This window comes from Arvicola amphibius, chromosome 5 (genome assembly GCF_903992535.2).
Source record: "Arvicola amphibius chromosome 5, mArvAmp1.2, whole genome shotgun sequence".
Lineage (NCBI taxonomy): Eukaryota > Metazoa > Chordata > Mammalia > Rodentia > Cricetidae > Arvicola > Arvicola amphibius.
Window position 1 is genome coordinate 19,134,133 of NC_052051.1, and position 72,089 is coordinate 19,206,221.

Below are 72,089 nucleotides of genomic sequence, written 5' to 3' on the forward strand. Positions count from 1 at the left end.
CCTGTGCAGCAGTGTTGGGAGTCATTTGAATCACAGGGTGCCACACTTGGAAGGGATTAATGCCTAACCCTCAGGAGCAGGTGAGCAGCATCAGAGAATTGTGTTACCCACCAAATGAGCGGGTTGTTGTAAAGTGAGGTTGCCTGTACGTTGCTTGGTCCTCCTTGCACACTCTCTCTTCCGCTTCTGTTTCTTCACCAAGATGCTAGGCTGCCTGGAGAAGACCCTTACCAAATGCTATCTTTGGACTTTTCTAGCTCCCAGAACCATAAGCCAAGTAAACCTATTTTCTTTATATATTATCCCGCATTGAGCATTTTGTCCTAGTACACAAAGCAATCTCAGACACCGAGTATGACGACACATTTGCTAGTTGGTGGTACTCTGTGGCAAATGATAATTGTGGGGGAGATGTTAGTCGCTCACTAACCTCAAGTGATTAGACTAAATAAAAAGACAAGTGTGCTGAAGTGAGAGGAGTCTGGTGATAGTGATCTTCAGACATCGGAGGACGAACATCTTCTTGCCCGTCCCTAGTTCATAGCCCTTAAGTCCACTGCGTGGAAAGAAATGAAGTGACAGCCAAATCAAGTTGTTTTCTCCTTTCCTTGCTCCTAGCTAGCGACTCTTGTCCTCGTTTCTTCCATACATCTGCCTGCTCTCTACCTCTCCTCTCTGGCTCTTCACATAGTTCTTCAGGGAATATAACTCGGGACAAGCACCAAAATTTAGTAGAGCCAGGCGATGTTGCCGTTATAAAGCTGACCACACAAAACAAGCGTGGTCTTGGATTCGGGAGTGCTTTTATAACTTAAGGATGTCTGCATATCTCAAAAATTCTATATTCAAGACCAGGCTAAGCCTTGGTACCTGCCCTGGGACTGACATGCAGATATGTTGAGCATATACACGCCCCCGTTCAAATAATATTCCCATTGGATGAGGACTTCAGTACAGTGAGATAAGAAGGAGGTACTCTCAGAGGGGAGCAGAGAAGGGAAGGGACAGAAAGAGGCTCAAAGCCACATAGCACTGGGCTTCCAAGCTAAGTACCAAAGCCCAGTCCCATGTGGAGCCTTGGAGTATAATATAAGCCCCACACCTGTGTGGCATCCTATCCAGACAGGAGTGCCTTCACACACTCCAATGTTTACTGTTATTCACTAGGAGGTAAGCTGGATGGTATAACTTCCAAGATCTCCATATTCACTGCAGGGTGTGTGGAGCTCCGCCCACTCAGACCATCCTCTCTAAAACTGTGGGAGGTGCTGGGTGTTTGGAAGGGAAGAACCAGAGACAGAAAATGCAGACAGTGACAGGTGATCTGCCCAGAGAACAGCCTAAAATTCCACAGGGATCACTGGCAAAGCAAAAGGAAGGCTAGGAGACCGAGGTGCCCATTCTGTCTGAGGCGTGCATACACAGGAAACGGTGCATTCAGAATTGAACATGAGACATTCACACAGAATGCCGCCCACTGAGCAGGGTCTCTATGCTCCCAAGAGCCCTTTCTGCTTAGAAGATCTGCTTGTCTGTCCCAGTCCACCCTGTTTTCATCTTCCCTTCCCTGTCCTCATCTAGAGAACAGGCAATGAGAAACCAGCTGCCATCCCCAGCACCGCAGACATAGTCAAGCAAGGTCCCCAAGACTGCAGGCATCTGGAGGAACTGTGTTGTACACACATGGATACCCCTAGCCACCCCTGGACAGATTTCTTATTTAAAGATCATGCTTTCCTTGGTTCCCTTGGCAGATGGATGCTTATGTCAATCAGGACAGCTGCGCTGCAACTTTGGGTGAGGCAACAGAATCTTCTATCACAGGTCCACAGCCCTGAAAAGGCCTGCCAGCGGGAAGGAGACACCTCCTCATTGGACTACCCTACAGAACTCGGTCAAACCTCTAACTGAAGCAGAACATCCACAGGTGGCAGTGCCTGCAGGAAATAATGAGAAGCGTTTCTATGGAAGGCATCAAACCATAGCCCATACCACCAGGGGCTGGAGGGAAAGTCTACTGGAATGCACTGCACATGGCTCTGTTCATGTGTTGTGGAAAGATGCACACAGTGATCGTGAAGACAACTGGGAACCTATTGACCTGAGAAGAGGGAACTGTTTGACAACTGGTCTTTTACTGTCAAAAGTGTGCTGGCCGCTGCTGCAGTTGGTTTGACAGCACTCACAGACAAACACAAGGAAAGCTCATAACCTCTAAAGATGGCTTCTCAATGTGTGCTTTCCTAAGTTTTCACAAGGGGGAAGCAGAATCCTGGAGAAAGGCAGCCATAAAACAAGTCAGAGTTCGTGTCACGTGTTTAATAGCACGCAGGGTTTTCTGCCAGCTGAGCAGGAGAGGCTTAGGGAGACTATTCACATTCCTGCAGACAGACACACAATCCAAAAGATCCCCTGACTGATGCGGAGGCTGTGAACTGTAAAATGTCAGAAGCTATCCAAGATCAGAAGCTATGGGCAAGTTGCAGCAGAGATTGGTAATTTCCACATATGAGTCTGGAGAATAACAAGAAAAAGAAGGATACAGGAAATGGAGAAAGAAGAAAGTAGGAAAGGGGAGCTGGGGGCAAAGAGAAGAAACAGCAGAATTGGAGAATGAAATGGATTGTAGGGTGCAAACTTCACTGTCTTTTCCTGGTTGTGTGATCCTGAGCTCTTTCACTTAATCTCTCAGTGTTTCCATTCTTCACCCCTAAAACAAACATGCTAACACTTCTAACATTGAAAGAATTGCTGCAAGATTAAGGGAGTTTATTCTTACAATGCATTTGGATCCACACCAAGCACAAAGCGACCTCTCTATAAATGTTTATTAAATAAAGTCTAATCTTTGCAGGCTAGTAGGTCTTACATCCGAGGTCAGACCTGTCAGAGCAGATAGTTTTTCTAAAGAGTCTAAAATAACAAAAGAGAGTAATAAAATATTCCACATCTTTTTATATCTTCAAAAAACAATAACAATGCAAAGGAAAAAGTACAATGCTAAAGTAGTAAAACTTAATGAGGTGGAGTAATGATATCACTTCAGAACTTATGAAAAAACAGCATGGTTTTAAGCTTAGTATTGGTTTTAAAATTAAAGATGTCTGTAACGCTGAGTCCTGTATTTCTGGCTAGGAACTGAGTACTAGTACTGAGTAAGTACAAACCATTTGAGCACATCTGCTTATACAAACAAGGTTCCCTGAGTCAATGTCCAAAGCTGAGCAATAACTGGGGATGGGAAGGCATGGCCTGGGGCACGGCTCACATTGACTATGAATGAAGAGTATAAGCTGCTATTGGCCATTGCTATCTACAGGTGCTGCTGAGCTGTGTGTAATTTCATGCTGATCTTGCCATTGAGCACACCTCATCTTGTTCATAAGTCCTTCCCAGAGGAGTCAAGGGTTCCATCATCACAGGTAACGCTACCTTTCTCAACTTCAGATACTCTATTTCATTCTAACTGCAGGTACTCAGCATGCAGTACCCTCAGCCAAGAGCTTTCCCTTGTTCTAAAGGGCAAGAAATGCATTTCCTGTCCCTGCTGTCACAGGATAACAGGATAACTTCTTCTTCTTCTTCTTCTTCTTCTTCTTCTTCTTCTTCTTCTTCTTCTTCTTCTTCTTCTTCTTCTTCTTCTTCTTCTTCTTCTTCCTCTTCCTCTTCCTCTTCCTCTTCCTCTTCCTCTTCCTCTTCTTCTTCTCCTTCTCCTCCTCCTCCTCCTCCTCCACCTCCTCCTCCTCCTCTTCCTCCTTCTTCTCCTTCTCCTCCTTCTTCTTCTTCTCCTTCTCCTTCTCCTTCTTCTTCTTCTTCTTCTTCTTCTTCTTCTTCTTCTTTTCTTCTCTTCCTCCTTTTCCTTCTTCATAAATTGTGTCTCTAATTCTGTGTCTATTAGGAGGTATGTCTGTCTGATGTATGTACATGTTAATATGCTGTGTGTTCATTCCTGTGTCGGTGTATGCACAGAGGCCAAAACATGACCTTGCATGTCCTCTATCACACTCTATCTTATTCCTTTGAGACAGAGTCTGACCCTGAAACTGAACTCCAACCATCCTCCTATCTCTGCCCTCCACAGTTGTGGGCTTAAAGGTCCTGCAAGACCACATTCAGCTTGTTACATAGATGCTGAGATCCAAAATCAGGTCCTCATGATTGTACAGCAAGCTCTCTTGATCTCTGAGACCTATGTCCTGCTATTCTTTGAAGGCCTTTGTTTCTTTATGTAAGTTACTGAAATTTGCAGCTGGAAATTTTCTTAATTAGTTTTTAAATGTTGCTTTTATTTCTCTTGGTGCTTTTGGTGAGAGACGGCATCGTGTCTGCTTTATTTTCAGCTCCATCCTGAGTACCTTGTCTGTGGTCTGATGTATGAAAGGAACTCGATAATTACTCAGTGAGTGGGTGAAGGAATGGAGGGGTGGAGGGACAGTAGAGGGAGGAAAGGAGAGAGGGAGGGAAGGAGGGATAGGTGGATGATGTTAGTTCATATAGAATCATAACATAGTTCTGATTTAGTCCTAGTTTTTGTACTCCATCTATGACCTGGAAAACCTGCTTTTCTATGCATAGGTTACACATGGAGCAAACCATTAGAACAGAGTTTAACGCCTATATACACACAGTACCAGTCAGTTGTTATAATTTCTCATAGTAGTTTGCAATTCTAGTATTGCATCTCGATTTCTTCTTGTAGTAAATAGAGAAAAACCTCAAATCTCGCCCCTCTGTGAACTCTTCCTAAATAAACGATGCCAATAATTCATATTGACAAGGGCATAAATGTAGCTGTTGTTTTGTCTGTAAGAAGAGATCCAAGACCACAGCCTCAAGGTCTTGGACTGCTGGAGAGGGAGTGTGTCAATGCCAGAAGGGCAGGTGGGAGATCCATCTCCCTGTGCCTTACAGCAGACACGCTGCCTTGACTCCAGCAAGGGCAGGGGACCAGCCCACACAACATATGGACCTGCAGTGGAGCATATGGGGCTGGTCCTAGAGAAGGGGCCCCCCCATCTGCTCCCTGAACTGGGCCTTCCTTGCCTACTCCCAGCCTCCCTACACTTTGGGTCAGTTCATAAATCAGAGGCTTCCCACCATCCCCGTGCACTGGCTGAGCCATGCGTGATTAATGCACCATTTGCCTGTAGCCTGGAGTGAACCCCAGGTACAGGTGGGGAAGAAAGAAAATGCCTTAATTGGAGTGGAATGGGAGAGGTGGAGGCAAGAGAAGGTCATTGCTCATTGCCACTGAGCCAGCACTATCTTTAGAAACCTGGACTTCCTAAGAATAAGCTTTCTAGGAAATCTTTTTATACAGATTGCCCAGAAACCCCACTGAGGGTGAGGTCCTCACCTACAAAGGGTCAGAAAGCTAACTGGACTGGCCCATCCCACACAATCCTCCAGTACCTGTTTGTCTGAGCTTTCACGGGCACATAGATCTCAGAAGGAACCAACAGGCGAGGTTTTCTGAAGAGAAAGACGGCACGTACCAGCCAGGAGAACCAGGCAGTTGTGTTTTCGGGCCAATATTTTCCAACTGTGCTCAACAGAGGGCAAAAGGCTTTAGTAGTTGTCACAGGAAGGGGGGGATCTCCAAGGTGCCAAAGCTAGTTCAGACAGAGGAATCCTGCTTTCACTTTGGGTAATACTGCAGGATTTTCTAATCTGATTTAGTTTTGATTTTGTTAAGTATTTTGTGATTGAAAATAAAAATACTCATTCAAAGGGAAAATACTGTGATACAGCAAAGAGTGTTTTCTTCAAAAAATAATAATAAAACTGGGATAGTCGACACTTGTGCTGGAGACAAGGCAATGGGGTAATCCTGGAATTAATGACGTGGGCTCAGGTCCACTTCTACATTGGTGGTCATGTGACCTCTCTCAACAAGCCCCAGGTTCTTCTGTGAAGGATTAGGGCTTCTGACTTAAAGGGTCCCTGATGAGACTGATGGGAACTAATTCATTCACGATGCCTGGAAATATAAATAACAGTAGGTATATGAAAGGAATTTTCTGGCTATTTATTGTTATTCACTATGATGAACACAGGATCTGTGGTGTCTAAAGTCCTCTATTGTGCAAAGGTTGGACCTCAGTTTTAGAGATGAGCAAGATAAAAGTCAGATTTTGACCTTGAATGAAGTTCCCAGAACATATACTAACATCACAGAGGCTATCATTGTTCTGGGGAGGCAAACTTGAGTCTTCCAGTTATTTACCCTGTTCTACTCACACATCCTTGAAAACATCACGTAATTTAACGTATTTAGGCACTCTGCTTCATTTTCCCATAAGTATTCCCATCTATGCATTCATCCATTCATCTACTAAACTACCCCTCTAATACAGCAGTCGTCTACTGAAGGTCTACCTAGTGTCAAGACCTTTAGAAATGTCATCCCATCTCTCTCTCTCTCTAATAATAAGGGGGGGGGTCCTTATATGTGAATTGGGAGTGTTAAGACTGAGTTCAGTGAGGGTTTGTCGTGAAACCAAATAAAAGGAGGTAGAGGTAAATAATGACAAATCAGAGCATGTTGTAAAGGACCAAAGGCTACATTCTGCTGCTTTCAAGTAAGCCGTACAAAGATGAGGGAGGCGACTTCTTAGTTGAGTATATGACGGTGAAGAGCACAGAAAGGAAAGTGAGGGAGAGTTAGAAAGGCTGTTGTTGGAATCTGGCATCTCCTATTCATTTATCAACTCTGAAATTATACAAAAGAAAGAAACTATTCAGTTGTCCAGAAAATGGGTGGGATAATTTATTTTAAGTACCTTCATGGGTAAGAAGAGTTTTGCCAACTATCCTGGGTTCTAATCGTGATTCTGCCACCAACTGATTCTCACATCATGGGAAAGTCACTTAGCCTCCTGAGATCTTAATTCTCTCATTTGCATAATGAATTCACAAGACTCGCCCTCCTTGATTTTGCAATTATGAGAAAGGCATTGGATAACATTCACTATTAATGAGTCATTCCAAACTTTATTGCCTTTTCATGGTCATTTTACAAAATCTCCAGCTTGGCTGGGTCATCTTACAGATCTAGGCTCAGCTGGGAAAAGGCAAGGAACTCATTGATCTGTTCCAATGGCCAAATTGTTGACTAAGTAGTCCCCTTCCCTTGACCTTTTGATCTTCAGAAAGCTAATCATGATGAGCTTAGGTTTCCAAGCACAAGAGAATAAGCTTTCATTCCCTTTAGTCTACATGCCTCTAGTACATGCAGGTAAATTTTAGATGGAGATGCTCACTGCTACAACTTAACTTTAAAGAAAAATCCAAGTGACAGCAAATAAAACATTGGTGTTCTGGTAAACTCAGTGTTTGTGACTGAGGCTTAGGTTTGCCTCATTCTACCCAATCAAAGTACCCAGATAAAAGACATGAAAAACTGACTTCTCAATGGAAACACGGCAACTTCCATTCACAAGGGCTTGGAAGAAAAGGAAGAAATAATTTTCGTCAACAATTACGTAATTTGCCGTAAGAGACAAGGTGAGGAATTTAAGAATGTTTCACATGAACCCATGTAACCTGACAGAAACCTCAAGTGTCCTACTAACAACCAGCCCCCCCCCCCAAAGGATTCTTAGAAGGCCATGAGAAAGTGTCTCCTGTGTGCTAATGTAAGGATGACATCAGCTACGCACACCTGCAAATGTCCTCACCTCCTTCAGCCCACATAACAGCTTCACTGCCCTTGAGGACTTCTTTTTCAGTTTTAGTGCCTCCATCAAAGCAGCATGCCCATTGGGCATGGCATGCTGTTTCCCAGGCTTTTCTACTCACCCCTACATGGGGACTGTGCTATCCCAGATCCTAGAAGCCCCAGAGCTGGCAAAGTGGGAAGAATGTTTCCTCCCTCTCCTTTGATTGGCAGTTCCTTTTAGAGGGACCCCAGAGCACCACTGCCAGAATTCCCGTGTCTCCCAGAACTCCCTACTGGAACAATTTTCCTTCTCCATCCCACTCGGAGCTCCACAGGTTCCCAGCACAAGATTATGAAAGCCAGGAGGCAATTCTAAGACCTGAACATGAGGACACACCATCAAATAATTCTCCCCTTGCGCAAGTTCTAAGACATTGACAGGACACAGCTGATGGCCCTGACACCCTGTTTCCATGGTATAAATTCATTCTTTAGGACCACATTCAAACAGAGTTGAGCCAGCTTCTCCACTCTATAGCACAGCACCCAAGACATTCTGGGAGAAGATATACACAGACTTAGTTGCAGGTTGGTCTCCTCAATAGCTGTGAGCCTGAGCAAATTATGAACCCTTCTAAAATCCTCTGCTTTTTAAGCATAGAAATACTAAATCACTGATGTTTTGAGTTATCATGACTGTTGTTTACATGCTAGTGCACTACGATTAGAATGATATGCTGGGACAATAAGTGTTTATTTCTATTGTCAGTGTCTTCATTACTGGCACCCTCTGAGAGTCTCCTACTGGGAGATGGGACCACTCATCTGTGAAACGTAGAACAAACGTGTGTTATTTCAGTCTTTGGCTGCAACCTTCATGCTCTACCCTGAAGCCAGCTTAGCTCTCCTCCTTCCATGGCTCTGAATCTCCAGCATCAGGGCCAAAGAATTGCTTTCTTCTGCCTTATAGATGAGAATTCATTTGGTAAGGGAGTCACAGCAGCCCAGTGCATTTAAATATTTCAGTTTCTGCCTGAATGTTTGCCAGCTTGTTAGAAAAGTGTTCGTAGCAATGAAGATTAAGAATGTATTTAGATAAAGAGAGAAAGAGAGAGGGGAGAAGGGAGAGAGGGGAGGAGGGAGAAAAGGAGGGAGGAAGGGAGAGAGAGAGAGAGAGAGAGAGAGAGAGAGAAGCTTTAAACATCTGTGTAAGTGAACTTCTGATTCAGGAGAGATGTCTGTGCAGGGGGCAAAGGCTGTCTTGTACAAGTCTCATTAGGAGGTGACTGGTAGAAAGCCAGACCGGGATTATCACAAATGGATGCAGAGGGAGTCTGGAAATCAGGCCTTCTGCCCACTCAGCAGTTCTTGGCACTGGGCCCCATCTCAACTATCTAATGCTATTCCTGCATTAGATGCTGCAAACACAATTGACTTCTATTACTTATAAAGCCAACCACTTTACCTCATTTAAACATTTAGGAAAGGACTTCAGAGATTTCTGAGATGGTGGACAGCAGAACCAGCCCCCAAGCTCCGCCACCACCACCACCCAGACTGCATAACCAGAGAGCATCCCTTCATTCCGCAGTCAGCAACCAGGCCCCATTAGCAGATCACTGTAAAGGCTGTTATTTCTGCATCTGAAAGGCACACATCCCTAAATACTCTGGCAATACAGCCATTTGCAATGTGATCAATGCTGCCTTCTGTTTCCCGATCTGGAAATGGAAAGATGCAGTGCGGAAGGTGCTTTAGAGCGCTCATGGGCTACTGTAGGGAATAAAAGGTAAATACATAAGATCGGTGCAGGCTACTCATGCTGTGGTGACCGGGCAAGGAAAATGCTGCAGGAACTAAAAAGATGTAGAACAGAGTGGCTTCATAGTTATGGAAATGATTGAAGTGAGCCTCTTAAGGAACTTAGTTGACTTAGAGGCAAATGGGATGAGGGATAAAATGTCCTAGGACAAAAAAAAAAATGATGTTACAAAAAAAGTTGGAACCAGACCAAACCTTGGTTAAACACAGGATACCTTACTTAGTCTTAGGCAAGTTATCCTGTTTTGTGTAGATGCAGTCAGCTTCACACTCCATAAAACTGAGCAAATTACCTTCCCCGGATTATGGTGGGGATTAAATTGCTTGCATAAGTAAATAGCCCATAGAACTGTGGCCTAGAAAGCCTTGCAAGGTGCTTGCTAGTATTCATTTGTATAGCTAGAACTGCACAAGAAGCGAATGACCCCAAAGGCCTTGACTGGGGATTCATCACATAGACAAAGGTCCTATTAATCAGCTGACGGCGTTAAACAAAGGTGTGGCACAGCCGTGACTATATTTCAGCAGGGTGCCAGGAATGGTGAGGGTCAAGGCGACCTGGGGCGATCACTACAGAAAGCAGAGGGCAAAACCAACGAAAACGCTGTCCTCACTGTAGTCTACTAAAAGGTAAGTTTTCTAACTATAACCTGTCTGCCAAGAGACCTGTTCCTATGGTGGACCATTTCCCACAGTGCTTTTAAAGTACTCCATCCTCCACTCCTTATAGACACTCATGTTGGTTAATGAAGAATGGGAGTGAAAATTCTATTTCTGGAGGAAATATCCAGGTATTCAGGAGTTAGCTAGGAGCCTGAGAGATGCTCTCTATATATATCCTTCTTAGGCACTATTCCCCAGGTCAAGAACTCTGACAAAGAATTTATTTGATCTAAGTGAGCCAGTGTTGCCCCTCACAGACATGTTTGAATTTCCTTGAATCTAGTACGCTCTATCTGGATGGACGGTTCTTCCACTTTTTTTTTTCTAGGAACGATTTGGAAGACTGTGGTCCATAGACCACATCCAGTCCGTGGTGCGTTTCAGTGAGTGAGATATTATTGGAACAGCAGCATTATTTGCTTATTTACATATTACCCATGGCTATTATTGTACACAAATATTAGTGATTAATAATAGTGATAGAGACTGCATAGCCTACGAAATACAAAGCAGGTATTTCTGGCTCTTCAGAAAATTGCCTACTATTGCCCTAGTACATGAATTTGTTGCACTAGTTTTAGAGAATCGATGCATGCATGGTACTTAGTTTGTCTCTGTTCTTTCATTGGACCCCCACACTATATCCCTAGACAGCTGTAAGTGAGTTCTTCTCATTGTAAAGAAGGCAGCCACAAATCCTTGCCATAATTTAGCTTCCAATGTTGTCCCATGAGTCAATGTTTCTGGTCTGGGTGTGACCCAGGGCTATTATCATCTACTAGTGTTTGAAAACTCCTTCAAGTAAACCCTACTCTGTAGTCATAGTTCATCTGTATTTTAATAAATAAAGTTTATCTGAAGTTCAGAGAACTAAACAGTCACACTGGTCAGCCTTACAGACCAGGCAGTGGGGACACACACCTTTAATCCCAGCAGCCACATTAGTTTGAAATAGAAACCGGGCTGTAGTGGTGCACACCTTTAATCCCAGCAATAGAGAAGGATGTAAAATGGGAGGAGACAGCTCTCACACACAATTTCATTCTGAGATTCCTGGAGGCAGATCACCATTTCAAACTGAGGTAGGGGTAAGAGCCAGTGGATGACTGTTTTGCTTTTCTAACCCTGAGGTTGAACCCCCAATTTCTGTCTCTGGGTTTGTATTAATCATGCTACACAATCCCATATAAAACTTTCTGAAACTTTGTGATCCATGAAGTCTCCAAACCACAATCCAACACACCCATAGAAAACCTCCTATGGGTGGCTTTAAGCCATTGGAAGAGTATCATCCTCTCTGATTGTACCACAGTTTAACAATCAGTGGATGTTTGCCACCTCTTGCTGATGACCTTCTGAAACCTGGGAACCAACTGAGGGTCAAGGCTGAGTCTACTCAGGTAGTAGCTGGCTTCAAGGCCCTCCCTCCTCCTGGGGATGGCTTTCAATTGACCCCCTGTAGACAGAGTGTTATAAAAGATCTGTTTTCTTTCAACGAGGGTCAGCTGGACTGCCTCTGCCAAGGCAGCCATTGGCTTTAGCTATGATGTCCCCATCCAGTGCCTCCAGACAGCCTGCCTTCCTTTCCTCTTTATTTCCAATGGCCCATAATTTAAAAATTAAATTAATAATAAAAACAATAATAATAAATTTTTAAAATGTGCACATGCTAGATTGCTGGATGGAAGGAAGACACAGAGGGACAGGCAAGCAACAGGAGAGCCTGACTGCCCAGCCTCAGCCTCGGCCATTCTCTAAGCAGATCCTAATTAGCAGGCTGGCAAAGCAGCCCTCCGCAGGATGCCAGGATCATTAGTGCAGGCACCACACACCCTGACTGCAATATGTGGACATGGCTGTCCCGCTGGCACCATGCAGACCCTGCTCTTGGCTGCCACATCACAACAGATGTCCAAAGATGGGTTTTGTTTGGGTTTTTTCCTGTGCTTGTATTTGGAGGATTATTTTTAAGGTATTATGTGACCTTGTGCCAAAGATTTCTCTTGCCAAAGTCAAGATTTTTGATGGGTCAAAGAAGCAAGATAAGTCAAGAGAGATTTAAACAATAGACTTGCTCTGAGCTCTTGGGGTGAAAAAATGGAAAGGAAATCTCTATAAAAATTTAGATTGCTCAATTGGGATGTAAAAAGATGATTCAAAGATGTCCTTCCAGCATTGCCTGTAAGAGTGGTGGAAATACTCCTTCAGCATCTCAGCATCCGCAGACCCCCTAACCCACACATCAGTGGGTGCTGTCAGTTTTGCCTCCTGGATGTGTCTTAAATCTATTCATTTCTGTTTATGTCCATTGCTAGAGCCCTAATCCAAGACATCTTCATCATGCCTAGACAGGTGGTTAACAAGACTGTAGGAAGAGTCACAGTAAAGTACATTATTAACATGTGTGCCTCACCTGTATATAGAACACATGTGCTCACATGTGTGTCAAGCTTTATCAATAGATAAAATGTCTTGTCTTATTGTAAGAAATTCATAGACTGATCCCTTGGGTTTATCAAATATAAGCGCACAGGAAAAAGCTATCACATGGGTATTAAAGATTAACAGGAACCAGTAGGTTTCTGTATTCTACTTAAAAGTCCATGAACATAGTACCTAATAAAAACACAGGAGTTTTCAACAGACCAGTGGAATAATGAAAATTGTGTTTTTCAGATGTATTTGTTTATTTTATGTGTATGAATGTTTTGCCTATGTGTATGTAGTTGTACCACGTACATTCCTGGCACCTTTGGAAACAAGAAGGCATCAGATCCCTAGAACTGGAATTGTAGGTGGTTGTGAGCTATCTTGTGGGTGCTAGGAACCAAACCCAGGTCCTCTACAAGAGCATCAAGTGCTCTTAACTGCTGAAACCATCTTTCCAGCCTCCAAAGTTATTGCTGTTTTTTTGAAATTCTGGACTAATATTGCTAATCTTGGGAGGAAAACCCTTGTACCTCTCTAACATTAGGATACAGATTTTTTAATAGTCAACTGATACATAAGTCTTTGCACTCCCATTTTGCACAGAAAGTAAAGATCCATGTCTTCTATTTGGCAACTGAATTTGAAGCTGAGTCGTCATGATATTAAAACATTTAATTAAAATTTCATTTGTCCAGATGTTTGACCATATAATGCCAACAACTGACTTGACTAATGTTTTAAATTTAATTGACCAGATGTTTTTTAGTGGTAGGTGTCTTAATGAGCAGGGAAGTGTTTGTGGAATGAAATCAATTTCCCAGAGAAGAAACAACCTTACACAAATATTGTACTGCAATTGCATACAGCTTTTCAGGGATCCAAAAACTATTTCACCTTAAGGCCTGGGCCACGAGGATGGAGTCCCTTCCATTGACTCAATTCCCTGGAAGGACACTGTCATCTAATCAGGTACTCCCCGAAACAACTTCAAAGATACGAGCTCTAGGAAAAATTAAATGATATAATCAACAAACCAAACAGAGTTGAAAACAAATTTAAAGAAAGAAGTCTCAGACTTAATGCCATGTGTGTGACTTGCTTCTTTCTCATATGTCAGCAATAGCAGCAACCCATGGAGGGTTTCCTTGGTGCTTTTGCATGGATGTTCTGAAGCTGCGCGATCCTCCCTTTCCTTCTTCACAGGTCAGAAAGTCTAGAAGCCGAGGCACTGAAGACCATGCTTGAAACTACAAGGCTACAAAAGAATTGGGGGGATATTAACTCCCAGACTTTCTGATACGAGCCTAACTAGCTAGTATCTATATATGGCATGTGATTTGCTTCAACTTCAATGTCCTCATCCTGTCTTAGAGGGCAGTCACTTGATGTGGGATGTCCTTCTGTACTCTGTGACTATGTGTTGCTTCTATTGTTTGATGAATAAAGCTGGCTTGGCCTATGGCAGGGCAGAATATATCTAGGTGGGAAAGACAAACTGAATATAGGGAGAAAGAAGGCACAGTCAAGAGAGACACTAGCAGCCACCAGACAAGGAAGATGAGAGGCAACAAGCCACAGACTTGTGATACAATATAGAATAATAGAAATGGGTTAATTTCATTGTAAGAGCTAGTTAATAATAAGCCTGAGCTAATAGGCCAAACAGTTTATAATTAATATTAAGCCTCAGAGCAGATATTTGGGAACTGGCAGACAGGAGAGAAACCTCCAGTTACAGTTAGAGGTGAGCTGCAAGCATGTGATGTGATTTTTACATGGCCCTCTTCTCAGTGCTTTCTGAGTGAACTCTCCCCTGTCCCCATTCAAGTATTAGTTACCATGCCAGTCTGAGATGGGTTAAGAATACTTCTATGTTTCTGTCTGATTTTCCAAGCTAAGGAATGACCTGAATTCTGGTGTCTAGTCACATTCTCATAGTACAAAAGCACCCAGACTTCCCTGTTTACTACTACAACACAAGAGGCCAGATGTTGTCCTCCTAGGTCTATATCCATGACATCTCCTTATACTTGCCCCACAACCCTGGGCTTCCCCAGCCATATGCATGGCTCACATTAGAGACTTGGTACTCAGTAGCATGGAATGTATGCATAGGGGCCAGCATGAAAAACCATCTCAAGAGAAGAGTGACCACTATAACAAAGGCAAGAGCCCTTAGGAGATGTGTGACTATGGAGAGTGCTAGGATCCAGATGGGGGCCCAAAAATGTGGCCCTAGGTATGAATAATTGTCCCTCAGAACCCAGCATAACCACATTTTGATATTACAGCCAGCTTCATGTCATAGGTCATCCCACTGAACCCACTAGTGTTTATTCCTTTATTCCCTAAATCTGCTGGGAGCTCCTGTCTTGAGCAATACTAGAGGGAAGGTTCAGGGTTGAATAACATAAACTGTCTGTCTCTGAAATTCTAGGGATAGTGCAAACAATGAGTGATGTTTTGTGGCTAATAACTCTACTAAAATAATCCAGAAACACAGCAAGGAGTTTATCTTTCTTCTGAAAGAAATAATCTTTCTCCTGGGAGGAGGGGAGGTGATGAAGGAAGTTAGACAGAAACTAAGACAGGAATTGCAATGGTTTCACACAGGATCAGTGCCGTGTGGGACCTCAATGAAGCTAAGGAATAGAACAGCAGGGAATTCAGACATGCCAACACAGGCCAGGTGCTCAGAGAGAAAAAGGATGCAGGCACTCTCATAGTACATAGGAAAGATTTAGGTTAAGCAAACAATCAGTGCCAAGACCCTGAGGCCAAGAGTGACCTTGACATGTTTTGGGAGCAGAAGGAAGTTCAACAATTAGATCACAGGAGTGTGGTTGAAGACAAAGACCAGAGTACCCACCTCTTCAAGGATGATGGGAGTTCACACTTAAATATCAACAAGACTTGGATCATGGAGAGTGCTGAGCAGCAGGGTCTCATGAGCCTCCTGATGACCTTTCTGAATGTGAGACAAGCAAGGATTTGGGGTAGGAAGCTATGGCAGAGCTTTTATAGACCTCGGTTTCTAGCATAGTGAGGTTTGGCAGGAAGTTGGCTCCTAGCACGTCTGGGACTCAGTATCCAGAGAAAGTGTCTAGCAAAGACCATAAGGTCTGTTTCACACAGATATGAAGAGAGCCTTAAATACCCACAGGAGTTAGGTCATGTTTGCTCAATGTGCCATTGGACAAGAGAGAAGATGGAAATGGATGAATGAAGAGATAAGGAGAAAGAAATGGAGGCTCCTAGACTTCCTGTGGTCTGGCCATGCTTCCCACACCAGGTTCTGAACTGAGGGGAAGCTGGATGTCTAAGCCTTGCTTAGGTTTCCCAGCAGCTCTGGGAGAATGCAGAGCTAACAGAAAGGAGATGTCTGAAAGAGGGGAGAGTCCCAGGGGCAAGCATGATATGGTGTGCCTCAAAGAGAACCTTGTGTCTCCTAGGCCTGACATCTTTCCTGAAAGGAAGGAGGGAGGGGTAAGGAAAGAAGGGAGGGACAAAGAGCGGGAAGGAAGGAAGGAAGGAAGGAAGGAAGGAAGGAAGGAAGGAAGAAAGGAAGAAAGGAAGGAAAGAAGGAAGAAGGGTTCTAACCTGGCCACAGTCATCAGCTATAGTGGAAACAGGGACAATCCCTGACTTCTGGTTCCAAGGTTTTTCCCAGTCCAAAGACTGACAAGTATATAATGTACATTTATAAAACACTACCCCACAAGTTATAATATTATCAAGTCTCCACTTGAGGTATTAAATAATTACACAAACATTAGCAAGCAACATAAACAAAAGAGAAAAAATCAAATTCATTATAGATGAAAACAAAATCCTTATTATATTTCTGAAATATTTTAGTGGGAGTATAAACAATAAATTAACTAATAATACTACCTCAGACAGAATTTTAAAAAGGAAATTTAAGAGTCTTATTTAAATAACACACAGCCACAGGATATCATTTTAGAATTAGAGCCTTAATTAGCTTTGATTTGAGCCAATAAATCAGTAATAAAGAGTCATAGAACTAAATGAAAAGCCAATATTATTTGAGTTTGAAGAAAAACACGCGTTGCTATTGTTCTGCATCTTTGGAATTCAGATCATGGGAGTGTGGGATCAATGCCTATGAATCTAGTGAAGGGTGTGTGTGAAGACACTCTCCTGGGGAATGTTGTTGACCAATTTTTGTTGAGTTCTCTGTAATGGTAAGAGCACAGGCATTCTTGGACTATGCCTCAGAATCCTTCTGCAGTACCTAACACTTGACAAGGGAGCAAGATGGATTCTTGGAGTAGGAGGTGACAGCATTCTACTTTAAACGGAGATGCATCAAGAGGTTGTGAGTCATTGCAGATCTAAGGACACCAGGACCACTTCTCCATGTTCTTCATAGAGACTTCAGCATTGGAATTGGGTTTTCCTGATAGAAGCTTTCTCCTGTGGCCTGGTCTTGGGAAGGGAGGTTGCTCCCATAGTTATCACAGTCTGGCATAACTCCATCACCAAAAGTCTGGCAACCAGAGAATTCCCTGGTAGTCTCATAAGCTCCTTCCAACTATGCTATTGGCATAGAACATGTCTCCAAACCTATATTCTCAATTTTCTTTCCTCTCTCTCTCTCTCTCTCTCTCTCTCTCTCTCTCTCTCTCTCTCCTCATTTTGTTTTGTTCAGCAATGCATCCTCTTTCCTTCCTTGTGAAGATGCCATTCAGCCAACAGAGGTTTCAACTCATCTCTCTTTTTTTAGCATGGGAAATGCACAAACTTCAATAACAGCCAATAGATTGCTTCAAATTTTTTCTTTAGGAGTTTTAGGTTGCATTTGATAAGTGTCCAGCTCATCACACGCATGGCTGATCTGCTCATCTGCCTTTGAAGGATTTCTTTTTTTCTAATTTTCTAACTTTACAGAGTAAATTGTCTTAAATCAGATACTGGGTGTGAATTCACCAATAACCCATTTCCAGTGATTCAGTTCAGAGAGAACCTGAAATTTCTGGTGGAGTTATTGTCTCTGCCTTTTAAACTGAGGTCGTGTGTGTGTGTGTGTGTGTGTGTGTGTGTGTGTGTCTGTCTGTCTGTCTGTCTGTCTGTCTGTATATCTGTCTGTCTGTCTTGCTCTGTGTGTCTCTGTATGTGGTATGTATGTATGTATGTAGTGTATGTTTCTTACCATGGTAATCATTACCAGTTTGGAGATTTTTCTGTAAATGTACCAATAAACTAATCTCCTTTAGTTAATATAGTAAATATTTCTTTTTAATTGAAAATAAATTCTTATACAATATATTCTGATCTCAGTTTCCCCTTTCATCTCCTCCTAGAGCCTTCCCACCTCTACTTTGTGATGAGTTCCAACCCCTCCATCCATGCCATCTCTTCCAAGAACAAAAGTCAATCCCTCATTTTCCTCTGGTGTCCACTAAGGGACTTGTCCTGCTTTTGTTGAGTATTTTTCTCATAGAATTTTCTCCTATTTAATCTAGTTTTGCCTTTCCTTCTTTCCTCCAGCATGTGTGAGCCATCCTCAGCTACTCTAAAATGAAAATGATCTTCCATCTTTCAGAGATGCCTGAGGCTCTTCTTGCTTTGTGAAGATGTCACAGAGGCATCCACCTGATTTTGGATATAGTGTTTGTTTTGGATGAACTGTGATTTATCATGTGAAAACTGAGCATTTCTGAAAATATCAACTTGCCTTTGGGGATCCATTTTACGACACTAAAACATAAATAATATAAACGTTATCATCTAAATCATTTTATTTACTTGGTTCATTCACATTGTTTTAGAATCATAATCCTCATCCAAGCACAAAATATATTTTCAGATTCCAAATGGAGATTCTATTGCCTTTAAAGAGTAAGGCCCTTCCCCCAACCTTCAACAACCAATGTATACTTTCTTCTATCTCTATGATTTTGACAACTCTAAGATTTAAAATTAATAGAATCTGTTAGTAATTAACTTTGTGGCTTGTTTTACTTAAAAGAATGCTTTCACAATTTATGTCTACTATAAAACTACTTCAGAATTGCCTTTCTTTTGAAAGATGGCTACTGTCCCGTTGCATGGACACACCACCTTATATTTATCCATTCATCTGCCAATGGACACTTGGGTTGTTTCCATCTTTTGGCTATATGAATAATGCTCCTATGAGCACATATATAAAAAGAGCTGTTTATTTTCCTGCTTTTAGCTCTTAGTTCCTCTAAGTATATTCTCAGAGTTAGAATTGGTGGGTTGCATGGTATTTCACACACACACACACACACACACACACAAATGTATACTTTTAACATCTTTACCACTCAGTGGGTGTCATTTTACTGTTGATAATGAACTTAAATGCAAAACATTGGACTTTGTTTTATACTGTGATGTTAGCCTGAGATATTATGAACAAGGAAAGGAAAGATAGTGGTTTAACAGTGGCACATTTGTGTGTCACACTGATAAAGTATAGATGGATTTTGATGGTAAAGTTTTATTGTCACCTTGACACAAGCTGGAATCATCTGGAGAAAGGGAACATCAACTGAAAGGTTACCTAGATCACATTATTCTATGGCCATGTCTGTGATGAATTGCCTTTATTGCTGCATGGTGTGTGAGGTTCTGGTTCACTATAGGCAGTACCTTGCCTCAGCAGATGGTACTGGGCTGTATAAGAAAGCAGGCTGAGCATAATGTAGAGACTAAGCTAGCAGGCAGCATCATTCCTTCATGGATTTTTTTTTGCTTCAGTTGCTGCCCTGACTTCCCTCAATGATGAACCATGGGCTGGATGTATTTAATAGACAGTGGTCCTTTAACCTCTCTGAGATCTGCTGCATATGACATCTATGTTTAACTTCACTGCAGTGATCTGCGACCATTCCTATCAGCAACCTTTTAAGTCTAGAAAAAGATGATGGGGCCCCACAGCAACAATTCTACCTAGACTGTGGTAACACCATAAAACTGGCAAATACCACTCAAATATTAGCTTTGAACTACAAACTTCTTGGGACAATTTCAAGATGGTTAGCTGATATGGTTCAGCCTCACAGACTATTCCAGCCAGGACTTTGCATAAGTCCTGCAATTTCCCATCACACTGAAGAATAGCTAGCTTTCCCAGGACTTGACCGTTATCTCAAATTTCTCAGGGTACCCTAAAGATGCCATCACCCCGAGATAACAGAAAGTAACTTTAAGAGCATAATACCCACATTCCCAAGAACGTCATTCAGTGGATTATGGATATTTATCATCATTTAGGAGAGTAGGTTGCAAATTGTTATTGGTCATAGTTAGTGAGGAAACTAAGCAAAGGAGATTAGATTCAGGGATCTCATTTTAAAATGAAAAAGGAGGATATGAAAATCATAGGATAAAAGGGTGATTATAGAATCTGCTTTTAAACTATAAAAGCAACTATTATTATTAAATATTTTACATTAGTATAAATTTTTGTGTGTTGATACAAATTTAAGGCTATTTTTGTTATGCTGTATTCATGTTTCCACTCTTGTTTAAGGTATTTTTATGTATTGATACAAATTAAAGATTATTTTGTTTATATATATATTTCTACTCTTGTTTACAGTATTGCACCTATGTAGCTAATTTTAAAATGTAATATAAAGTTCCAGTTCTTAAAGACTATTACTACAAACTGTTTAAAATAATTAAGAAGTATATATTAGTAGTTTGTCATCTATAACAATCAAATTTGTGGCCATGTTAGGTATGTTTTCAAGATCAAGCAGAGATATATTTTAGATAAATGATCTTCAAACACTTCAAAGACCTACAGAATATGGCATTTAAGTTGTTTTAATAACATAAGGCTTTTCATGACATTGAGACATGTCTGCTACTGGCAGTATCAATTTACTTTAAAAAAGGATGATGGGCATTAAAGAACCCCCATATAGAGTTTGCTTTCATTGTGGCAAAGCTAGCCATTTGGGCAAGATACTTCCTTGTATCAATTGTTGACACTATGCTGTCCAAATTGGACAAGAAGGACACAAAAGAAAGCAACTGCCAAACACTGCAAACACAAGATAGGACAGTCCTTCAAAATTCCTGATTTACAGAAAAGTCTGTCAGATATTACAGACCTGTGGCTGAAAATGGATGCTTCAATGTTGCAGAGAAACCTTGGGTAACTGTGTAGGCAGGCAAATTTCTCTGTCATTTCTATAGTTTTGAAAGTTGTTTGCTCTGTACTTCCTGTTTACACAGGCACATCATTCTCAGGTCTCTGATGGGATTTAAATTACAGTTTTCTTTTTTATCAGATTCAGAAAAGAAACTCACAAAAAAGGTATAATGTGTATAAGGTTGGGAGACATAAAAGCTTAAATTGTTTGTCTAAGAAAATGTTTGGAGGTCTGAAAAGATGGTTTGGGCTTTGTAATATAAGTTAGGAGAGAAAGTGAATTAAGTACAAAACTTTGAATTCACCAATATATGGTAGATAATAGAGTATTTTCTCTGAATTTGCCAAATGCAAATGGACTGGACATTGTGTATGTAATTCTTACCTGATAATTGTTCTTGTTGTATATAGATTTACTGTGTTAGAGCTAAAACCTTCCCTTTTTATTTAGACTAAAGGGGGAAATGTTGTGGGATATGTTGATTGCACTTGACATTCACAAGACTGCCAATAAAGTTTACTTTGAAACAGATGGCAGAACTGGATACTGGCTTTTTGTAAGACCCCACTTGCTTATTCTCAGGCCACCCAGACTCCTAAAATAACCATACAGAAACAGTATTAATTAAATCATTGTTTGGCCTATTACCTCTAGCTTCTTATTGGCTAGCTCTTACATCTTAATTTAACCCATTTCTATTAATCTGTATCACCTCATGACTGTGACTTACCGGCAAAGTTCCACCCAGCATCTGTGTCTGGCGAACCTACATAGCTTCTCCTAACTCTGCCTTCTTTCTCCCAGCATTGTTTAGTTTTCCCTGCCTAGCTCTGTTCTGCCCTGCTATAGGCTCAAAGCAGTTTCTTTATTAACCAATGGTATTCAGAGAATATAAAGGGGAACCCCACATCACTGGCTAACCAAAATTATCTATCATAGTTTTGGAGGACCAATGATATATAGAAAGACATAAAGGAGTAGGTTGGGTCTTAGAAAGATTCTTGGCCCTTTTTGGATTAAGGAATGAGAGAGATAGGAGTCACTGGTCACTTTTATGCTACTTCTCTGATCATTCACATTCTTTTTTATTGTTTTTATTGAGCTATATATTTTTCTTCACTCCCATATTTTATTTCCCTTCTCCTTCTACCTTTCTTATGATCCTCAAACTCCCAAATTATTCAGGAGATCTCACTTTCCATGTAGATTAGATCCATGTATGGCTCCTTAGGGTTCTTTTGGTTGTTTAGGTTTTCTGGAATTGTGAATTGTAGGCTGTTTTTTCTTTGCTTTATGTCTAAAAGCCACTTATGAGTGAGTATATATGATGACACCGATAAGTACATGGGTGACATATGTACATCCATGGGCTCCTCAGAGTAAATGACATATGTGTATCCGTGTACATAAGAATACAGTGATGACAGTTTCTCCTGGAAAGGATGTGGGGTAAAGGGGACACTGTTCCATTGCTTGTGGGAGTGCAAACCGGTACAACTGCTTTAAAAATAAGTATGGTGATTTCTCAGAAAATTAGAAAACAACTTACCTCAGAACCCAGAAATACCACTTTTGGGTATATATTCAAAGGATGCTCAATCATATCACAAGGACATGTGCTTAACTATGTTCATAGTAGCATTATTTGTCATAGCCAGAACCTGAAAACAACCTAAATGCCTCTCAACCGAAGAATGGATAAAGAAGATGCGGCACATTTACATGATGGAGTACTACACAGAGGAAAAACATAATGACATCTTGAAATTTGTGAGCAAATGAATGTATCTAGAAAACGTCATATTGAGTGAGGTAACCCAGACCCAGAAAGACAAATATAATATGTACTCACTCATTCAGGTTCTTAACCTGATATCTGACTCCAAAGCTTTTATTGGTAAAGAATAATTAGATAAATACTTCAATCACAACATAAGGAACTGTAGTAAAGTGTTGCAGCATTAGAAAGGTTGAGAACCAGTGCTCTAGAAAAACTCTTGGAGAATTTTTTTAATAGACCCTTTGGAATTTTCTGTTAATCACCGAGCTATCTACAAATAGACACATGTTTCTGTCTTTTCACTTTTTATTTCTCTTCCTTGACTTTCTGAAGTAGTTTCAACTTTGACTAAAATAACGTGTTGAGAGTTGATTTCCTTGCTTCATTCCACCCTCAAGGGAAAAAAAATCAGTTTTTTTGCCGCTAATATAATGTTAGCTATAAAATATTTTGTAAATTTTTTCAAGCAATTAAGAAATATTTACTTGTTTCTATTATTTTTCAGAGTTTTGATCATGAATGGTCACTAAATTTTACCATTTTTTCTATACTTGTTTCTACATTGCAAGATTTTGCATTTTTAGTTTGGGGAAGATTATACTGATTGGCATTATAATATTGAACTTGCTTTTGATCATTTTTAAAATTAGTTTTATTGAGTATTTGGGAATCTCACATCATGGGCCTAGATCACACTTACTTCCCAATCTTCTCATGTCTGTACCCTCTCAGGATCTCCCCCCACTAAAAATCAAGTCTATTTTGCCCATATATTCCCTAGAGTATGATCAAATTCCAGGTGTCCAGCCCCCCAAGGGAGGATGAGTCTTTCTCTACCTGCATTCACATCAGAAGCCATCAGCCAAGGAGGGACAAATGGTGGTCGGAACAGGGTGGGGCTCCCTCTTTTGCTCCCATGCTACTGCCTGCACCACTATGCTATGTGCCAGTGATGCCATCTCTCCCACATCCACAGACATTGATATGGCTTCAGGCAGCAGCCCGGACAATGGGCATCTGCATGGGCTTCAGTGGTATCCCTGACCACAGACCTCAACACAGCTTTTGGCCATGGTAAGACCGTTGACCTACTCATAGCCCTCAGAAGCTACATAAACCATAAGCCTCAACATGGTCTCAGGTTGTTACACATGGCACTCACATCATCATGGCTCCCCAAGGCGGCAAAGTCTGAGGACAACACCTAAGCATCGGGCAGTGGCACAGACTACATATGCCCACATGGATCTCACTCAGGCTTTGAGCTAATCTACAAAAGTAGCATGGACCACTAACATAAGCATGGTCTCATGGGCCACAGTGGTCCTTTGTTAAGGTCCAATTCAGAAAGCAATCCTTTCTTACATTAGACCTCGGTCATTGCCCAGAGACAGGGGATCCAACAGGAGGACAGCAGGTTTGGGGGCTGAGTCTATATCTGCATAAGCTCCAGATTGTTGTACACCACTCTGCCAACCCTACTGAGCAGCAACCCTCTCTCCATCATGTCTCCAATTCCCCCACACACATTAGCACATGTAAATGGATACTGCTGTTTGTTTCCCAGCTACCCAGATCCAAATAATCACACAGAAATTATATTAATTACAACACTGTTTGGCCAATAGTTTAGGTGTATTTTTAACTAGCTCTTACATCTTAAATTAACCCATTTCTATTAATCTGTATATCACCACAAGGTTGTGGCCTTCTGGTAAGGTTCCAGTGTCCTTCTCCTTTGGCAGCTACATGGCATCTCCCTGACTCTGCCTACTCTCTATACATCTCTCTTCAGATTTACCACTTGGCTGTACATTGCTAAGCCATTTGCCAGAAGAGTTTTATTCATCAACCAATAAAAACAACTCATATACAGAAGGACATCCCACATCAAGCACATGCATCATTTTTTTTACTTGCCTACCTCTCTATCACACATGTTTGTTGTGGTGGTACACATTTGTGTGTTCTGCCTACCTGGGGCCATGGTGCCAATGTGGCTCTTGTGTGGCTTCCTTTTGCTCATGTTTTAAGGTTCTCTGTATGTTGACACACTACTGAAATTATTTTAATACTTTTCTATATTCAAATTGAGTTAACAAGCTTTTCCCTTTCTTCAAACAATAATTTTATGTTCTGGGAATTTCAAACTCTTCTTTGATACAGATCAATAGTGTTTTTTTTTTTTTGAATGACAATTACCTGATTTTGGCATCAGGAAAATATTGGTTTCATAAACATTTTGAGAATTCTCCTTTTTTCTGGAAAATACTTTATAGCTGACATTAACTCTTGTTTACATGTTTTGTGGCATCCCTAATGAACTCATTTGGCCTGGTCCCAGATTCTCTTTTGTAAGTGTAGTGGATCAAATAGATCCAGGGCTTCACACATGACAGACAAGTGCTCTGTCATTAAGCTACATTCCCAGTTGAATTCAATTGTAAGACTTATTTTTATTTTAATTGGTGTGTGTGTGTGTGTGTGTGTGTGTGTGTGTGCACGCGCATGCATGTGTGCATGCACAGGCATGCACATGTGAGTGCAGTGATCATGGAAGCCAGAAGAGGGTGTTGAATCCCCTGGGGCTAGAGTTGCAAGCAGTTCTAAGCTGCCCAATGTAAATGCAAGGTCTAGTATTGGGTCCTCTACAAGAACAGTAATCACTCTTAATCACTGAGTCATCTCTCCAGCCCAAATTTAAAATGTTAGTGATGGCATGAGGCTATTTGGATTATCCTTTTTACATTATTTTAATTGTGGTAATTTGTCCTTTCTCCAAAATAACCCAGCTCATCTATTTTCTCAAATTCCAGAGTAAAGTTCCCCATTATAGCCAATTATTATCCTTTTGATATCTGTAGGGCCTCTATAGAAAGTCCATATTTCATTCCTGATATTGATAATTTCTGTCTTGACCATTTTTTCCTCCAGGAAAACATTTTAATTTACTATTGTTGATCCATTTTATTCATTTAATAATGTTTTTATTCTTTTGAAATTTTCCATATGAGAATAAGTGACTATGAATGATGATCAGTCACAGCCAGGTCATCTATATCAACCTTTTGATCCCAATCTGAGAAATATCAGAAGAGGAGGCATAAAGCATGTACAAGCTGAAGGACCTGGAGGAAGGCTGAGAAGTGCTGTCTCCTGGACATGACATGGATGATGTACACATCAATTCAGAGTAGTTATGGTTGCTGGCACAAGATCAAGCCAGGCAAACTTCATTTATTTTACTTATAAAACCTTATAGAGTCTATTTCTTTTGTCTGTAGATTATTCATAAGTATGTTGTTTAGTTTCTAAATAGGAAATTTTCAAGTTACTCTTTTTTTCTTTTCATTTTTAGTTGGTTACATTGTGGTTCGGAAACACATTCCCTGCCATTTCAAATTGTTTAAATTTTGTTGAGTTTTGTCTGTGGTAGGGTGTCCTAGTTAGTTTTATTGTCAACTTGACAAAACCTAGAGTCACCTGGGAAGAGGGAACTTCAATTGAAGAATCTGATTCGCATGTGGTCATGTCTATGGGGAACTGGCTAGGTTGATAAAAGGCGTAGGAGAACCCAGACCCCTCTGAGTGGCACCCCCACTAGGTAGATGGCCCCGGGCAGTGTATGAAAGTTAAATGATCATAAGCCAGTGATAGAGCCATAGAGTAAACTAGAGAACAAGCCAGTAAGCAGCATCCCTCCATGGTTTTGGCTCCAGGTTCTTACATTTAGGGTCTAGCCTTCAGTCCCTGCCATGAGTTTTCTCAAATATTGACCATGACCTGGACATATACGATGAAATAACCTCTCTTCTCCCCATGTTTCTTTTGGTCATGGTGGTTATTACCATGCCAAAAGAAAGCAAACTAGAACCCTGAGGTGTGTCTGTCTTGACATAAAGCCCATGTATACACACAAACGTGTATCTTCCGCAATTTAGTAGAGTGTTTTGTTAAGTAGTTTTGCTTGCTGGGTCCACAATACCTTAGAAAAATTACTGGAGAGTAGAAAGATTTCTTTTGAATCACAGTTTCACAGGGTTTCAGCCCATCCTGGTGGGGAAGCCATTGCTGGATCAGCTCAGTTCATAGCAGTGAGAGAATGTCGTAGAGGCCATTCACATCATGGCAGACTAGGAAGCAATGACCGTGGCAAGAATCAAAGTCTGGATATATGTGTCAAGAGCCTACTGCCAGTGACTTAGTTCCCAGGCACACTCTACCCTCTATAGGCTCCACTGTCTTCAAAGTAGCACCACCAATTGGGTCACAAAGAGCTCTAAACACAGTTCTGTGGAGGGCACTTTGTATTTGAACTACAACAAATGTTATTTTGAACCGTCAATCAGATCCTATTGGCATTAGTGCCATTGAGTTCCATTCCTTTCTATTTCATTTAGTGGTTGTATCGGGAGTTCAAGAGGGATATTGAAGTCAGCAACTCCGAGTGTTAAGTTGCTTATTTTCTCTTTCGATTTGATCAGTTGCGATTTGATTTAGTTGACATCTCTGATGTTTGCTGTATATACACTTGGGTTTCCTCTGTCTTCTGAGTAGGTGGGCTGCTCCTCTTAACATCATGCAGCACAATGTCCCTTTCTGCCCTGGATAGTTTTCTCCCAAGTTTTTATCACTGGCTTTCCTCTCACCCCTTCTTATATACATATTCTTCTGACAGTGCTGCCTGGCTCCCTTCTCAAGGCAAATTCCAGTCCCGTCTTTCTTCTAGGGAAACCCAAACCTAAGTCAGTCACCCAAATGGAGTATAAAAGACTGGTCAAGGTACCCTGGTCAGTGGAGAACATTAATGAATGACACAGGCAGGGGAGAGAGAGGCTCACAGTTATTTGCAGTGATGGGATCTTAATGTACAGTAATCAGTCTCTTCTCATTTTGCCCCAAAGAATTCTAGAACGAGGACTCCTTATATCGCTGTGTCCTTATGTGACATCTCCAACGCCGACAACTCCCAAGTCAGCACCACTGTCTGCAGACCTCATTAGGGAGCCACAGATCCCCCTCCCATCTCCATGTGCGCATGCCTTGCGGAGTTTCCACCTCCCTCCCAGTAACCTGGAGTTGGCCCTGGGGGGTAGGGTCCCTGGTGCTAGAGGCATCTGTAAGTGCTGTGGTTGGTTTTTAATAAACATTAATGTGGAGGAGGAGATGGGTTAGAGCAAAATTTGCTTCAAATTAGAGCTGGCAAAGCAGAAACTGGTTATCCACGGGAAAGAGGAACTTGTGAGCAGGCCAAGATTATCACGCCATCATAAATCAGGGGGAAAGAAAAACACGCCTTCCATCTCCTCCACCACCTCCTCCTCACCCTAATGATTTCCAGCCCCAACCATGGAATGTTGTGTTTAAGGAAAAAGTTGTTGGACATAATTAGTAATTCTATTATAGTAATATAGCTTTATCTAAATAAACACAACTTGCTTTCCCTCCATGAGGAATTATGTGGTGGGGATGGGGGAGGAGAGAGGAGGGCTGAGGTTTGTGTGCCCTGAGTGAGTCTGCCCGGTTTCCTAGGAGTCCTGGAGTCAGAACTCCGGGGTTGGCTGTGGGGTGACAGTGGGCTGACAGGGGAGGTGTTATCAGAATCCCAGTTACTCCAGCTGCTTTGCTGACCTCTAACATAGTCCTCAGTGAAAACTGTCCCCTGCTGTCCTTCATTACAGACACTTTCTCCTTCACTATGGGAGTCTCTGAAAGGGAACCAGAGCTGTGTCTAATTCCAGAGATTAGCTCACCTTCGGGAGAATGGGAAAGAGGGTTCGGGGAGAGACCCAACTTTCTCATATACCTGTGTTTGTGATGCAAAACATTTTCACATCTAGGATTCTATTCTCTCCTGTGAGGCCTCTGCCATTGCCCCTCTGAAGCCCCTCTGCTGGGGATAGATGACCAGAGCATCAGGATTTGGATGAAAGGACATTCTTAACAACTCAAGCACTGAGAGCACAAAATAACCAACCACCTTGTCCTTTCCCTTGGTGTCTACTCCAGGCAGCCCTCCCTTGCTCCACCAAGCAATGGAAGAACACTTTCTTTTAATTAGAAAAATGCTTGTTTTATTATGAAGAGTCTTCAAAAGGAAACATAGCAATAGAGCTACCATATGATCTAACAATCCTCCTACTGGACACATGACTGAAGGGCAGGAAATTTGTGCATCAAAGAGACGTTTGAACTCCCATTATCACTGCCAAGATTGTTCATGGTGTCCAAGTCAGCCTAGGATTCTAATGATGAATGAGTAGACAAAGACATGTGGCCGTCCTCATAACAAAGAATGGTATCATCATTTACAGCAGCATGAATGAGGCAGGAAACATGCTAAGCAAAATAAGTCAGGCACAGAAAGACAAATGCCACACATTCTTATTTTTATATAGAACCTAAAATATTTATTTTGCAGAACTAGAGAATGAAGAGTGGTTACCAGAGGCTGGTGTGGAGCAGGGAATGCATGGAGGGAAAAAAGTCGCCGCAGTTACTTTTCTGTAGCTATGAGAAACAGTGTCCTGGAGCAACTTCTAGAAGGATGTGTCTATTTGGGCTTATTCCTGAGGGTGAGTCCATCGAGGCACGTCAGAAGGCAGCCAGAGCAGGAAGCTGAGAGATCACAACCCCACACACAGGCAGGGAATGGATGGGAAGTTGAGTAGGGATATAGACTCCCAAAGCCCACACCAGCAGTGTGCTTACCCAGCAAGGCCACACCTCACAAAGGTTCCATAACCTCCCCCAAACAGTGCCATCAACTGTTCAAATACCTGAGTCCATGTGGGACATTTCTCTTACAAACTGCCAACATAGTCATTAGGTACACGAGTGCAATCAAATACAAGGAATAATTTCTAAGTTTGACAGCAACAGCATATTTCAAAGTAGCTAGTAGACAAAAATTTACGTGTCAACAACACAAGGAGATTATAAATATTTGAAGTGACAGATGTAGCAGTTACTATATCTATCTATCTATCTATCTATCTATAGATAGATATTTATGTATATAAACATTACACATATTGTACTGAAATAATATATTATAAACTTTGAGTTTATATAATTATCATGCATCAATTTAAATTCAAATAAATAAGTATTTTATACATGAAGATATTTTTCCACATCATAAATATATCTGTCTCACTTAGAAAATTTCAAAATGACAAAGAGGTAAAAAGCAATTCTTAGCCCCAGCAACATACTAGATAACAGCTGTGTGTCCTCTCAGTATTGATTTTTTATGTAGGAACAAGATACTTTGAGTTGCTTATTTTGTCTAGTCATGACTAAATGTTATAGTTTTTTGAGTACTTGCTGTGGTTTGAATGAGAAATGTCCCCCATAGGCTCCTGTATTTGAACACTTTGTTCTCAGTCTGTGGCACTGTTTGGGGCGCTTATGGAACCTGTAGGAGGTGGAGCCTTGATGAGGAAGCACATCACTGGAAGCAGATTTTAAAACTTGGTAGCTTGACCCCACTTCCTGTTCTCACTCTGTTTCCTCTGCGCAGATGCAATGTGAGCTCTCTGCTTCCTGCCAGGCCAAATGCATGATCCTGCTGTTAAAGTGGATTATAACCTCTCTGGAACTATAAGCTAAAATAAACCCCTTTCTCATCTAAGTTATTTATAGTCACTATATTTTATCACAGCCACAGAAATGTCACTAAGACACTTGCTAGGTTGGATCTTATTCTTATCCAAGCAGACCCAAGATTCTGGAACCTCTGAAAACAGGCAATGCTCAGGGTGTAAGTCCCTCTTGCCTCTCTGCCTGAGTCTGACAGAAGTAAACTATGTCACTCTGGTTCCAGGACTCTTGTGGATTTGTGGTTCCTGCAGTGTCTTCATTTTCAGGAGGAACTATGGAAGATGATTACGTCCTCCCTGCTGGAAGCCTTCGTGATCAATCTGTTAGCTAGACTGCTTGCCCTGATGTGAAGTGGGGAGAGCTAGCCTAGTGTTTCTGAGGTCTGTGTAGGAACAGTCTGTCCATTAGAACTCTTAGAACCGTCACTCAAAGAAGCTTAACAGGGAAAGAGCTAAGCTGAAGGACTGAGACAGAGAACCAGAAATGGATTCCAGAAATTCAGGCCCAGCAGCATCAGGATGCTTGAACAATGTGGTCATTCCATAGCCACCCTCTTCTTTCTCTAGGTTTGCTTTTCTCCATGTGTTTTACTTATGTTCTTCCAATGAAGATGATTTTTCCATATCTAAAAAAAATAAATGTATCATCCTTCCAGAATCATAGAAAGACTTGGACTTATCTAGATAGTATTCAGGGCCTCTGCAAGGATTCACTTACATTTCTTGGAAAAATGGTTACCTCTAGTTATGACTCTCACCAGAAACATGGGTCTAGAATGGGAAGAGTCATTCATGGTAGACAGTTAAGAAGAGTTCGCCATACTCTATGCTGAGACCATAGCTCACATGAGCCTTTGAAGGGATCTTCCAGAATGCTGCAATGGGACCTGATCCCCAAGCTTACAGCATGCTCTCAAAGTCTCGGGATAGATCTTCATCCTGATGCTGGGCCATCATGATGATTCCCAACCCACCTACATCCACTTGCATTTGCCTTCCCATTTAAATGTGTCATGCCTCCTTTGTCTTCTGGCCCACTATGGTATGAACTGCTCTACTCCGCCATACACACCCTGCTCTAATAGAATGAACCTCTAAAATAATGGCCAAAATCAAGAGTATAATTTCTCCCTGAGTTGTTTCTCTCAAATATTTGGTCATGATGACACAGAAAGAGTTGACCTTGTCAGTTTCTGTTTGGTCATCTGTATGACTCCTCATTGCTCTGGTCCCTTTTGTTCCTTGAATAAACCACACTGTGGACACTGCCATTCTGTTTCCTGGACGTGGGGCACTGCAAAGTGCCTGGTGGAAGAAGTTTTGAATACCAGCATTTTATTTTGCTCTCATCTGAGAGCTGTCTATCACAGGAACCCCATTGTTCAGGGCCAAGTTGGATGTCAGTCTTTGACGTGGTCTCCAGAGGTAGGGCCCAGGCTCTTTCTGCAGTCTATCACCTCCCATCAGCACACTCTGTTTGAAAATGGCATTCCCTTCTTCGAGTCCTGAACTTGAGGTTTAGGGTCATCACCTTGGGGGCAGGTCATTCCTCTTCTTGCATACACTGTAAAGCCAATGGCAGGGAACACTGACGGGACAAATGTGCCCAGTAGCAGGGATAATAGCATCCATCTCTCCATACTTTATCTGGACAGTAAGTCCTCAGAACCTTCCTGAAACCCTGTGATAAAATTAGAGGCATGCACAGCCAAGCCTTGCACTTCACATGGGCACTGAGAGCAAGCACTCTTAGCCATTGCGCTGACTAGAGCTTCACCTTTTGAAACAAGGTCTCTTACCAGACCTGTGGCTTCACCACTTGGCTAAACTGACTGCCCAGGGAGCCCTCTGAAGCTATACCCACTTATATTCACCCTGGCATCCCTGAGATTATTGATACACACCACCATGTCCAATGTTTACATGAGTGCAGGGGACCCAAATTCAGGGCCTCATGCTTGTATGAGAAGTTGCCCAACTTCTAAATTTTATCATTCTTTACAGCCACGCTTCTCCTTTTCTCCCTGTTAGAGAGTTACTCAAGGCGCCACAGTTCAAGTCTCGGCCAAAAGCAACATTGCAACCCCTCCCTTTCTCTCAGCTGTTTGGTCATGGGAACACAAAAGCAATTGACGTCACCAGACTCTGCTTTAAAGCAAGTGTGAGTTGTATTCATACTCTATCATTTAGTAAGAGTGTGGCCTTGGGTGATTTACTTAGCTCTCTGGACATCAATTATCACATCCACAAAGTGGAAAAGTGTCTGTCTCCATCCTACAAGATGACATGTATGAGATACTTACAAGGGACATGCGGTGGAGCAAGTGCTCATTTAAGGCAAGTTGCTACTTTGATACCAGTCAATGGACTGGATGGAATGCTATTTTCAGCATCATTTTATTTTCACTCGCAACAGATATTTTGATGTCACAAGAAGACTAGATGAATCTTGAGCACAGCTTATGCCCTCTCTGTTCATTAGTCCCATCCAAATTTTCGTGTTTAGTCAAGTACTTTTACAAAAGTGTGCCTATTTTATTTTACGTTTTTATTTACCATGTCCTTTGTCTTTCTAGAGAATTTAAGGATTCTCTGTAAGATAATAGAGAATAAAAATTATTCTTTATAATGTCTTCCAGCACTCAAGCGTGAGCTCTACCCTTTCTCTGCCATTCTACCAAGTGTGTGGTCGCACACAACCAAACACCCCAAACCTTGTGTTTCTCACGCATTTGCTGTGCAATGTTTCCTCTTGCTATCATAGCATAATCAGATCCCTTAGACAATGCTACTGTGCACCTCAATACCTTGGCATCATCTATTTAACTAGCCTTCTGTAGGTGGGAATTTAAGACATTTCCAGCTTCTTATTATGAATAGCTCTTTTGTTGTTGCTGTTGTTGTTTTATTTTTTTAAACACAACGACCACAAAGGGACTCGAACCCTCAATCTTCTGAACCGGAATCAGACGCCTTATTCATTAGGCCACACGGCCAAGCGTGAGTAGCTCTTTAGTAATAACTTTATGCAAAATCGTTCAAGTTAGATAATCAGAGATAGTATGGTAAACCTTCAGCAAGATATCAGGCGTAGCACTTGAGTCTATACTCACTTCTTTCTTCCATATCCTCCCGCAGAGCCCTCCTGCTTCCCCACATTGCTAACCATACTCATCGTTATTTAACTTCTCTACCCCTGGTGACTCAGTAATGGCTGAAATCGCACACAGCTGCCTGATGACCCACTCAATAAATATATTTCTATGAAAGAGTGGTAAACCAGGCAGATATAAATCAGAATCTATGCTGCCAACTTCCAATCTGCATATATTAAGACAAGCACCTTAACCTATCTCCCATGGGTGGAGAGGCTCAGAGGACTCGGATGATGACACAGGACACTGGGCAGGTGAGTGCTGGAGTCATGGAGTCAGCATGTGTGCCCAAGGACACATGTTTGCCATCCTGTTGGCTGTTTGTACACACACACACCCCAGCCCCCGTCCTGGAATCACTCGCCTGTCAGAGCCCATACCCTCACTCTCTTACCTGGCCTAGAAGTCCCACGGGAGACTGTCGTAAGTGGGCCTGACAATGAGCACTGAGTTAGTTCTCCTATGCCCTCCTTGAAGCTAAAGGTGCGGTTGGATTTCTAGGTTTGGGGCAGACATTGCCTCTGCTTACACCAGAAAACACGAAGCCAAAAAATGCCAGGTGATTAGCCAAAGTCCACACCCAGCTACAGAGACTCCTTCTGGGGTATCCTGGTTGCTGGATGAACCTAAAGCCATTCTGAAATAACTCATAGCCTCGTTAGCTAATGAGATTCAGGCTGTGCCCTTCATCTTTAAGGCCTATTTTCAGTTAATAGCAGGTGCCCATCACAGCCTACTTGTCTTCATTCACACTGGAGGTGTGGAGGGTGCCAGCCATGAAAGGAGGACTGGGGCCCACTTGAATTCCCTCCAGATCATTTTATATTTGAATTAATTTATTGAAGTACTGAATATAAATTTTACTCCCACAACTTAAGCATGTAAGAAATATAGTTACTTCATGTTGGTGAAATCAAATTCATTCTGAGTTAAGCTGTGTGTGTGTGTGTGTGTGTGTGCACGCACACGCGCTATGCATGTTTCTTTCTGTGATTATATGGTTCTTTGTGCTAACCATGTGTTTATTCTCTTTGTGTCTCTTTATGACATCTCTCCATTGCTTTTTTCTTCAGTCCCCTTCACCCTAGATGCAATCCCATGCCTCTATGTGTTTTAGTCAAAAGCCCTCCTGCTAACGTGTCTGATTGGTGGAGGCTGGCAGTCCTGCTCTATGAATAATACCTCAAAAGTGTAAAACACAGGCCACATAAAGCCATGCTCCAAGGATCATAGAAGCAAAAAGAAAATGAGTGATTTGCAGTGTACCGTGGAGAGTGTAGGACATAAATTCCCTTTGCAGTGTCGATGGGCAGCAACAGCCTGTCTTCTATGCCAAAGCACACTGGTATACCCCTTACTCTGCCTCTACCATCTCTCATGCCTGGAAGATCAACCTCCAGCTTCCAGTTGACCCTGTCACTCCATTTTTCACCGGAGCTGAACAGATTATTTTCAAGTAAAATAGGCAATATTCCATGACTCCTTGACTCCTCCCAGAGACACCCACATCATTGTCATTATGGGTTGAACTGTGACAAGTCCCCAAAGGATCTGTTAACCTTTTAACTCCCTGTGCCTGAACATGTGACACTACCTCATTAACAAACAGGTTCTTCGCCAGTCAAGTCATGAGGTCAGTGAGCCAGCCCGTAGTCTAATATGACTAATTCCATGCAAACCAGGAATTGCAGTGGGAAAGCAGACGCTAAGAAGAGGGGGAAAGAGGGACGCCCCTCCCCAAGGGACGTTAGTGGGATCCTATCATGCTCAGATTTGGGACTACTATTAATACTATGGGCAATATGTTCCCTTAAGCATCTAATGTGGTGGTGCTTTGTTACCGCAGACCCGAGACATGAACACACTCGCGTCACAGTTTGATCCTCTTTCATGACCACAGATCAGTGTGTGAGCCAATACTGATATTCCACCTTCATCTCCCAAGGTTTTTATAAAACCTGTCTCCCAGTGTTGCATTGTGCTGACATCCCTAGAATATGCCAAAGTCTCTCCCATTGGGCTTCTTAGAATCCCGTACCCCCCATCCCTTACCTTCCATAACACCCTTTCTTCATCTTTGTCTTGGCTTAAGTATCTCTTACTCTGAAAGGCCACCTTCTTCTTGGTTGTATCCTCCTGCCTGGGACTACATTATCAAGCTTCACCTAGGGTTCCACTGGCTTTTTATAACACAAAGCACAATCTACATCTCTTCACTTCCTAAAAAAAAAAAAAAAAAAAAAAAAAAAACTTACTCTCCCCCACCCACCTGGAATGGAATACCAGCTTCAGGAGACAATACACCCCTTCAGGAGAGAATACACCACTACCACCCCACCTCCCACCCTTGCATTGCACAAGGCTGGGCATTTGGAGGACGTGGTTCAGATGAATTTCTGTCACATAATGAATACATGCTGCAGTCAGGGAAAACAGTATGAGCATAACCATGTCTAGTGGATATAGCATTTATAGACCCAGAAGAGCAATGGCGTTCTCAGAGTGCTGAGCAGTACAGCAAGGAAGGAGAGAGGCGGTTGATACCCTTTGGGAGCCACATAGATGGTTTCCTATTGACAAGGACCCTGATTAAGGATGTCATAGAATCCCAAACCAAGGTATATGGACTTATTAAATGAGGGTCATCAATGATTTTTGAGCAGCAGCAACCCAAGATGACCTATGCATTTGAGAAAATCTCTCCAATAGGAAGGGCACAGAGGATGCCTTAGAACAAGTAGATGGCTAAAGTCACTGAACCCAGCAAGACGACTATTAAATAGCCCAGGTTAAAGGTGAAGGCAGCTTAACCAGGGGCAGGGACTGTGGGAAGAGGAAAATGCAGAGGTTACACAGATTGAATCGGTAGAATTTAGCAAATGATGACTCCGTGGAGTGAAGTCACCTCCGGTTTTGTCACCTAAAGGGAAGGCACAGAGGAAAGGCCTCCGAAGTATCTGGAGGAGGTGTCTTTGAGGGAAAGTGATCCTCAACCCTCCCAAAAGAAGAAATCCATTTTCACTTGTCCCTGTCTAAATGGTCTAAGTCAAACTAGCAAGGCCAGCTGCAATTTTAGGGCTTCTCTACCTCACATGTCAGAAATGGGAGTTGATTCCTCTCCTTCAGGGAGGCCTTGGCCATCTGACCACAAGAGAAACCATCAGACTTTGGCTAGAGAGAAAGAACCAGCAAGCCCTAGCCTAACTCCCGCGCCAAAACCACTCCACTTAGAACTGATCAGAGGCCTCTATCCTCCCACTGAGCCAGGATGAATTTTTAACTCACTATTGATCAGGCAATTTTAAAATCAATTTTAATTAAATGAAAGATTTCTATCAGGATTGCTTCTCTCTGGACAGTAAATTGGGCCTTGTAATAATACTCACACTGAAACGTCTCTCATATAACTAACAGAGCCCAGCATAAATAAGTAAAGAACTTTCTATTTATTTTGCATGGGGGGAAACCGAGGTGAGAAGGTTAGCCCAAAGCCCCGCAGTAATGGCAATCAAGGACTTGAGTCATGGGGATGCCAAGCTCAGATCCCACAGACACCACTATCGGCCTCCAAAAGCCCCTACGCACGTGGACTAGAGAGAAAACAGATCCTCGTTGGTCACCGGGGAAGGGAGATTGCAAGCATTTAACTGACAAAGACAGAACAAGTTCACAGAATGGCATGTATAGGAGACAGTTTATTATCGGAAGGCATTTTCCTATTTAGAAATGGTCATGCTTGCTTGGCATCTAGAAATATTGCCCCAGTAGGGAGAGCATACGCTTAAATCACTGCTTCTCAGGAGTCGCTGAAGCATCTCCACTCCCTAGGATAAGGCAATTGCTTAGAGTCCATACTTTGGAGCTTGAGTCCCATGAGCTCCTTGCTTAGAATGTAGAATCTGATCAAAGTCTTCCCCTGCATTGCTTCAGATGGATTCTTCTCACATGATCCATCAGTAGATCCAGCCCTTTCCTCTCCCTAGACTAGTTTTGAGTGGGCTCCAACTATCTAGCCTCCATCACACTTCCATAGATGCAGGACACCATGGTGCATGAGGATGTATGGCAGAAGGGTGTATCTTAGATCCACTGCCCATCGTGAGATGATCCATGTCCCTGCTCCTAAATGGACCCATGACTTTCTCTGCACCAAACCTTCAGACTACAGCTCAGGACATAATGCCTTATTTTATAGTTGGCCTCTGCTAGAGATTTCAGTACAGTCAAATTTAATAGTATATAGTATACACACACACACACACACACACACACACACACACACACACACATTTATATATGCCTGGTTTAGTGTATGATTCTATGGCCTTTGACAAATATATAGTCATTTAACCAACACTACCATAATTAAGATATGTAACTCTTCCAGTGCTGCACAGAGTTCTGCCCTGTGTCTTATAAACAGCCCCATTCTTGGTTCATGGAAATCACTGAGCTGTTCTTACTCCCAAACTTTTGCTGTTAGCAGATCACCATAGAAATAGAATGACATGGGGCATTGTCACCAGAGTCTACTTTTCTTCCACTTACAAGAACACATCTCTGTCCCTCTCTGCTGCGCTGGATAACAACTGTGCATCCCTCTGTACTTCTGAACATTTCATTGTATAAACATGACAGGCGTGTGGTTCTTCTCACACTTGAAGCACATGTGTGTCCTTTCTAATTTGGTATGGATAGCATCATGGCTGCTATGAATATTTGCCCAAGGTATTTGTGTAAATGTGTGTTTCCATAGCTCGTGGGTCAATCGTAGGATCCCTGGCTCTCATGGTAACTGCAATTACTAAGAAACTATTATATCTATATCAACTTGTCCCTCTCCCACCCATGCAGGGGATCTCTGGCCACTCCACACACTCCTCATCAGCATTTGATGTCTGGTTATCCTTTTCTGTTCTTCAGAACTGATGGCCTGAGATCACAATTGGAACAAATTGCTGTTACACGCTACTGTCTGTAACACAGCTATTCGCCAGTCCTCCCTTCTTCCTTATGACTAGAATTGAGATTTGTCTCCTTTACCCTGGTGACAGTGTCCTTTGGAGGAAGTTCTGAATATCACCATCTATAGCCCCTCCCCTGTAGGCCTCTCCGGGGACCTCCCCTGCAGCTTCTAGCTCAATTCAAGAATGGGAAGGGGAAACCCACAGACAGACTCATTTGCCTCACCTTGGGGTCACCACGAGCTGGAGAAAAGATAGAGGAGAAGGACTTTTGTCAGTACAGCCTAGTACAATATAAACCTAGAGGTTGAAAATAACCACAAATTTGACTTTTTTCTTTCTAATTTATTTTTTATTGAGCTCTACATTTTTCTCTGCTCCCCTCCCTGCCCCACCCTTCCCCTTCACCCCTCTCGCATGATCCCTATGCTCCCAATTTACTCAGGAGATCTTGTCTTTTTCTACTTCCCATGTAGATTAGATCTATGCAAGTCTCTATTAGGGTCCTCATTGTTGTCTAAGTTCTCTGTGATTGTGATTTGTAGGCTAGTTTTCTTTGTTTTATGTTTACAAACCACTTATGAGTGAGTACATGTGGTAATTGTTTTTCTGTGTCTGTGTTACCTCACTCAAAATGATGTTTTCTAGCTCCATCAACTTGCCTGCAAATTTCAAGATGTTATTTTTTTCTGCTATGTAGTACTCCATTGTGTAAATGTACTACATTTTCCTTATCCATTCTTTGTTTGAGGGGCATTTAGGTTGTTTCCATGTTCTAGCTATGACAAACAATGCTGCTATGAACATAGTTGAGCACATGTCCTTGTGGCACAATTGAGCATCCTTTGGATATATACCCCAAAGTGGCATTACTGGATCTTGAGGAATTGTTTCCTAATTTTCTGAGAAATCGCCACACTGACATCCAAAGGGGTTATACCAGCTTGCACTCCCACCAGCAATGCAGAAACGTTCCCTTTTCCCCACAACCTCTCCAGCATAAGTTGTCATCAGTGTTTTTGATCTTGGCCATTCTTACAGGTGTAAGATGGAATCTCAGAGTTGTTTTGATTTGCATTTCTCTGATGACTAAGGATGTTGAAAATTTCCTTAAGTGTCTTTCAGCCATTTTAGATTCCTCTGTTGAGAGTTCTCTGTTTAGGTCTGTACTCCACTTTTTATTGGATTATTTGTTCTTTTGATGACCAATTTCTTGAGTTCTTTGTTTATTTTGGAGATCAGACCTCTATTTGATGTGAGGTTGGTGAAGATCTATACCCATTCTGTAGGCTGTCATTTTGTCTTGTTGACCATGTCCTTTGCTTTACAGAAGCTTTTCAGTTTCAGGAGGTCCCATTTATTAATTGTTTCTCACAGTGTCTGTGCTACTGGGGTTATCTTTAGGAAGTGGTCTCCTGTGCCAATGCGTTCAAGTGTACTTTCCACTTTCTCTTCTATGAAGTTCAGTATGGCTGGCTTTATGTTGAGGTCTTTGATATTTGGACTTGAGTTTTGTGCATGGTGATAGACATGGATCTATTTTCGTTCTTCTACATGTCGATATCCAGTTAAACCAGCACTGTTTGTTAAATATGTTTTCTTTTTTCTATTTGGACCTTTTTTTTTCCACAAGGGAAGGTATAGACCTGGGAGAACTGGGAAGTGAGTGGGATTAGGGCACATGATGTCAAATTCCAAAATGATCAATAAAATATTATGTTGGGAGAAAACGACTCAGGCTTTCTTAAAGTTGAAGATGTTACCACATGCTCGTGGAAGCCAGGCATAGTGGCACCCACTATAATCCCAAATGTTGGGAAGCAGAGGCAGGAGGATAGAAATTCAAGGCCAGTCTTGGTTACTTGAGACTGCCACAAAAATAAAACAAGATGAACAAAACCCCCTGCAAACAGAAATGAAATAGTATTGGGGGGACAGTAGGAGGCAGGAAGGAAGTATATTTACTGGATGATGTCCCTGAGAGGACAAAACAGGTCAGGATCTAAGGCACACGTAGAAGAGAAATTGGCCTGACTGACTAGGTGTGATAGTTGCTGTGTCACTCGCGTGAGTGGGGAAGAGAATATGCAGCAGAGAGGATTTTGTGGTCAGAAAACGTGGAACCTCCTGGCTGACGGCTTTAACTTTTACAGAAAATATGAATATGGAAAAAGATGCCTAAGTTACACAATGAAAGAATGAAGAGAGTGAACCAGCTTTCTTGAGGATGGGAGATAAATTAACTCAAGAAAACCGCAGAACTTCCTGATAGAACTAAGACCTCATAGGACATTGGTAGTTATGGGTTTCCTCTGGTAAGACCGATTAACACGGCTCTGCTTTCTTCCCAGCTGCTTAGACACTGGCATGGAGAATGTAACAGGTTACATTTACCCAAGGGACAGATGTGGCCACTATTATATTATCCAGCAATCTCTCACTCTTTACCCCTGACAAGGTGAGTTGTAATAACCGCAATGCACTAAACAGGTTTATAGAGCAAGAAGTACTTACTGTTATTTGGGCTGAAATCTCACAGGAACTCAAAAACATGTCCTTGTCTTCTAAGTAAACAGACTAACTTAGGTGACTTCACAAGCAATAGCCAGGGGAAGCCATCCTGTGGAGAGGACCACACTAATGTCGACGGGATACCTCACTAGCTTCTTGGAATCTGCTGTTTTCCTGATGTGGGTCAGCTGCACATGTGGAGGCCACATCAGGCACTGGCATCCGTGGGTAAGAATTGGATCCAAGTACTTCTCCTATGGGCACAACCCCTGTGGCCCATTAGAGGGAAGAACATCCTCTTGACCATAAAATTGAAGGGCTATAATTTCAATTTGGACCATTTTACCCTTTACTCTGGGTTGGCAGTGGGCTAGTCCTCTCCTTAAAAAATACTGTCTAGACCTCCCATTTAATTTCAGTCCTCATGACATATTACTGTCCCTAGACACCATGCAGATCAAAAAGAAACAGAAAATTAAACATAAAGAAAATCTGGACCCTGCTAGTTCAGGATCCTGCGACATACTCTGGGACAGTTTCCATAAGAGTTGTAGAGATCTAGCAAGGATAACTAGCTCTTCAGGGCCTTAGAGAAGTGGATCTCAAACCTGGCTCATCAGCTTTGTGAGACTCATTTGGAGAGGGGATCTGGATATCTGAAATTTCATATTATTAACATATGTGTATGGTGTGCCTGTTGCATGGGTGCAGTCTGCCACGGTGTGCATTTATAGATCAGAGGACAGCTCTTAGGAGGCACCGATCAAATTCAGGCCACTAGGCTTACAAAGGAAGCATCCACTTGCTGAGTCATCTTACCAGGCCAGAATCTAAAATTTAATAAGTTCACTGAGTCACTATTACACACATCCAATGTGCTGGTTTAAATGAGAAATGTCTCCCATAGCCTCACGTGTTTGAGCACTTGGTCTTGAGAAGCTGGTACTGTTTGGGGAGGTTACCGAACCTTCAGGTAGTACAGTCTTGCTGGAGAAAGTATGTCAAAGGGGGTTGACTTTGAGGGCTTATTGCCCTGCCCAGCATCATGCTCTTTCATTCTATTTCCTGTATGTGGTTGAGATGTGATCTCCCAGCTTCTTGCTCCTGCCATTGTGGGCATCTGGCCCTCTGGTACTGTAAAACAAAATAATCTCTTCCTTAAGTTGCTTTGGGACATGGTATTTCATCACAGCAGCAGAGAGTGACCAGTATCCTCAGTTTTGAAACAACATTTTAGAAAAATGGCACATGGGGCATGTGCTTGAAATCCTATGTTTCTTTGAATAAATCATGTTTTCTGAAACAGACATGTTGTTTGCTTTTATAAGATTTGCTTTTTTCTCCTGTTATACAGTTGAGTACAAGGAAGAGACCAAAACGCTTTTCAATACTAAAATATGTATTCCCTAATCTTTCACAAGAAAATTACTCCCCTGCCTGCTTCCCCCAGATGCCATGTGATGCACTAACACCACCGTGACAGGAATAGGAAAATAGTCTAGTTTCTTAAATCAGGCTGTTCTTCCTCGGCTGAATCGGTATGTATATTGTTCTAACTAATGTCAGCTAATCAGGAGGATGTACCGACTCTCTGTTGCAAGTCAGAAATACACTTTCTGTTGAAAACAGGGTGATCTTTATTCCCAAGGAGCCACCCTGACTCTTGCATGTACAACTTATTTTATCAAATCTAAATCATCCTTGATTAAAGGCATAATTATTTTATGCACTAAGAAAGAAAAAAGTGCTACAAATTAAATCCTGAAACTATTTCCTTAAGCCTTGGAAATTTTATTTTCTAATTATTAAAAAGCTCTTTTAGGTTTATTTTTATCACTCTTGGCAGACATAAAAAATTACATGAAATAATACTGGTTAGGAGCCGAGGTCTCCAGGGTATTCTTCCGGATTGTTGACCCCCTTCTCTGCAAGTTCTTTGTAGGAACCTTTCTGGTCTTATCAGAAAGTATCAACACAGAGTTTATAGAACAAGCCCATGAATGCAGAGGCAATGACAGATATGTCACAACTGCCACCAGGCCAACAGTGTTGGAAAGAGGCAATCAATCACAGCCTGTTTTAACATATGTTAAATGGCTTTTTAAAATATGTGCATCATTGGATTGATGAGATATGATTTATTGCTTGATGAACAAGAAGTAAAGAAATATAGGCCAAGTCTCAGGAAATGGCCTTTTGTAGATGAGTTGGGGCTGGGCTGGCCAGAGGGAACAGCAGTGTAGAGAACATTGGGCAACAAAGAAAGCAGGAAAGATGTCCTGTAGCTGTGTGGAAGTCCCCAGCCTCTCGTTCTATTGTGCCCATGCACCTCTACACGTGTCTGCTTGACACCATGGTATCCCTCAAAGTACAACCTGGCCTCATGTAGTTCTGAGCTTTAAAAGAATGGGAAACCTAGAAAACACACACCATGTCCCTACCATTTAAGTCAGTGAACACTGTGTGATGGTTACTCTGTCAACTTGATTGGGTCTGGAATCACTAAGAGGTGCCAATAGACAGTGCTATCAGGGTATTTCCAGGAATAATTAATTGAGTGGAAAAGACCCTCCTCTCTAATGAGTGACACCTTCTAGGACCAGTCCGGACGAAGGATGCCCGAGGGGAAAGCTACTGATTTTGCCTGTCTGCCTTCATCCCTTGCTTATGATTGCATCCCCCTACCTCTGCTGTTACTGCTGCTGTCCTTCAGCAATGCTTGATCCCAGTTCTCCAATGGGAAGTTGACACCAGCAGCTCCCACAATCCCTGTGAGGGATTCAGACTCTAGCCCTGAGTAGATAGCAGCTGCTGAACCTCTCCATCATGCATACAGCCATAAATCCATCTTTATAATGTATAGTCAGTCTATTGTTTCTCTTACTCTAGAGAACCCCAAGTAAGGGGGAATTAGGAGGCAATTATGCAGCAGAATGAACCTTAGCGCACTCTCATGTGACCAAGGATGTTTAAGAGTCATGGTTGGGAAGATGGCTGTCTCCATGAGGTTGATCTCAGGGCAAAGGATGCTTAAAAGATGAGTACAATGGACTTAAAGCTGGAGCTTGGTATGGTAGGACTGTGTCCACTTCTTGACCTGGGATTCAGACTGTTGTACAATACCACGTGGGTTGCAGTGGAAATAGTCTGGTTTCATCTGCTTAGTCGTACTTTGTAATGAAAAGTGTCCTCACATAAGTCAGAAACCCCAGAAAGCTGTGTATAACCACATCCCACAGTGGGGCCCACCTCTGGGCTAGGAGGAACCAATGGGACTGGTGCTTAGAGGACATGAACTTGATTTTGTTTCATTTATTTAGCAAAAAAAAACCAAGAACAAAAAGTCAAAAACAAATAAAAATGGTAAAATCTAGGTGGGCGGGGTAGAAAATGGTGTAACTAGACCAGCAAGGTAGATTATTATGTAAAGATGCTAAGCATTCAAGCCCGATGGCCTGGGTTAGCGTACAAGCCCATTGCCTGGGTTAGCATGCAAGCCGGGTGGCCTGAGTTTAATCCCCGTGGCATGGCCCATATAAAGGTGAAAAGAGAGCAGCAGTTCTGTACAGTTCTCCTCTGACCTCCACACACACCATGGCACACTCACACCCACACAAAATATTACCAGAAGCAAACATAACATGCTGAATAACTGCTACTAATTCTGGATAGAGGAAAAAATAAGCATTGGGTTTGATACTTCTAATTATATGGTTTAGTGCCCCCCCTTTCTCAAAAATATAGATTACAAAGATGCCTAAACTATCCCAGAACCTTTCTTTTCTGAGCTTTTGGACCTTTTTTTCCCTCATTTTATGATTCTCCCTTAGACTTAAGTCCTTTCTAGACTTCACCCCCTTAAATGACATTTCATGTAGCACAGGCAGACTCAGGTGTGAGTTAACTGTTCTAACATAGCCTCCTCCCTAGGTAGAAGCTGGCAACATGCTCCTTATGAAAAACAGCCCTGCTTGACCAAGAGAACTGGAGTTGGAAATAAGGAAAGCACACATCAAATGGGCACGTGGTCATACGCAGTATAGCTTTAATCATTGCCCAAGATTCTGACACAGAACTTCTTAACATTTTTGTCAAAATGGAAGTCCTGTTATTTCCTAAGCCATTGAGTTGAAGAGGTTGTGATGTGTCAGTCACGGTAAGTCCCTTTCAAACCCGCCAGAACCTGTGCTAATGAAAGGACTAATTCAGTGTATTCCTCCGTAGCTTCAGGAGAGGGGGCCGAGGTCAGAGGAACCACCCGTGAGGAGGTCTAAACTTTCAGTCCTATTCCATAAACTCTGGAGATGAGAAATGGGAGGCTGATTCAATAACCAATGACCAAATAGTTGACCAGTCATACATTATGAAAAATAAAAACCTTTATAAAGTTTCTAATTACCCACCTGAAGACAGCATGAGATTTCTAAGGGCTTCTTTCTGCCTGTGTCTTGTCTGCCCCACCTCTCCTAGCTTACTTGTGGAATCACACCTTGTTAATGAGCCTGTAGCACAGAGCAAACTGCTTTTCTGAGCTCTGTGGGTTGTCCTAGCAAATCACTAAGCCTCTAGGTAGTTGATTGGCCATCCAGGGCCATCTGGGCATGAGGCCGGGCATAGGGAATTGAGCCCTTAACCTCTGGGCTTGTGCGAACCCTGGACTGAATTGGTTTGTAGGTTACCCAGCTGAAAGTGGGAGATTTGCAGAACTAGAGGCTTGTGTGGGAAAAGAAACAAAAGGAAAGTGCACACGGGAGTCAGGAACGCACGGGATGGAAACGATGGAAAGCTGTTGCCCTAAGCATCAGGTGGGAAGGTGCACACCTCATCCGCATCCCCGTAAACTCTAAACTTCCCTTTGATTGGTGGCCCCACCCTTGATTTTCACGGATTCTGAATTATTAAATAGAGACCATACAATGTATCATCTAAATAGTCATGCATTCAAGGCTAAAAAGTATGCACGGGTAATTACATTAGGACATGGGCGTGAATGGGCAGTCCTGTACACATCAACCACTGTGATTACCTAGGTATGTGCTCTGCTTAATGCCAGCTAATTAGTTAGTGGACAAGATGGGACTTGAGCCCATTTGGTTTTGTCTGTGAAGAGAGAACATATCTTGGAACCTCTAAGATGCCAGATCTTATGAGCCCATTGAAGCCCCAACCCCCATGGCCTTGGAATTTTTCTACATTTGATGATGATTACACAGGTGATTAGGTTAAAATGAAGCATTTGGAGGTGAGCATTGACACCTGTCTAATATGATAGGTGTCCTTATTAAAAAAAAAAAAAAAGAGGTACACATGCAGGAAAAAGCTGTGAACACTCCCTGAGAAAATGCTCACTTAGAAGGCTGAGAGTAATGTCAGGTGAGAACAGCCCTGTGGTAAGCCTTGCTCCTGGATTTCCAGTCACCAAACCTGTGAAGAATGCATAGCTGTTGCTTAAACCACCTAGGCCGTGACATGTGGTTTTAAAAGCACTAACAAACCTGTGTACTATTGTAAGCCTCCCGGGCTGTGATATGTGGTCACAGCCCTTGGAAATATACACACTATTATACAAGATTTGGACCTGAAAGCGATAATGGAAAGAACTCTAAGCCTGCAAAACCTTAACATTTCTTCCTACCTAAATCCCTGTGGACATCAACATTTAAGTCCATTTAACCAAGAGTCCTGGGCTTAAATTCATAGACAACAAAGGAGAGTAATGTACGCTATACACTGTGGCTGCGGCAGGTGCTAGAAACATCTAATGGGGTGGGGTGAGTGGAGGCAGTCCTAAAGAGGAAAGGAACGGAGGTTGGTGGCATCAAGTATTTGAAGAGCTTTGTGAGGCACAGCCCCACCCCCACGCCTCCCTACAGATTTGAAAGTCAGAAGGTCTGTGCTCCGTCCCCCGCCTCCATCAGACTCCAGGAAGATTCAATTACATTTAGAGACATGATGTCTGCCTCCCCTGGATTAATTTCCGGATCCTGCCAAGGCTTGTCCTTATCTCTTTCTTCTTGCTGAGAGTAAGAACCCTATAAAATTGTCTCTATCGGGGACCAAAAAATGAGTCAGGGCAAGGCAAACATGAGAAGCAGTGCCTATGTTTCTTCTAATTTAGATTCAGGAAGGGCCCATGCATGGCAGCTGGCTGGAGAACTTTCACACCTCCTCGGTCTAAAGGGGTTCATTCTGCCAGGGCACTGGGGAGAGGCAGCTCACACTGTGGACAACGGCTATATAGCGATACTTGAATTCAATGTGTGCTGTTCCTAAAGATCTTTATAAGACCATTAGCAGTAACGACAGCAGAGAGAACATTTACAGTGTTTGTAAAGTGCTGGCCCCTTCTAATACCTGTGCCTTAGTGAATCTACACAACAGTACTATCGGGGAGATGAGAGTTTATCTCTAGGTTCCAGTAGCTGGTAAGGAGGAAACAAAGTCTCTGGTGCCAGCGGCAACCTGCAGTGACCACCTCAAAATAAAGGGGTGGGTTACTCCAAGGGATGAAAAATCCTTTTACCTGTAGATAAGTTTCATATGTGTGCATGTATATGATATTTACTGAGCTCACACCGTATGGTCACATTTGGCAGGCACTGTTCCATGAACTGTTCACCTCAGTCGTGTGACATACAAACTTTCTCATCATCACCATTTTACAGATAAGGAAAATCAAACCTCATCAAAGGCTACACAGCAAAGTAGAGGAAGTCAAATTTAAACCACGGACTCTGAGATTTAGAACCCATTTCCTAAAGATAGCACTTTATGATCCATTCGGCGGCGAGCATTTTGCAAGTTGACCAGTTGCCTTTGCTTATGAGGGTAAAAGACACACGGTATGGGGTGACCAGAATAGTAAGTTGGGGCAATGCATTCCTCCCTGTCCGAGAGTAGAAGTGTGTCTCCCCTCCCCAGCTCAAATTCTGCAAGCAGGCTAGACGGTGCTGAATTGCTCAGATGCTGTACTGTTTCGTGTTCTTTCAAAGTGTGCTAGACCCTATCGCCCACGATTACTCCCAGGTGCAAAATTGTATGCACAAACAGTTGCAGCAGCAATTTACTGACTGTGAGCTCAATCAGCCAATTGTGAGCACAATTAGCTGCTCCCTGCTCATTTGGAAGGAGCTGGGGCGATGATTGCCTCTGCAATTAGCCAGTTGTGGGCAGCTTGGCTTGCTTGTGCAATCTTGCACAGGCAGGCAGTGTGCAAAAGTGATGCATGCCAGGAGCCTCACACTCTTGACTCCAGCTATCTGACCTGATGTCCATCCACCATGCTTCACATGTGGATGGAGGCTGCAACTGTGGGCAGAGAAAAGATGAACCAAAGTCAGACTCTGTGTAATGCTATAGGGACTGAAGACACAAACCTTTCTGTGTCTTGGGACAGAGGGAGGGAGATGAGCCACTAATCTGGATTGGCAAAGGGTAAGCTGTGTCCAGGGTTGAGACACACCTCGATTGCTGATGATTTGGGTGCAAAGGAGAGCCATATGAAAATGTGTTCACTTAAGAGGAAAGGACCATTTCTATTATCGGAATGGCTTGCTTTGGGGAGTTGGGAGAAAGCTGAAACAAGATTGAATGGGGGAATCAAAATGCCACATTAAGTCACTAGTGCAATCAACAATTTGTTCTTCCTTCTTCCTGTATCCTGATGGAAAAAAAATAAATAACTGATCCTCCCCCTGGAGTTGGGCAGTTTCCTACCCACCTGTCCCTGCCGAGGAAAGCCTGGAAACACAAAAAATTCCATTGCAGCTGTCCACAGAATGAGCTGAAGGCTGATTGAATGTGTTCTAGTTTCCCCCTCAGATACACGTTGATTAGAAAAAGAAGAGTTTGCTGTATTTTAAGTGAGGTTTTGTCAAATGCATATGCCTTTCTACCTAGAAGCAGGTTTATAAAGGAAACCAGGGGGAAGAGGGGTCCGTCTTTGGTTGCAGACCTCACTGAGATCACTCACGTATCCTGTGATCCTTGGGAAGTAAGGGGCATAGGTTACTCTCTCAAACTGCTCAGCTCGTTAGAATGATAGAGTATAGTTGACACTAGCCCAGGCGTGGGGAAAGTCCCAGAGTCTATCACTGATAAAAGAATAAGCAGAATATGGTATAAATACAATAGAAAAGGCTTTGATAATAAAAGGAATATGGTATAAAGGATAAGGTAAATGGAATAAGAAAAAGATATAAACATTCTAATGTGGATGAGCTTTGCCAACTCACACTAAGTAGAAGAAGCTAGACATGAAGGCAACTTATTATATAATTCCACTTACATGAAGTGTTCAGAGGACACAGGCCCACAGGGAAATGGAATGCCACTGGGGGAAAACTGAGGATCAAGAGCCAGTGCTATTGGGTTAGGGGTTCCTCTTGGCACACCAGCAAGATTCTGGGATCAGATGGCTGCATAACCTAGTTAGTATATAAAAATCATTGAATTGTATGCTTAAAAGTTTTACCATTATGATAAATGAATTATATATCATTTAAAAATAAAGAAAATTTGTCCTTTTAAGATGGGAGGGTAGATTCAGTCATTACGAGGCTACCTTGTATTCCCCTGTCCACTGAATGCCCAAGAAAACCTCTGAGGAACGTCCATAGCAGAGAGAGTTCAATGTTTGTCTCCAGTGCAAGCCATAGTCATTCCTTCATTCATTCATTCATTCGCTCATCAAAAATAATTACTCAATCCCTATCTATAACAGATTATTTAGTAATCATTGAAAACAAAAACTCTACATTTGATCTGATTGGTGAGGTCAGGGTATATATGGGGGAGGAGGAGGTAGGAGTAATTAAGGATGTTCCTCCCTAGATCAATAAATCTAAACTCCCATTTTGTTTCACAGAGCATATTTCTTTGGGCTGTGGTGGAAAGCAAAGGTTTTCAAGGGGATTTTCCTAGGGCAAACAATGGAGACTTTTCAGGGCAGCAGGTAAAGTGGGTGGATTAGCCAGTAAATATACCAGCTCAGTCTAAAGAGAGTTCTCAGTACCCGAATGTCAGCACCCACTCTCTGCTCAAGCCTAAGAAGCCGCATGCACAGAGTGGACGTGAACCAATCAACAGGCGTGAGTTATTAATGGCCGGTAAGGCAGCCTTCCTGCCCCTGCCTCTCCCTCAACCTCGCCATGCTGAAACATTTTCCCTTTTGTCCACAGTACACACACTTTATATTAAATTGAGTTGATTATTAAAATGATCAAGGGTCAGTATTACTTGATTGTCCGCCTCAAGTGGCAATTGAGAAGATGCTTTTATCGCTCTTGATAACTTGGGACTTATTTTCCCAGGAGGTTCAATGGGGCAGACGTCACCTAGAAACGTTCCTATAATGCTCCTGTGTGGGAAAGAGGTGTGTTGCTTTAAAGTGGCATCAAGCACATTCTCTCTGTTTCTTCCCCCTCTATGCCACTTGGCTCTGATGTCTGTCTCCATCACTCCACGCATCTACATAATATGACAGAAACTCGTGAGTCTGTGTAAATTGCTCTTACCTATGCCATGTTATGTCCCATTATAGGCTCTGAGGTGATCTGAATGGAGAAAGTTTCCCATAGTCTCAGATATTTGGACACTCAGTCACCGGTCAGTGGTGCTGTTTGGGGAGATTTAGGTGATGTAGTCGTGATGGAGTAAGTTCAAAAGTTAGACTCCCCCAACCTCTTCCAGTTCATTTTCTCTGCTTCACGTTTATGATGTGAACTCTCGGCCACCTACTCCCATCTCTATGCCTGCTGCCTACTGCCATGTTATCCCAATCAGAACTCTCAGCCACCTACCCCCATCTCTATGCCTGCTGCCTTCTGCCATGATATCCCAATCATTACAACACTAACTTCCTGAACCCATAAGCCAAAGTAAATAACTTCTTCTGTTAGTTAAATTAGTCATGGTGTTTTAAATGCAGCAACAGAAAAATAACTATGACAGGCTCCCTGATTCCATTGTGTCGGGCTCATACATTTCTTTCAAATACAGTGCCAAGCTACCTTGTTACCTCAGAGACCTTCTAGCTGGCCTCATTCCATACCCACTTACCCTGTATCATAGCTGATGCAATGTACAATCAGACCTAGTCTAACTGGTCCCTTGATTACAACTCTTTGATTGTTCTTAGAATAAAAACTAGAATCCTTCACCAGAAGTCTTGTTCCAAATATCATTGGCACCAGAATGAAAACCAGGAGATTATGAAATGTCAATCATCTCATTTCTCCTCCCCATTTCACCACTTCTGCCCAAAGCCAGGTTTATAATTTTACAGCAGAGTGGCATGTGCACATGGGAGGGATTACATTCCAAAGTGATCAGGATAAACAACTATTCTTTTTGGATGCAAAGGACCACGTTTTTCTGATGAAGTATGAGCACAAGGGTCAGAAGTGCCAAGTCTAGGACTTGACTGCGGTGGACTCACAGGAGGAGTTTAAATCGCACGGATGCTCCTGAGCCACAGGCCTAGAAATTCCAATGTAACTGATAGCGGGTATAAATGAGGCCCTAACGCTTTAAAAACTCTCCCACTGAAGGGCTGGGAAGATAGCTCGGTGGAGAAAGTGATAGCTGCACAAGCTTGAGACCTGGATTTGGAACCCATGTACAGCCCAATCTGCTAACACGTGTCTGTAACCCCATCATTTCTCCAGTAAGGTAGGAGGCAGACACAAGAATCCCCAGGAGCTCACAGGTTGGCTAGCCCAGAGTACACAGTGGTGAGCGACAAGAGATCCTCGGTGAACAAAGTGGAGGTGAGCATTGACACCTGAGGTCATCCTGATTGCCATAGCCACGGCCATGGCACATGCGTGCCTGTTCTCACATATGTGAACATACACATACACACCAAAAAACAAATAAAAGAAGAAAATCCACTCCCCGGATGAGTCTAAGGTATGGCAAAGTTTGAGAGATGACATGAGCCTCTCCCAGGCCTTTAAAAGTTTCTTTGCTCATATGCCATCATGACTTCGGGGCTCTCTCAATGCAGATACTGGAAACTGTCAATGCAAGAATCTAAATTATTTGCAAGTCTATATTGGACATTTTATCCAAGTAAGAAGTGTATCTTTATTCATTTTTAAATTAGTTTCTCATTACAGGGTCTCCTCCCCTTTGTTGACAGAAATTGACTTCCAGCATGTCTTAAGAGCTGTCCTCTCTGGTGCCATAAATGCAGCCAATATTCCCATCACTGATGTTCAGTATCCTTCCTCAAAGGGGAAAAAAAAGGAGATGTAATTCTTGGTTTAAATTCCAAAGATAAGATACTAAAAAATTAGATATATGATTGCTAAAATCACAGTCACGTGGCATAAAGAACAGGAAGTAACTTCCATCTGCTGGAAGAACAGTGATTTCCTGTTGTGTATATATCTCAGAGTTCCTGCGGGGAAGTTATCCTCCACCTGAGATATACTACTTAGAATGTCTGCAGAGCTTTACAAAGTAAGGAGAAAGAAATAGAAAACAGGAAAGAAATAATATTAAGCCCATGGGCTCCTCAAGAGCCCAAGCCTTCACAGGCTCATGGGTGTTCTGTTAAATCCTGGAGCTGATTCTGCCCTGTGGTCCAGGGTCAATGGGCTTCTCCTTGAATGGCCTTTACGAGCCTCACAACCCAGTCATGGTGTTCCTAGACCTTAAGGGAATAGAAACAAGTGCAGAATGTGTTCCTTGGTGACACCTTTCTCTGTTGCATCCCTAAGGGAGCACATGGGATGTCTGGGGAGATGCACAGTGGAAATGAGCCCAGGGAAGATGAGATAGCAAGGCCCCTGATGGAGAACCTCTAGGGCTGTGGGCTAGAGTAAGTTATAGTAGAGGGAGGCAGAGGGTGGTGCGCTAGCTCTTCCTTTTAGAGAGAAGATTTCAGGGTGAGGAGTGGGGATTCTATCATACCTAAAGGGCTCCTCTGCTCACCAAAGATGATTTAACACTAGTTAAGCTAAACTGACTAGAGCTTTTGTTCAATGAAAGGCATATTCCTAGAGGTTATAAGAGGTGTTGGTCACCTGAGCTATTGGGCGGTGCTGTCAGTCAGATACACCTTAATAGAAAATAGGACAATCAGTCAATAGGACCCTTGAATCAGCCCCACTCAGTTCACTCACCATCTCTAGCACCAAAATAAGGAGCCCTTTCCCCTTAGTGCTGCCCCTTTTTCAGGTAATGTCAGTGTGGAAGGCCACGCATCTTGTCTGATCTGCTGACTTTTTCTAGCACAAGTCACTTGTATTTCTAGAATCTTCTAACTGATGAGAAACTTGCTAATGACTAAGGGAGTGCTGCTGAAATGCCAAGTTAACATTTGTAATGGCTGCTGCTGGCTGTGGATGTTGACAGTGCTCCTATTATCAAGATGTCATTCCATGTTATATTTAATTACAGCCAGCTTTCCCGGATGTGCCGACAAGTTATTGGCTCCCATTGACTCATGCTCCTCTTAGTTATTTTTTAAATTGAATCCTAATATCTTCTTTATTATTTTTATAGGAAGAAAAGAATGTCTTCTAAAAGTCAAAGTCACGTATCCCCTTTATCCAATAGTCTAGTTCCTATCTTATCTCCTTGTCCAGATCTGTCGAATAAAATGTTAGCTTTATACTTCATTGTACAAGTGCCAGAGTCAAGTAGAAATATCATTATTAGATGTCACATGGGCTTTGGCATTTTTCAAAGCTTGTATTTGAAGAATTTTGTGCATATTTCTTCTTTATAAGACTGTAATGCCTTAATAAGATATGCCTATGCCCCAATCCTCATGACCTATGAATATCACCCTTTAATATAAAGATTTCACACATGTGACTAAACCAAGGGTGCTGAGATGAGCAGATTCTTGTGGAGTTCTATCACATACATACATATAAGAGAGAGACAGAAGGGGATTTGACACCTAGGAGGTAAAATAAAGACAGAAAAAGAGATTAGAGTGATATATTCATAAGCCATGGAATGCTAGTAGCCACCAGAAGCTGAGAAGTGAGGAATGAATGTCCCCCTGAGCCTCCAGGGATGTACTGCCAACTGACAACTGGGTTTCAGGTTTCTGTACTCCAGAACTACAAGAGAATCAGTATCTGTTGGCTTAAGCTGCCAAGGGTATGGAAGTTCATTCCATCAGCACCAAGAAGCTCATACAAAGTCCCAAATAGTAACAAGTCCAGTTGTCCAGGTTCATTGACTCAAGAAATACAGTATTTCTACCACTATCACAAATACATTGCAAACTCCACTAACTACTTGCAATATTTTCTTTTGGCAGTGTTGGAGATCACACTGAGGGCCCTGTATGTGCCGGGAAGGCACTGCACACATGAATTTTACCTCTAATGCTTAGAATATATATATATATATATATATATATATAGAGAGAGAGAGAGAGAGAGAGAGAGAGAGAGAGAGAGAGAGGCATGCTTGTCCTCTTAATTCTATTAATACCAGCTGAAACTGCATTAGTTCTTCATTCTTAGGGGGATGATTAGAAGACTCCAATAAATGCCATCAAGGTGAGCTGTCTCCAGGTAACCAGGTCAGCACTGCTGGCAAGGGATTCTGGGATTCACAGGGTGGTATTTGTGGTGTTTTCTCATGTTAATTTTGTCTTTGCCTCTCTACTTCATTTGGTCATGAAGTACTCAACTACTAATGCATAGCAGTTGTAGTAATGAAGACCATTATAGCAATGGTCACTAGTGATTCTGATCACATTCCAGTCTTTGTCATATTCCCCCCATCATGACAGCGTTATTGCAAAGATCAATCTTTTAGTGGGCACAATAGAGGTTACTTCACACTGAGGACACTGGGTCAAGTCGTCAACTCTGTCTTGACTTTTGATTTTATTATGCGTGAATGTGCATGTTTTTTATTAATGGGTGCATATGCATACACATGCCTGTGCATGTGGATGTCAGAGGTCAACTTCAGGTACCATTCTTCAAGTGACATCCCATTTTATTTTTGAGACAGGGCCTTTCATTGAACAGGGACTTACCAACAGTCTAGGCCAGCAAGTCCTAAAGCTCCATTTGTCCCCACCTTCCCAGAGCTGAGCTTACAAGTGCTTGGGGATTGAACTCAGCAAGCACTTCATTGATTGAATAATCTCCCTGGCTCTCAGCATTGGCTTTGGAGCTGACAATAATCTCATACAGACAACTCTTATACCCATTTCAGAGCATAGAGACTCACATGATCAAAGTTTGCCTCTGGAAAGATGTTTTCATAATCTATAGAAGTTGGAGTCTTCAGAAATGTTCAGCTACTGCAGTGTTGCAGTTTTTCTATATAAAACAACTCATGACAATTACAAAGAATTCAGGAAAACCTCATTATCCCAATGTTCAGCAGCTGGAGAAGGTTCTGGAAAGAAGCCCCTACCCTTTTAGTTACTACTGGTCACCAAAACTCAGTTCTGTGAGTGGAAATGAAAAGAGACCCATGATGCCCAAAATGTCCCCACCAAAGGAAGGCTAAGTATGGGTCATCATGGAGTCAACAGGTCTCCCTAGCTATAGAGCTTGCACCCTAAAGCCCCTTCCACAACTGAGTCCAAATAGTCTGACTGTCCACTCTCCAGTGGATGAGATAACCCCATACACACACACACACACACACACACACACACACACACACACACATACTGGAGGCACCAAGTAGACTCATAGTGAGAGAGAGAGAGAGAGAGAGAGAGAGAGAGAGAGAGAGAGAGAGAGAGAGAGAGAGAGAGAGAGAAGTATAGGGGAATGGGGATGAGTTGGACAGAAGAGGGTAGACATGGATTTGATTTTTAAAAAGTACATGTATGAAATTCTCAAACAAAAAAAAAATAAATAAATGGAACTGTGTGGTAGTGGTGCACGCCTTTAATCCCAGCAGTTGGGAGGCAGAGTCAGAAAGATCTCAGTGTGTTTGAGGCCAGCCTGGTCTACAGAGCAAGTTCCAGGAGAGCCAAGACACTTACACAAAGAAACCTTGTCTCGAAAAACCAAAAATAGATTAAATCGATAAATGTATTTTTTTTCAGGAATAAAACGTGATTTTTTAATTTTCATTTCCACTCACAGAACTGAGTTTTGGTGACCAGTAGTATCTAAGAGGGTAGGGGCTTCTTTCCAGAACCTTCTCCAGCTGCTGAACATTGGGATAATGAGGTTTTCCTGAATTCTTTGTAATTGTCATGAGTTGTTTTATATAGAAAAACTGCAACACTGCAGTAGCTGAACATTTCTGAAGACTCCAACTTCTATAGATTATGAAAACATCTTTCCAGAGGCAAACTTTGATCATGTGAGTCTCTATGCTCTGAAATGGGTATAAGAGTTGTCTGTATGAGATTATTGTCAGCTCCAAAGCCAATGCTGACAATAGTAGCAAGTAGGTTCTTCCCACTGAGACTAGACACTTCTCTGTCAATAATAAAACAGGGAGCAATGCTGTGACTAAGAAGTCTACACTGGGTGCCTGCTGATCCCTCTGGCCTCATACTGCATGGTGTCTTGGCTCACACCACTGCAGTCTGGATGCACTTCCTCAGTGGATGAGACAATTCCTGGCTCTAGGTCTTTACCCTCACTGTCCCCTCCACCAGGAGCATTCTTTCTCAGTCTCACAGTTCTCCCTGTTTCTTCCCCTCAAGGCTTCAAATATAGTGCACCCTGACTTCCTCTTAGGCTCTCCTTGGCCTTCTCTTCACCTCCCTCCCTCTTCACCCTCAGTCACTCGAAGACACACACTAACATTCCCACCACGTTCCCGTTCTGTATTCCAGATAGCCCTCATGAGGACCTACAGTTACCTTGTCTGTCCATGCATGTGCTCACCCACTCTGGACTGTCCTGTTTACAGATATATCTTTAGTAAATCTATACCTGCTACATAGTATGAACTCATTAAATATTTGTTGAACAAATAATTGTTTTTTTTTTCTTTTTGGTTTTTTGAGACAGGGTTTCTCTGTGGCTTTGGAGCCTGTCCTGGAACTAGCTCTTGTAGACCAGGCTGGTCTCGAACTCACAGAGATCCGCCTGCCTCTGCCTCCCAAGTGCTGGGATTAAAGGCGTGCGCCACCACCGCCCAGCTAATAATTGTTTTTTTTAAATGTGTAACAGTTCCAGAGACCTGGTGTGAAACTTGATAAAAAGGCATAATAAATGTAACCCCCAACTACAATAAAAAACCCAAATTTAGGTCATGAAATTAAAACTCAAAGAACAAAAGGCAGTATGAAAATTTTCTGTGGAGAGCACCAGCTAGAAAAACCATCACATTTATACCGAGTTCATTTTTCCAAACCCTCTGTGCCTCCAAGGCCGGGTCGCACCTCCAAGGTGAGGAGTGGAGGTGGAGAATGTAAGAAAAGAGACCCAGGTTCATTACTTTAACATTGGAAAGAAAAATTGGACATTCAAATCATTCAATCAAAAAAATTAAAAACTGATATGAAAGAGGCAAAAATCCAACCGAAGTATGCCACCTGTTTTAAGATATATTTCGGTCACCCAGAATATCAAACTGATTCTTTGCCACTTGGCAAAAGTCCAGAGCAAGGAGTACAGAACTGAAATCCAGACGTCTTTTTTCATGGACCTAAGTTCTCCCACTCACCCACCCTGCGTCTTCCAGGTTGGTTTCTCCCAGCTTGTTTTAGGGCAAGCAGAACTGAACTGAGGTTGACATGTGAGCCTGGGTCAGAGGAACCAGAGCTGGCTTCCTGCTCCAGGTGGCTTGGCTGTTAGCAGACCCATCTCTGCCCACTTTCAAATAATGCTTGGAACAGCTCCTTTTTCCAATGTAATTTCTCTTTTAACCACTTTCAGACCCTGCAGGGAGAGCTTTAAAAAGAGACATCTTGAGTTCAACTTTGAAGTGTGCTGTTTGTTTTTGGCTAACTGCAAAAGCGCAAACATTTTCAGTGTTGGTGTTTGTTATTAGGGTTGTGTTTGGTGGTCTGTGTGGCTTCCTGGAATCCAGAGTGAGGACGGATTCTCTGGGATTAAGTTCATGGCAGTTTCAAGACCCGGGTACCCCAAGCACCATTGCGGGTGCTGTTCACCACTCCAGCTCAGTTTCAACCATACTTTGTCCTGGAAAAACCCCCAAAACACATTTGGCCCTGGGCACTTTTTTCCCCTTGATTTTTAATCTTGAGAGCAATTTGAAGAAAATGTAATCCATATGTTTCTGATTCATTTAAATCACAAAAACATTGGGTTTTGTGAGTTATTTGATGTCAAAAATGCCTTTTGAGATTTTTTTTTAAAATAAACTTTCCAAGTCGTTTGCTTTAAAAACACATACTCACGTTTTGCCAAGGGTGAGTGGATTCGGAGTCTGAAGGATTTGGATAGAGTTTAAAATTCTGAACTCGTAAATTATGACCACATTAAGATAAAGCCTGTATCACTCAATACCCAGGCAGTCGCATAGAGAGTCCAAATGTTGGGTAGTCATCCAGATGCCCCACACATCCCTGTGCATGGCCCCAAACTAAGGAAACATCCAGTAGGTTTGCTCACACTCCCACTCCCCGTTCAGATGTTGACTGCTATGGAAATAAGGACCCGGCTGCAGCTGTCAATCCTGGTACATGCAGAGGAGTTTAATTTCAAAGAGTTGCTCTGTGCGCATGCACGAGGAAGGCAGTGTGCTTGCAGTGATGGGGTTTAGGCCAGCAAAGCCTATTTATCTTTAGAAGCAGGTTGTTCTGAGTAAAATAAAGAGCCATGGAAGGATGAGGGAGGGAAATGACTACCCAAATGTGTTGGTCGAGCATTCCCTAAGGGCAGTGGGAAGACAGATAGTTTAACAAAAAGCGAAAGACAGGTAGTTTAACAAAAAGCAATGGCAGTGTTCTTCTAATGAGGGAAGGGAGAACCAGGAGGAAGGAAGGGCTTGGTGATACTCTCCCCAGTTGTGGAGAGGCTTAGGAGTGATTCATGATTAATAAAAACTCAGAGAGAGAACTTGGGGTTCAACCTGAAGATCTGAAAAGCAAAGCAGCCAGCCACTGGCTCTTACCTTGACTTCAATCTGAAATGGCGATCGTGCTTCCAAGAATCTCAGAATGAGACTGAGTCTGAGAGCTGTCTCCTCCTGCTTTACAATCCTCTCTGAAATTGAGATTAAAGGCATGCACCACTGGGATTAAAGGCATGCACTGCCCAGTTTCTATGGCAAACTAATGTGGCTACTGGGATTAAAGGTGTGTGTCATCACTGCCTGGTCTCTAAGGCTGACCAGTGGAGCTGTTTTACTCTCTGATCTTCAGGTAAGTTTTATTTATCAAAATACAAATGAAATGCCACTACATAGGAGAGTGAATATATATCAGTTGTGCACCTTTCAAAAGTGAAAATAAATTAACAACAGCTATTTTTTGTACAGGCTCATCATGAAATAAAAGGATAATAATGATGAAAACATCCTGATAATGACTAATGTTAGATAAACAGTTCCTGTTCTATATAATAGTTGGTAATAACAAGAGTTCAAATTATAATAGCTAGCTCTGGGAACAAAGTTTTTCTTTGGGTATGGGGTGAGCAAATGTCCAGTGAGTCTTCCTCAGTCTAACTCCACCTTACTTTTGAGATGGGAGCTCTCACTGAGCTTGAAGGTCACTGGTTGGCTAGACTGGCTACCTTGAGAATTCTGTGGGTTCTGCCTGTCTCCACTTCTCCATCAAAGGGATTACAGACTCTGGCCACCACTTCAGGCTCCTTTTAAATGTGTGTACTGGGTTCCCATCAAGGGATTCATCCACTGCATAGGTCAGAGCCCTCAGCATCTGACCTCTTCCCAAAAGCCCTTCAAATCCCCATCCATGAAGCTATGGAAGTCATCTCATATTCAAGCTACAGTACCCACCTGGACATTTCTTTCCAGCTTACCTTATCCTTCCTACACCATAAAATCAGCCGGGGGAAGAACACACATACAAAACTTGGAACACCTGGAGATGGTCCACACTTCTACAATCACCATAGCAACCACGGTGACAGTGACAATTGCAAACAACAGCAGTACCGGCTGACCCTTACTATTACATTTCATCTGTTACCACACAACCCACTGAGCTATATTCCATAATTTTCCTAAGAAAAATTGGAATCAAAGCTAAGAGAGGTCTGGGAACTTTCCCAAGGCTAAGTTGCTGGGGCTTGGAAAACTTGGATTTAGAATTGAGACATCTAATTCCAAGGTTTGTGTTCTTAGCCAAAACAGGAGATCAATAAATAGTTGTTGATTGACTGATTGATGATTGATTGACTGGAGCAGAATTCCAGGTGGAGGGTTGTCACCATCTGTGCTCATCTGTCATTGGGTTGCCATGTGGAATGAAGATTATTTATCTCTCTGAGTCAGTTCCTGTCACCGATCCCTCAGTAACGTTCCCATCTAACCTGTCATGGTAATGTTATTTTTGCCACTAAAAGTTTACTGTGCAACAAAGAAGTACTTGATTCTAATTACAACACCAAAAAAGGCACCCTCTCTGCAGTGTTGTGTGCTCCATGGCTTTCAGATGCCTAAAAAAATGCCTAGAAGAGAAGGGGAAAAACAACTAAATTGAGACATAAGAATCTTTTTATAATGAAACTTATCTTAATTGACAGACAAATAAAATTGTGCATATTCATTTAATACTTTGTGATGTTTTAATACACATGTGCATTGTATAGTGTGTAAGTTATGGTCTATACATACATACATACACACGTATCCTCAGACAACATTTATTTGTGGGGGAATCTCAAAATCTGTCCTGCTGGCTATTTGAAATACATGATACATCACCGTCATCCAGAGCCATCTTAATGGTCAATAGCACAGTACCGTTTGTTAATCATGCAGTAGTAATTTAACACCCACTGATCAGCCAGCTCCCCACCCCTCACTCCCTTCTTCTCTCCCGAGCCTCTCTCATAAACCAGACCCTTGCATTCTCAACTAGTGTGAGACCAACTCTTTTAGATTCCATGAGTGAGAGCAGACACTACATCTTTCTGTGCCTGGCTTATTTCACTTAGCGCCAAGAGCTCCACCTCTATCCTTGTCACCACAGTCCACCACCTTTTCTTTGCCAATTCTCTGATCTAATGCACATGCCAAGAGACTTCCCTTGCTCCCATCTAGTCACAAGTCCCACAAGAATGATGGGCTCTGAAGGACATTGTCCTTTCTGGGCTGTCAGAGCAGAGAAAACAAGGACTTGTCCTGAAGCTATGTGTAAGTTAAGGATGTGGGGCAAGATCTTGCTGGCTCTGGAAAGCAGCTGAGGTGGCTGTAGGCTGTAGGGAGACCAGCAGCAGAGAGGGGGAGGATCATACATGAGAGGGGTGAATCATACATGAGAGAGCAGCATCGGAGAAAGAGAAAGCTGCAGCCAGAAACCTAAGGGTCAAGAAGAGCGTATGCAGTGCAATCTGCAGCTGCATGGACAGTCAGCATCCCCCAAAGATCTATATGGTGAAGACATGGTCCCCACTATGAGAAGGTAGTGGAGCGTGGAAGAGGTTAAGCCTTGTGGAAAGATCCTAAGGCTCTTGAAGGTCATTGTGGGACTGACCCATGTCCCTTTCTCTTATTTTTGTTTCATGGCCGTGAGGGGAAAGTGCTTGTTCTGTTGTGTACTTCCATGATGTCACTGGGCTAATGGGCCATGGGCTGGAAACTCTACAACTATGACCCCAAAAAAACCTTTTTTGAAAGAAAAATGAGATGCTTATCATAGACATTTCATTAGAGTAACAGCTAGCCAAAGCATCATCACATTTTTGAGAAAATAAAGGGCTCAGATGGGGATTCCTGGGATTCCAGGAGAGTAAACTGAGCTCCAAAGAACTTATCCTGTGACCTGAACATTCCCACTGGGTATTCTGGGATGATGGCTGTTTGGTCTTTCTTTCTACATGTCCTAATATAGCAATTAATACAACAGAGCTAGTGTATGCATGGAATTAAGAGAGACCCAATAATATCTAGACTTTGGGGGGGTCTATAGAGGAAAGAGTGTGTTGTGGAAAGGAAGAGGCAAGATGGGGTCAGGACAGAACACAGATCCTCACCTCACCCCTAGAAATAGAGCCTGTGTATCCCACTGATTCGGGTGCAAATGGAATTTATACACACAAGAAAACAAAGAACATTCATGTTGCTTAAATGGTGCGGGAGAATTGTCTGTAATCTGTCAATCATGTTTTAAATAAACGCCGATTGGCCAGGCAGGAGGTAAAGGTGGGGAAACCAGACAGGAATTAGAAATGATGTAATGAGAACAGGAGAATTCTGGGAAGGAGGAAGTTGATTCCTCCCACTCCTGCCCAGATCACCGAAGCAGCAGGATGTGATCTACACCACTGAAAAAAGGTACTGAGCCACATGGCTAACATAGAGCATAAAAATGAGTTAATCAAGATGTGAGAGTTAGCCAGTGAGAGGCTAGAGCTAATGGACCAATCAGCTTTATAACTTATAGATATCTCTGTGTTATTTCTTTGGTGCTTGCTGGCTGTGGGGTACTGGGTGGGACAGAAACCCAAACAAACAGGCCTGGCCCCCTCATGTTACACTTAAAGACATCCAGAAACTTGATAGGGGATGTTGAACTGAAGATTTGGAAGCAAGTCCCACTGAGGCAGAAGAATTTGAATAAGTAGAAATGAAAGACAAAAGAAAATCACAGGGTAGGAATGCTCCCACTCAAAAAGACACAAAGAACAAAGAAGACTTTTGTGGAAAGGGGGGGGTCTGTTTCAGAATTTAAAATTTTAGTGGGAGATTTGAAAAGGTGAAGAATGCCTGAGTTGGTGACTGCTTAAAGGGGACAGCTTAAACATCAACCCTAACATAAACATGTACTGTGTAGGATTTCAAATTGTACAAGGAGACCAGCATACGAATCCTAAGAGACATAGATGTTTCCCGGGACTCCCTAAGAAGCTGGCTGGAGTGACATGGAAGGGAGAGAGGAAGTGGGTGGCAGAAAAGAGCTACTCAGAGAGCTCTAGCCTGTGCTGGCCTAGCCTCTAGAGGGGAAGGGTTCATCCAGCTCTTGGATCACCTAAAGAAAAAAGGCACCAACTCTGGTGATCTTACAAAATTCCCCAACTTTAAAGAGAAATTCTTACAAGTTTTCAGAAAGAAAAGCAGCCTTTAAAATGACTTTTAGCTCTAGCCCTCAGGCTGGAACAACCTGGGGACACACATGTTAAACATTTAACTAACTGCAACCAGAGTTGGCGTAGAACGGGGCTATGGGATCCACCAGATAACACTGGGGAGGGGACAAAACGCAGAGGAGGACTGCACTAGAGAAATCATTGGCTGTGCGGTTCACCTGTTCTACAAGAAGGCAGCAGAATCCTTTGGGCAACTTTTGTGAGACATCATGCGCCCTTGGGACAGCGCTTCTCCCATGAGACTGATGGCTCAAGGATTGGTCCATTCATTTACAGAGAAGAGTACTTTCATGCACATGCACGCATCTTCATTCATTTGTCCATTCATCTTCTATTCAGGCACTAGCTGCTATGGCCCAATCATCAGAGGCAGAGCGTGGAAGATTGCAGTGTGCCTAGATGGTTGTGGTTCGAAGGTGAGGGGAAGGATGGAAGAAGACAGAGACAGACAAAAGCACAGGGGTCCAGTGGTGTCCCGTGTAGCTATGAGTTAAGATCTAGCCATCAGACTCAGCTCCCCATAGGCCCAAGGTGCTCCTGGCTGGAACAGGAGAAGTCGGTCCTCCAGCTGGCTCAATCTTGAGTGGGGCCCAGGGCTTGGGGTGGAAAGCCCAGAAGTAGGGGCAGAGGGCTGCCTGTAGTGGCTGTCACACCTGGTGGGCTGAGAAAGCTGTCATTATGGGGCATTAGCATAAGAAAGCGAGGCCCCGTGTGTTTGGGCTTGTCACCCTCCGGTGACAGGGTGCACAAATGTGGGCAGACTCGGGGAACAGAGGCCGTCAGTGTCTGCGCTGACAGTGTTGGGTACCACAGATGTCACTCTGCTGGGACTTGCCCGCCTCCACTACCCACGCTGCCATTAGAATCAGCAGCTACTCGCCCACCACCTTTATTTCCACACAATGTGTCAATAGTCACTTGTCAGGTCGTAGCTCAGAGACAAGGGTGGGGTACACCTGCTTGCTGGGGCAAAGAGGATGCAGGGGGCATCCACTCCCCCTCCTCTGCATCCAAAAGTTTGGAATTTATCCTGTCGGCTCTCCCAGATGTCTCATCCCTCAGGGCCTCTGGCCTGGGTGCACCCAGGGAGAATCCTCTGCCTCAGCCCCTCTTCACTTTTTACCCGATGAGACGAAAACACAGACACAATTAACAGGAGGTTCAGGACAAGAGATGGCCCAAGAAATGGGTTTATTTGTCAAGGGCATTTAGAAATGACTCGAATAAAATCAGACTGTGTTTTGAGTGTCTTGATTTCTCTGTTAAGAATCCCCTTTGCATCTGGTAATGCTTCTGTCACCAGCAAGCAACTGAAAAACGTCTAATAGCCTATAAATCTAGGAAAATGTTAGCCCAGCACAAAGGTAGTTGAGGAGAAGCAACACTGACTGAGAGTTCAGCACAGCTTACAACAGCCACAGGATCTACCAGACCACTACCACAGCACTGCTAATATGCCCTGATGCCCACAGGATATCCATAGGGGCTGCACTCTTGGCTTGGATCATTCCACTAATGCCGCGCACCACGCCCCGGTGTCTGCGCTCCGTGCGCTAGAACCCAGTTACCAAGCTTCGGGCAAGGGGCTGGAGGTTAAAATACACAGACACATACAGACAGAGACACAAAGACACGGGTCATCCTTGAATTCCCCAAGAATGCCCCCTTTATTGCGTTCAGGGGCAGATTACATAGAGATAGCCATGCCCCAGCCAAACCCACCAGAAACCACTCTGCCGTCAGGAACTCCTGAAGGTCTCGTGCTTAGAGCAGCTGTAGGCACTCAGATCAGGGGATTACAAGAAATTCAGGATCTGGGGTCTCACTGCTCCCAACACATTAATCCCCACAGAACCCTTGCTGGAGAAGCAGAGGACCAGATGAGAATCAGCGATCCAGAGTAAGTTGCTCTTCCTGACACCGCAGCCTCATTTCTCCTCTGCTCCTCAAGGATGACCCAGAAAATGAGGAGTTAAAGATTCTGCATTTAAGATCAAGTGTGGTTGGCAGCCAGGATTCAAATCAGACCCTTGCCCTGATACCTTCCTCGGTATTGGCTGCTTGGGGTTAGGCTTCCTTGGGAACAACTCCACATTTACATGTCTGATTAGGTGTGTACTTCTGCCAGATGTTTGACCAGAGAGGGTTTCAGCTCCAGAATAAAGTGAGGTGCAAGGGCTGGCATGAACTGGACCAGCTTCACCAGTCCCGCATGCAGGTCCAACTATCCTACAGACCCTGTCATTTTTTTTTCACTGAGGCTCAGACTCTTCCTTAACACCTTGGCAAGCCAAGGGTGTTAAGATAAAGAAAAGAAACATGGAATGTTGTGCTCACGAAATTCAGAGTAGCAGAGCTGGAAGGCCTGTTGGGACTACCCCCATGCTGCCCCCTCATTTTACAGCTGAAGAAACAAGACCCCAAGGTTACGAAACTGCTCCAAGGTCACACAACCCATTATAGGTAGAACCCAGATGGGAATCCCCAGGCTCTAGCTCTGGGCCTGAAGGAACAAGCCAAGTGGAAAAACAGATGCAAATGCTTGCACGGACCTCTGGGAGCCAAGGTCTGGGTGGCATCCATGGAAACCATTCTCAATAGCAGGGCTTCACATTCGCCTCATACTGACTGTGCCCAGCCACCACAGCCCCCTAGTGCATGAAGGGAAAGAGGCTCTTGAAAGAGCTGAGGGGGCTGCTCACATAGCTCCAGGAGCTTTGGGGCAGTCATGCTGTCTGTAGGACAGTCTCGGGAGCTGACTTACAGAGTTGCCTGCCCTAAAGGTCTTGCATTTCCCAGCAAATGCACAGCCAACATCAACCTCCTTTCCCATACTGGAAACTGATCACCTAGCTCCTTAGATTCTCCAAAGGTGAAGTAGGTGGGTCCTGAGCCACTGTGTAAAAAGTGGGCTGCACCAGCCTGGGCTCCCTCTCCTTTCCTTTTTTGTAAGCCGACTCTCTTCAGAGCATCCCTTGTACAGTCTCCATTTTCATCCCAGGAAGGAAAAGGAATACACAGCATAGGCTGTCTACCTATGCTCACTCAAACTCGTTTTTTCCCCAAAATTTTATTTTAAAATGCTGATTTTCATATTGTGTACTCTGCCTAAACTACTTGTAAGGGATCCTGGAATGGCCCAATTGGACAGCCTTGTAGGAATCCGTAGCAGCCATTGGATATACGGTAAAGCAGACAAAGCAACTGTGTCTGACTGGGTCTGCTGTGCCCTGTGGGTCCTCTGCTGCTCTTTTTTGATCTAGGATGAACCTATAGCTGGCGGGAGACTTTTTTTTGTCTGCGCTCTGAGTAGGTAAATTAGTGACCACAACTGAAAAGGCCAGAGAACTTAGGGGTTTGAATGACAGATGTGGCAAAGCAGACTTTGCTGCAACCAGGAAAGGAGGTTGATGTTGGCTGTGCATTTGCTGGGATAAGAGAATCTACACAGTACATGACACATTCAAAGCCCTTGGGGATACTAGAATATAGGCACCTTCAAGAAAGATTGGACATACTGCAAAAAGTTGCCCTCTACCCATGAGGCCCCATGCTTTCCCTTCTGCATTTCCTTTCCTTCTGCCTGGGGAGATTCTGTAGCTATGAAGTTATGTAGCAATAACTCTCCCTAGAGTTGAGGTCAAAACTGCAGCCTCTGATGAGCTTTACTGTCTGAGTCTGGAGCTGAAGGGTTAAATGCCATAAACTATGTAGCTGAGGGCTACACTGATCACATGTTATAAATATGCTCCATTCTATGGTTCTGTTAATGGCACTTCTCAGCATGAAGCCACTCAGTGTGGAGTAATAAGCATAAGCTAAGTAACAAGGCAATAAGTCCACATTCTGAATCCCTCCCTCCCTCTTTCCAGCCTTTCTTCCCTCCCTCTTGCAAAAGCATGATGTAGTTAGGGATGACATCCCTGGATAAACACCAGCATGTTATTTAAACCTTTGCTTCTGGGGCCCGGACTCCTAGAGAGATAGTCCCCCAAGATTAAGTTTATCAAGGAAACTCAAGTCACAAAAGAACAAAGATGTATGGACAGAGGAAATCAAATGTCCATAGAGAGAAAATGTTGAGAACTTTTTCCCCCAAAAGCTCTGTTCTGAATTCAGTCACATCTGCTTCCCAACACTGATTCTAACCTCTGAGTGGCCTTTGTAAGAAAGCCTTTCTGTTGGTAGAAAGTATGTGGAGAGCTACCATTGTGGTGTGGATGTGTTCTTGCCCCTTGAATTCTATTTATTGCCCTTCTCCACTTGCTTTGAGCAGTGTGCTGCTGGCCTTTGAGGGAATTTGGCCCATGGGAACTAGCCAATAGCAGGCACCCAAAAGTGACAGTGGGAGGGGAATAAGATTTGCAAGATTTAATGCAAATTTACTGCCCAGATCTGTCTCCAGTGAGTCATTGCTTAGAACTTATGTTGCTCAAGTAGAAGCCACAACTACAGTCTCTTGACGTTCCTGGAGTTAGAGTTGTCTTAAGCTTCTCCATTGGTGGCTGTCTCCCCTCCTATCTTCATCCTAGAGGCTGCACCAATTACAAACAATTGTTGTTCCTAGTGATGCCACCATCATTTATGGTCTTCCTTTGACCCATTCACATCCCTATGTGACCATTATTCAAACTCTCCTTGCCCCCCCCCACCATTTGAATATGCCATCTGCTTCCTAGCAGGATCTTAACTGTGTACACGGGAGCAACAAAGTAGTAACCTTTATATTTCATGCCTTTGTATTTAAAAAAAGATCTGAATAGCTGAAATTGCTTTGTACTTCCTCATTTTTCTACTGTTACATTTTAGTGTATGCGCTAAGTTTACCTCCTTCAGCATCAAACCATCTTCTCCACAATAAAATCTTAGCCTGTGAGGTTCTCATCTCTGACTCTTTAGACTAAAATGCAGTCCTTGACTGATGTAACTGGTTACCCTACAACGTTTTACCCAGAACTGACACCTTTTTATACTCTGGATATTGCTATCCATAAACAAAATAAGACTCTCAGATTTTCTTTTATGACTCTCAGTAAATCTATAATTTCCCCTAAATTATTGCATCTAGTATCCTTAAGTCATTAATACTCTTCTTGATATTATTATAAATAATATTTATGCAGAAGTTTCTTTCAAGTTGAAACAGTCCATCCTGGAGAGAGGATTACTAAAATTCAGGAAACCAATAAAACTCACCTAGGAAGTTTCTGAAACTGACAGGATTCATAATCCCCTCCCAAGGTTATCTAAGCAGTTACCATTACTAAAGAAAGGACCCAAGCTTGCAGAGTGGCCTGCAAGTTCTGTAGAAACCTTCAAGAATTTAAGACTTAGTGAGTTGTCACACCTGCTGAGGTAGGTTTTTGGGTGATACAATGTCTTTGAGTCATTCTTGTTCCTTAAACTAATGTTTTAACTACTGTGGTAGTTTGAATGTAATCGGTCCTCAAGATCTCATAGTGAGTGGCATTATTAGGAGATGGGGCTTTGTTGGAGTGGGAATAGCCTTGAAGGAGGAAGTTTCCCACTTTTGTGGAAGGTTTTGAGGTTTCCTATGCTCTGGATACTGCCCAGTGAGTCAGCCGACTTCCTGTTGCCCCAAAGAGGTAGGAATTTCCAAGGAATTTCTAGCTGTTCCTCCAGCACCACATCTCCCTGCATCCCCATGCTACCTGCCAAGATGATAGTAGACTGGAACCTCTGAAACTGTAAGTGAGCCTACCCCCCAATTAAACGTTTTCCTTGTAAAACTTGCTGAGAACTTGGTGTCTCTTCACAGGAATAAAAGCCCTTACCTATGACACCCAGACTCTGTAACTAATAATAAGTTCACTGGTTCCCCCAGCTAGATGTGTGGAATTGTATCTTTGATCTGTCATCAGTGTCCTATCTGGGATAAACTGACATTTGCTCACATTCCTCCAGGAAAACTTATATCACAATCAGACTTTGTATCACGGTTTATAATTGGTTGTGATATAAAAATAATTTTTAGAAGTTTTGTGCAAAGGTTTTTATAGGTAATCCTTCCTCATTGTTCTCTGCTCTTCATTACAATGGCTACAAATACATATTAAATTTTCCACATGAACAATGTCATTGTTTAAAATAATGACCTTTAGTTTCTTTCTTTTCAATCTTTGAACCTTATTTTTTCTTTTCATTATATTATGATTCTGCTTGAAGCTCACAACATGATACTTAGTTTTTGATCTTAAATTAAATATCCCTTTGTTCATCACATTTATTATAATGCTTGTTTTATTTTTTAGAAGATACTAATATATTAAATAATGGTTTGCTGAGTAAATAAGAGCTGGCTCATCTTAACAAAAAGAAGATAAGACTTTATCAAATGATTTACTAAATGCACTTTTATTATAATATCTAATAGACATAATGTTTTTCTTTTAAAGGCGTGCTAATGTAGTGAGCTAGCCATAGAGACACAAATCAACATTCTCTATACTTGAAATATAGACTTACTTGTCATCTTATTACAGTTAAAGGAAATCAGAGGTGATATAAAGCTTGAAGTGCAATGAATGTGATAAATACCTAGAATTAATCTTCAAGAAGCTTTTCCTTGATAGGAATGGATACTTGATCTGTATTTGTTAAGTAGTTGAATGGATGGACTAATAAGTTAAAGTTGAGCAGAATCATTAAATTGATTAGAAGAATGAATCATATATAATACCAAAAATTGAAATGATAGAAATATACATACCTACACTTAAGTCAGTAACCATCTATGAAAGAGCAGAGCAGGGAACATGATTAAAGAAAACCTTGAACAAACAAATAAGGAAGACATGTTGGCAGCGCACTTCAAGATATCCAGGGATGCAGAAGCTGAGCAATGGACTCAACCTTGGGACATTTTTAGTGCCCACAGCTGTGCATCTACTTCTTTGACATTTGTACTGTGTTGTCCATAAATTCCCGGAGAATTACACTTATATTTTAATAATCAGAGTCAGATTGGGGCAAATACCACATCTGGACATCACAAAGAAAGAAAAGAAGAGAAGAAATTTTTGCTGTTTGTGAGGAATTCATGAGATGGTGAATCAAAAGATGTATTGGTAGTTTTATTTAAATAATTAGCATCATCAGGAAGAGAGGAATGAGATACTGCCACAGAATTCCAAGGGATCCACAGGAATACTTAACAGGGAGATCAGATTTGTTTAATATATTGAAAGCCACTCAGATAAGTGAAGGGCTTGGCAATGAGCTGAACCACTTGATAGTACAGAGCTCTTCTCTATGAGAGATGCTCACTATTCATGGCCACTGCCATTTATCTGGGATGTTATAGAAAAAGAAAAAGAACATGGCCATAGTAGACTCAGAATGGCTGCTCAGACCCCTTCAAGTTTCAAATTTATTTGAACTGATAAACAAAGGTTAGTTTTGGAGAGTTACATGCAGACAAATGAAACCCCTGATCAGCATGGGCTTGAATTAATGTACTGTTCTCACAATGTCTTTCACTTTTGGTTTGATTTGGGTTTTGTTCAAGTTGTTTAGGTTTTTTATCTTCTTGTTGTTTCGTTTGTGATAGGTTTGGTTTTGTTTGTTTTGTGCTTTATTAATTAAAGTCATTCTTTGGCAGTTTCATACATTTATATAGTACCAACCGATTACACTTATCATCTGCTCTATAGAGACCCACGCCTTCATATAAAACTGCCTCTATGTCCTTCTCTCCATCTATCCCTCATCTACTTTTTGTGACACTTAATTTTAATGAAGACACTGTATGTGACTATAAGACTCGAGCTGCCAGGCTCAGCAATGGGTGTGAAACTAAAGACAATGAGTCTGGAAGACATGGAGAAAGGCTGTGAATGCCATCCTCTAGTGGGACTCAGTCTTTGCCATTGTGAACTCATAACAGCTGTGCCCCAGGCCTGTATAAAAATAGCACTGTCAATAAACAGTCATAGACGGGGAAAGGGGCACACAGGGGCCTCACCTTTACTGTAGAAATACTGAATGTCAACAGAGTGTGAAAAATTTGGAGAGGGATTTTTGTCAAAAGCTTTCTGCATCTATTGGGATGATCGTGTGGTTTTTTTTTGTTTTGGGGTACATTTATGTAATGAATTGCATTGATTAATTTATGAATGCTGACCTTTGGAATGAAGCTGACTTGATCATAAAAATTTTCCTTTGTGAAGTGATCTTGAATTCAGTTTATAAAACTTTTATTGAGAATTTTTGCATCTATGTTTATCAAGGCTATTGATCAATAATTTTCCTTTTGTTTTGTTTCTTTCCCTGATTTAGGTATCAGATTAGTGCTGGATCACAAAAAGAGTTTGGCGATGATCCTTACAATTCTATTTCTTGGAATAATTTGAGTAGCATTAATGTTGGCTCATCTTTAAAGATCTAGTTGAATTCTGCAATGATTCCATCTGGACCTGGACTTCTTATATTTGGGAAATTTTTATTACAGTCTCAATCTCATTGCTGGCTATAGATCCTTGTCAGTTATTTATGTCATTCTAATTTAATTTAGGTAGGTCATGTGTATTTAGAAATCCATCCATTTCTTTAGACTTTGCAACTTGGTGGAATATAAGTTTGAAGGCTGTGTTAATCATGAGTTTCATTGATATCTATTATAAATAGTTGTTCACTTTTCATCTCTAATTTTATTGATTTGGTCTTCTCTTTTTTGGTTAATTTGGCTAAGGATTTGTCAATGTTGTTTTTTTTCTTCAAAGAACCAACTTTTTGCTTCATTAATTATTTTGTATTTTTCTATTTCTATCTTAATCATTTCTGCCCTGATATTATTTATTCCTCTTCATTTCTGTTTTGGGAGTTAGGTTTATTCTTGTTTTTCCAAGGCCTTAGGATGCATCATCAAGATATCACTTGAGATCGCTCTGTTTTTTTATGCTGGAAACCAGCACTGTAAACTTTCCCCCTAGGACCGCCTTCATTGTTTCTCATAGACTTTGTTATGTTTAGTTTTAATTTTCATTAAATTCTAGTAATTTTTAAAGTTGCTTCTTGATTTCTTCAGTGGCCCATTTGCCATTCAGTAGCACACTGTTTAGTCTCCAAGAATTTGTGCGCCTTATTCCATTATAGTCAAATACAGTAAAAAATGTTTG